Source organism: Vipera ursinii (genome assembly GCF_947247035.1).
Source record: "Vipera ursinii genome assembly, chromosome: 12".
Classification (NCBI taxonomy): Eukaryota; Metazoa; Chordata; class Lepidosauria; order Squamata; family Viperidae; genus Vipera; species Vipera ursinii.
The window spans coordinates 10293521-10364172 of NC_139525.1; the positions used below are offsets into that span (position 1 = coordinate 10293521).

General features: G+C 41.9%; 4 protein-coding genes and 1 long non-coding RNA gene across 9 annotated transcripts; 2 read left to right on the forward strand and 3 right to left on the reverse strand.

The window, feature by feature from the left end:
* Positions 1–2356: 2356 nt before the first annotated feature.
* Positions 2357–23699, reverse strand: ZNF711 (zinc finger protein 711). Of its 4 annotated transcripts, XM_083372178.1 has the most exons (10): positions 22998–23699; positions 17757–17858; positions 16215–16748; positions 10088–10246; positions 9422–9568; positions 8088–8225; positions 6462–6509; positions 5553–5696; positions 3656–4748; positions 2357–2780 (listed from the first exon to the last, which is right to left on the reverse strand). In XM_083372178.1, exons 2-10 carry the CDS (start codon positions 17839–17841, stop codon positions 2768–2770), a joined length of 2361 nt encoding a protein of 786 aa, XP_083228304.1. In that variant the 5' UTR covers positions 17842–17858; positions 22998–23699; the 3' UTR covers positions 2357–2767. The 4 variants fall into 4 exon arrangements, with proteins under 4 accessions (XP_083228304.1, XP_083228302.1, XP_083228303.1 ...); XM_083372176.1 differs by having other exon boundaries at positions 2357–4748; XM_083372177.1 differs by lacking the exon at positions 22998–23699 and adding an exon at positions 19821–20069 and having other exon boundaries at positions 2357–4748.
* LOC310646026 lies at positions 22590–31384 on the forward strand. The gene is made up of 3 exons (XR_014493629.1): positions 22590–22779; positions 30082–30266; positions 30766–31384. It is a non-coding gene; the product is annotated as an uncharacterized lncRNA (long non-coding RNA).
* On the reverse strand, positions 24320–29999 carry LOC310645933 (uncharacterized protein). The gene is made up of 5 exons (XM_083372012.1): positions 29911–29999; positions 29270–29339; positions 28234–28316; positions 26700–26835; positions 24320–24656 (listed from the first exon to the last, which is right to left on the reverse strand). The coding sequence occupies exons 1-5, from the start codon at positions 29952–29954 to the stop codon at positions 24537–24539; spliced, it is 453 nt and encodes a 150-aa protein (XP_083228138.1). The 5' UTR covers positions 29955–29999; the 3' UTR covers positions 24320–24536.
* Positions 31385–34693: 3309 nt separating the features above from the next.
* On the forward strand, positions 34694–43347 carry SATL1 (spermidine/spermine N1-acetyl transferase like 1; the record flags this gene model as incomplete). The annotated part of the gene is made up of 6 exons (XM_083371857.1): positions 34694–34780; positions 35616–35667; positions 36644–36724; positions 39533–39634; positions 41463–41503; positions 43073–43347. The coding sequence occupies 6 exons, from the start codon at positions 34694–34696 to the stop codon at positions 43241–43243; spliced, it is 534 nt and encodes a 177-aa protein (XP_083227983.1). The 3' UTR covers positions 43244–43347.
* Positions 43348–45033: 1686 nt separating this feature from the next.
* On the reverse strand, positions 45034–60212 carry APOOL (apolipoprotein O like). Of its 2 annotated transcripts, none has more exons than XM_083372193.1 (9): positions 60187–60212; positions 53733–53837; positions 51674–51793; positions 50122–50176; positions 49220–49318; positions 48462–48553; positions 47717–47830; positions 46282–46447; positions 45034–45600 (listed from the first exon to the last, which is right to left on the reverse strand). In XM_083372193.1, the coding sequence occupies exons 1-9, from the start codon at positions 60196–60198 to the stop codon at positions 45503–45505; spliced, it is 861 nt and encodes a 286-aa protein (XP_083228319.1). In that variant the 5' UTR covers positions 60199–60212; the 3' UTR covers positions 45034–45502. The 2 variants fall into 2 exon arrangements, with proteins under 2 accessions (XP_083228319.1, XP_083228318.1); XM_083372192.1 differs by having other exon boundaries at positions 53733–53840; positions 60187–60204.
* Positions 60213–70652: the final 10440 nt, after the last annotated feature.

Here is a 70652-nt window from a genome sequence, read left to right on the forward strand (position 1 = left end):
CTTCTTCTTCCACCGGGTGAAGATATTTTTGGAACTGACATGGACAGTCTTGAATAAATCTGTGATAATATACAAGAATACCACTCACTCTCTTGGTTAAATAAAAAAATGTGTTTCTAAGCTTGATGGTTCAGATCTTGTTTCTTTAGGCTGCTGCTATGTAAATAAAACTGGACATTAACTGTTCATCTTATGCACACAGGTGTCCTTGTAAATTTCCAAAATAAGTACATAAGTGAGTAGAATAGCCTGTTGTTTTTTTTTAAAAAAAGCACAAAACCATTTTCTATTTAAAACATGACATGCTTTTAGAGGTGTGATTTCAAATTTTCATTGACTCTTTAACTTTTTAGCTGTTGTCAAACATTTTAATTAGAACTACACAACCTGGCATATGTAAAATTTGATGGCCCTTTTTGAAGATCTACAGTCCACATTTCATAGCTGAGCTATATACAAATCACTTATAAGAGCTTAAGCGTTAAATGTTTTGGTCAAATGTATGTGACGAGCTGCACAATTCTTGGTAATGCATCCTGTGAACTAACAGCAATTTAATAAACCAGATTTAGTTTCAAGACGGTCTCTTTCCTCAGTCTGTGTGTTTGCGGTTTGTGTGTGGAGTGGGTGCTTGTGTGTGTGCATAATAAACATGGGAAGGGAAATCAAGTCATTCGGGAATTTCCAGTGTGTGAAGAGTGCTGGAAAAACCATAAATTTTACAAATCCCAAAGCATATTTTAGGTTATCTATCATGCTTAAGTGACAATTTAAACTTGAACTGCCAAATCGGCTTCAATCAAATGTCCTTTTATGTTTTGTGACAAAATCAAGTTTCCCAATTTTGCACGTGATCTGCCAGATGGGCCTCATGATTAGAATATTTGGCATTCTGTATCCCACCCTCCACTCCAGCGCTAGCAAAAACCATGCAAGATTTAATGGTACCACATCTCACAGGAATCAAATCTGTTAAAATGCAACCATGGAACGGAATTCTCTTATCAAACAAGTCCTAAAAGAGAGATGTTGAAAAATCGTCTTTATTGTCAGGTCAGAATAAAGGCAGTACTTGACGTACAGTTAGTGACCTTCAAAGTTACAACGGCACTGAAAAAAATATGACTCCACTGTTTTCCCACACTTATGACCGCCTTGGCCAGGTGATCAAAATCCAGATGCTTGGCAACTGATTCATATTTATGATGGTTGCAGTGTCCTGGGGTCATGTGACCTTTTGCAACCTTCTGACAAAGTCGGTGGGGAAGCCAGACTCACTTTAACATTTGTGTTACTAGCTTAACAATTGCGATGATTCACTTAACAACAGTGGCAAGAAAAGTTGTAAAAAGGAGCTAAAAAAAATCACTTAACAAATGTTTCACTTAGCATCATAACTTTGGGGCTCAATTGGGGTATGAAGTCAAGGACTTCCTGCATGGAAACATCCTGAATTTTAAAATACACGTCAAACGCTTGGATTTTTTTTCTAATAGACCTTTGTACTGGTGATTTTTAGCCTTTTTAAAATAAACATCACCCTTGCAACTTTTTTAATTACTGCAGTTGTAAGAAATAATTGTTTCATGATACTGAAGCTAAATGAACTTTTTGCATTGGGAAGAAACTTGAAGACGGGTTTTTCTTGTGTAATAATCACGGCAAGAAATTTTTAAGTACATAAATTAGGAATGTATGTCACTTGGCTGGCAGCAGAAAGGAATATAAAGGTTGTTGAGTTTGGAGTGCAAGAGATGCATTTTATTGTATGCTCATTACAATGAGTAACACATTTTAAAATAATAATCCCACGTAACAGTGACAATCTTATTTTACAGCGTGTACATCATTTTTACAGCCACATAAAACACAAGGAGTTTCCTATGGTTTCCCAAAGTTAACTTTCCGAAGGTTGGAAATATATATATATAAAAAAATTATTCTCAAGGAACTGATTCTCATCTGGTGCAAAAACAAAGTATGAACATTATCTGAAACACAAAACCACAATATAGTAGCATGAATGAATTAAAGTTACAATTTATCATGTGAACAGCTGTGTGCAAACATGAAGCAACTTAAAAACGTAAGGTTTTCTTTAAAAAAAATGACACATGTATAACATTTATGAAGGTTTTTTTTTAAATTATTAAATAGCCCTAGACCAGCTTGTTATATTAAGCGGCATTTTTGCAGCATGCTAACACAAAGCATTGTTTAAAGGGATGCGTATTTCAAATGTATACACTGTAAACTGAAAATCCATGTCTGCCCCCTCGTGGCAGCTGTTTGGGTTAAATACTGCATACATAATTTCCATACAGATTGAGAATGCAAGTTTATAGTATGGTATATGTTTTGTATGAATTCTTTAAAAGGTGCAATTTTTGTTTCTATACTGATTTTTTTTTAAAAAAATAAAAGATTAATAGCAAGTCAGGGCGATGGATTCTGACCTGCCAGAAACACTGCTTTTGAAAGATTCTCTAGGATTTTCCAACGGCTGGCGTCTTTCTACCTTGATACTCTCTCTTAAGGACAGTTGTGAAGTTACAAGAAAAAAAAACAAAAAACAGTGCCCCATAACTGCATCTATCATTTTTTTTCTTCTTTTTTTAAAAAATATTGATCAAAAGCTACTTGTCATAGTAATATGTGTCGTATTAAACATTCGACTGTAGTTTCGGATAAAAAGGGAAATTATGTACATACATGTCTCGGTCCCTAGCACCAAACTTTTGATCTCGGAGAACATAATGCTGTATTTTCAACACAATATCCTGTAGTAAAAAATAGGTTAGCAGCTCTGAAAGAAAACTTTGGAAATTGCTCGTTCAACAAAGGGAGAAGAAAACGAGATTTACCTATGAAATGTAACGTTTGCTTTAAAATGAAGAAAAAAAAGGACAGATTTTAAAATTTGATCCACTTGTTGAATACTATGTCCCAGCACAATTTTCTTTGGGAAAAAAAATGTAAGGACTACATGACTGACTTCTACCTAGCTTCACTGTTCGAAACTGCATACGGTACATTTGTTCTAGCCAAAACACTTTGAAAGAACTTCTGTCCTGTTCTGGTTTTCCTTAAGTGGCGTTATTGATATAAAGAGCTACGGGAATGGACTTCATATTTCTTTAGCTTAATAATGTGTAACGCTTTATTATAACAGAAGACATTCAAGGTCTCTTTCTGCACCTTCTCAAACATTCATCTCTCCGCGTTTATAGTGCTCGTTAGGTTCCTATCAGCAACAATCATAGGGCTACGAGATACCCAGTCAACCCTAATACTTCTCTTTAAGACTCTTTTAATCTAGGGGGTCTTCAAACCTGGCCCTTGGATGACTTGGGGACTTCAACTCCCAGAGTTCCTCAGCCAGCGTGGCTGGCTGAGGAACTCTGGGAGTTGAAGTCCCCAAGTCATCCAAGGGCCAGGTTTGAAGACCCGCCCCCCCCTGCTTTAATACAAAGAATGCAAAGTTATGATTTAAGATCAAGCTTTGAAACCAGGAGAAACAGTTCGTGAGAGTTTCCTTCCCCTAACACACTGTCTTCTGCAGCGGCCGGACTACATGAGGGCCTCTTTGTGATGCCTCATGATATGTTGGTTTTTCTCCGAAGGCCTCCGGAAGCCCTTTTTACAATACTCGCACCTGTGAGGGTAGTCTTTCGTGTGTATGGATATGACGTGCCTCTTGAAGCCCGAGGCGTCCGTCGTGCTGTATTCGCAATACTGACACTGGTAGACTTTCCGCCCGCTGTGGGTCTTCATGTGCTTCTTCAGCTCCAGCTGCTGGCGGAATCCCCTCTTGCAACGCTTGCACTTAAAAGGCAGGTCCTTGGTGTGAACGGAGAGGATGTGACCGCTGAGTACAAAAGGGTCGGAAGTCTTAAAATCGCAGTGCCGACACTGGTGGATCTTTTTCCCTTTGTGGGTCTCGCTGTGCTTTTTGAGCTCCGAGGGCCGGTGGAAACCTTTCTCGCAGACCTCGCACTTGTGAGGGAAGTCCTTCGTGTGAACGGAGATGATGTGCCGCTTGAGGTCACTGGAGTTGGTGCTCTTGTGATCGCAATGCGGGCACTGGTGGGTCTTGTGGCCCTGAAAGAGTTCAGTGTGCTGCTGCAGCTCCTTCTCGTCGGGGAAGGCCTGCGGGCAGTGTTCGCATTTGAAGGGCAGGTCAGTCCCGTGCTTGGTTTTGATGTGCGTCTTCAGGTTGGACTGATCCGCGCAGCGGAAGACGCAGTGCTGGCACTGGTAAGGCTTCTCCCCCGTGTGGGTCCGCATGTGTTTTTTCAGCTCCGAAGGGTGGCGGAAGCCTTTCCCGCACTCGACACAAACGTGGGGGAAGTTCTTGCTGTGAACTGCCAGCAGGTGCCTGTTCAGCAGGCCCTGCTCAGCGGTTTCGTAGTCACAATATTTGCACTTGTGCACTTTAGGTTCTTTATCCCGTAAGATGAGTTTGTTGGAACTCAACGGGCTGGCTTCTCGGTAGCGCCTGGTGTACTCAGTGAATTCGTGCGCCTTGTCGCCTTTGTTGATCAGCTTATGGCTTTCCAGGTGGTTGTGGAAGCTGACCTTTTTGTTCGTTGTGAAGTCACAGTCAGTGCACTGGTATTTCTTCTTAATCATGTGATCTGGGTGGTTCTTCATATGCCTTTTCAAGAATCCCCTGGACTTAAATTTCTTCCCACATATGTGACATGGGTAGACAGTTAAGGGCTGTCCATCAGGACCTATTATAACAGCTGGGTCAAATAAACATGACAAAAATTACGCGACAGTTACCCCGAAGTTATACAGAATGCAATATCAACACGAAAGCAAGCAAATCTTTCAACAGCTAACAATGCAAACCAACACACTGCTCAGAACTACTCAGAGGTAAATATGCTGTAGGGTTAAATGAGACTTTACTTCCAGGAAAAATATGTATTAGGCTGCAAAAAGTGATGATCAAAATCCTTGTTAAAATTGACAATACTCTTAAGAGTAGTCATTTTAAATTACATATTGCAAATGTACCTAGGAGCTCATTCCACTAAACAATTCAGCATATTCCCAGTTTTAAACATCTGTCTAAGGCAGGGGTAGGCAACCTTGGCTCTTTTATGACTCATGGACTTCAACTCCCAGAATTCCATGAGTCATAAAAGAACCGAGGTTGCCTACCCCTGGTCTAAGGCAACCTATTTTGCCATTTTGAAACAACACTTTTGTTTGGCCAATAAAATTGATAAAAAAGAGAAAAATGTGACCTGTAAACAAAGCACACGTGTTAATTAAAAGGTTATATCCTGAAAGAGATGGACAGGGAGTCTCACAATGTGAAAACTTGCTTTTACCCAAAGCAAGTGGTGGTAGGTTACACCACCTAGTTTCAAAACTTGCTGGGAAGAAGATAGTAGGAAGCGATTAAGAGACTGTACAAAAAGTACTCATTGTTTGCAAAAAAAAACCCACCCCAAAAAACAAAAAACCACCCAGACAGACGTTAACTAGGTTAAAAACTACATTTAATTAGATAATAACTTTTTAGAAGGTTGTTTCACCTGTTTGCCATTGGCGTGCTTCACCTCTTCTCCTTTTCTTGGTCTTCTGCTTAAGCAATCTGTTCGTATTAATGCTGTCACAGATTTGGAGATACTGAGTTGTGTTACCATTCTTGTTTTCTAATCTTGCATCTAAGTTTGTTCCTGGAATGAACGATAACATCAGTATATTGCAAACAAGAGCTTTAGAATACCTGATTTACAAAACTAAAGCTGAAAGCATTTATAGAGCTTTTGATGTGTGAAAGGATTCTATTTTATGATGCTAGAACCTCAGAATCACTTCAAACTTCTCTTTAACGCCTCATATAGAAAGCAATAGTTTATTACTGTTTATATTTGCATTGTGTTTCAGAGTTTTCTCAGATGAAGGAAAACAAGTAGTTTACTTGAGCCTTGGTGGAGCAGTGGGCTAATGCCTCCTTAAGTAACACCAGCTGCCTGCAATTAGTGCAGGTTCGCATCCCACCAGGCTCAAGGTTGACTCAGCCTTCCATCCTTCCGAGGTAGGTAAAATGAGGACCCAGATTGTTGGGGGCAATTAAGCTGACTTTGTAATAATGCCGCTTGGGAGGTGTGTGAAAGCCCTAATAAGCAGGCATATACATAGAATGAAGGCTACTGCTAAGCTTGTAAGCCGCCCTGAGTCTTCGGAGAAGGGCGGGATATAAATGGAATTAAAATTAAAAAAAATACTCATTGCTCTCATATTTATTACCCGATATAGTGGCACCCATGGTTCCAACTCGTTAGCTATATTCAAGTAGCGTCTCCATGTATTAATATTCTTTTCCCCCTTTTCAAATTTAATTATGAATTATTCTAAAAAAAACCATAAGACTGCTCTATGTTACATTGCAGAGGGAGCAATATTTACACTAAGCATGGAACATTTTTTCATCTTCTCACCTGGTGTTTGACAGTCTTCATATTTCCTAGGAAGTCTTCTATCATCCCCTAGAGAAATAAGCAGTTTAGTGATTTAATTTACAAACAGTAGATATGTGCAACATCTATCGTTTGGGGAACAGAACATTAGAAAGAACTTCATTATATTCTGTTTCTCTTCTGGAGCATGTTCCCCCCAGCTAATGTTTGGGGGGGGGGAACTAGAAGTGATTTCTGGTGCTCTGGATGGAGGCCGACCCCCAAATTGGCCCTGTTTTAATGAGAACATCATGAGCCACTCCAGAAGACAGTTCAGAAGACTGTCCTCGCAAAGGCTGACCAGGTCTCTTTGATCCAGAAGAAAAACAATAGGTTTTGCACACAGCCAACAAACAGTTTGTGCACTGCTACTGTAAAATGGTTGAAAGAAGAAAAAAAAAGGATGAGTACTTAATTGCCAAAACTTTCACTGTAAGGATTCCAAAGAGTGCCAAGCATAATCAAAACGCAATCATATATCTTATAGATAATAACAAGGTTTGCTGTCTGTTGCTTCCAAGAAAAAAAAACGACAAATACTCTTTGGTGTCCAAGAACCCATTTTATGCTATGAATATAATTATTATCGGGCAGACGAAACAGCAACAATTGGCCTTCAGATATTCTATTTATGCTATCATGAAAAATACTTGTTATGTAAACAGAGGTCAGTGCATGAACTAAACAAACCTGCCTAGCAACCACCAGCCTCTCTTTCGTAAAGCATGTACACACAGGTACACAAATAAACAAGCAGTATCATGGACTCTGACAGGGCTCCCAGGATATCTGACAATACTTTTTGATTATTTAATAGGCAATATTCTGCATTCCAAACCTCTTTACTTATATAACCCTGTAATTGTAGCAAATAAAGTCAATTGCTTTTATTATTTGACCTGAAAAGAAAAGAAAAAAGGAAATCCCAGGATTCAAAAGAAATAGGGGAATTAATCGCTTTCTGAAGTTATATTTAGAAAACGTAAATATGCATAACAAAATGTGTAGTTTGAACAAAATCAGAGTGCCTTGTTTTTTAACACCAAGTAGTAAATGCGGGACGCGGTGGCTCTGTGGGTTAGGACACTGAGCTTGTCAATCAGATGGTCGGCTGTTTGGCGGGTCGAATCCCGAGTGCCGCGTAACAGAGTGAGCGCCTGTTACTCATCCCAGCTTCTGCCAACCTAGCAGTTCGAAAGCACGTAAAAATGCAAGTAGAAAAATAGGGACCACTACGGTGGGAAGGTAACAGCGTTCCGTGCGCCTTTGGCGTCTAGTCATGCCGGCCACATGACCACAGAGACATCCTCGGACAAGCGCTGGCTCTTCAGCTTTGAAACGGAGATGAGCACCGGCCCCTAGAGTTGGAAACGACTAGCACGCGTGTGCGGGGTAACCTTTACCTTTATCTTTAGTAAGCCGGAAGATGTCATTTCAGAAATCTTCTCGGTCACCAAAGATCAAGTTTGACTTGAAGGAGACTTGACTTCAGGTAGAAAGGGATGGGGGGAAGAAGAGAAAAAAACCCTCCTTGACATGAGCAAGTCTATAGAAGTAGTGACTGCAGTGAGGAGAAGGGACTGAGTTAAAGAAAAAGGAGCTTCTTACCATAAGCAGCAGCCCAGGCAACTGGAACAAAAGTTTTATTCACACCAGAGTCTTCAAGCTGTGCATCGGGAAGTGAGGAGGCTTCCTCTTCGCCAACTATTACCTCCATGTAAACTTCATCTGCTATTTCAGCACAGCCTAGAATTGATGTGAAAAGGAAGCTAAGTTAATTAATTCTCTTTATGTAACTAATTTATCCTTGCTCAATTAACATCCACTAAACCCACTATCTGGATTTGTATGGAATAAATCATAATACAAAATTGTTCTGAATCAACTTCTTCCCTATTATTAAGGCTTCTGCTGTACGCATATTAACTTTGGGGGGGGGAAGGGGGAAACCCCACAAAAAATACTTTTAAACAAATCTGCTTAAAATTACACTGTGCTTTTATATTGCAGAGAAGCTAAGCATAATTCCTAAGTAGAAAAGCACCTTAATAAAGCGATTTTTAATTCACTCACAATCATATAATTAAATTATGCATTTCAAAAATATTATTTTTATAGCACTTAATATATTCAAAGCAGTTCATTATCAACATTTACATTTTCAATACTGTAATGTAAGCCAATAATTCGGCTATTGGCTAGCTTATCTATCTAGTAGGTACATGGCTAAAGCAGAATCTGTAATCGAAACAATCGTAAGGTTTAGATATTTAATTTTAAAAATCGGTTGTAATTTTTAAAGGAAATGAAAGTTACAAAGACAACTCTTTTAGATATCTTGGGAATTGTGTTATGTTGTTATCTTGCTTCTCACTGGCTTCAACGTATTTTAAATACTGAACAGGTAAGTAAAAGATTATTATTATTATTATTATTATATGCAAACTCTTGTCAGTAATTATTGATATTTAGACATTAACACAGCTTTATGTAAATTAGAAAAGCAAAAAAAAAACAGTGAATACAGACAATTGGGGAAGCATTCATAAAAGTATTGTCACTGGAACTACATACTTAGCTTCAGACATTTCGCAAAATGTATCTGGTATTGTCACAGTTTCGTGTAAATATCAAGAAATATATTATGTTTTGCCATTCACACATGCAAAGCAGATCAAAGTCAGCAACGAGGCAACATAATAGTAGACCACAATTTTGCCAAAATGGATTTTGCAATTGCTTGGATTAAAGCTTCTGTAAAAGTGTACATAAACCCTTTCTACAATGCAAAATTTGTGACCCGAGTAATTACAGAGGTGGGAAAGATTGAGTAAATCTGTATACTTGTTAATCTTCTGTAACTTAGAATAATCATTTAGTAAGAGATCTTCTAGAAATTACAAAATTATTTACTTAATGATACAAACAAAAGTTGTCCTTACTAATATCTTCATCCTCTTGGGAGGAATCTTTAACAGCCATATAAACCATCTTTTCTCGCTGAACTCTGCCAACACTTCCTTGCTCTAGAACTCCAGCTACAGAGTGTCCATTGTGAAAGTCACTCTCTGTTACAATCTCCGTTCCCCCTTGAATAGAAAAAATAATATTCACATGGTAGAATTTTAACAGGAACAGTAAAAGTTTGCTATTTTTTCTTCTGTGTTTGGGGTATAACAGAAGTCAACCCAGTTTTAGGGACAGCAGATAATACAACGGGATGGCCTTAATCTGTAAGCAGTATGACAAATTTAAACACGTGGCAGGAAGAAAAAAAATAAAGATAGCCATTCAAGGCTTGGGAAGACTGTAAGACTCTAGAGCAGGGGTCTTCACACCTGGCTCTTTTATGACTTGTGGACTTCAACTCCCAGAATTCCTCGGCCAGCATGCCTAGCTGAGGAATTCTGGGAGTTGAAGTCCACAGGGCATAAAAGGGCCAAGTTTGAAGACCCCTGATTTAGTGTCTGCCTACTTTAAACTGGTTTGATGGAAACTTTAATTAAACTAGAATCATTACAAAGAAAGATTTAGTCTGTGAAAATTGGCAGACAGATTCTATTTAATATTTATGGACTGATTCATAAACCTAAGTTTAAGATACATACCTATTTCAACATCATCCTCAGCTTCGGCTTTAAATATGTAAACTTTAATAACTTCAGAACCAAACCCATCATCTTTAGATACGTCACCGTGTGAAACCTCAGTGCTGATTTTTAAGGGGGTGTTTCCAATGTGGTCTAATTTTTCCCCAACATCATCCACTAAAAAATTAAAAAATAAATGAGAACTGCAGTTAAGTCTGAAGTAGAATGTGAAGCAAAGCAATATGTTCTGAGAATCTTAGCTCACTTATGCAAATACCATCTTGGCTGCATTAGAGGCTGGCATGCACACCAATCTCTCTGTACTTGTTTAATTTCTGAAGATTGTATATGGTATAAATATATCCACTGTAATTTGGTAATATATTATTTTAGTAAACCAAAATGATTTACTTCACCATCGGAAAGAATCAGCAAGTGTGCTGTAGAAATATATAATTAATATCATAATGTCTGATTAAGCAATTAAATAAGGCAAGGGTATTTTGCATTTAATTGGCCTTTTTTGCATTTTAGAACACATACGAAGTGAGGAATACCCATATTATCATTTTTGTTTTTTGTTTTTTTAAAAAAGGAAATTCATCTTGGTTTGATCTTAGAAAGACCTTCAAAATTTCCAATAAAGCGTTAGCATTTATTCACACAGACATTGCTTCCTTTCCATAAGAAGGTACTCTACAAGATGAAATTATGACTGATGCAGAATAGTGAAACCGTGAGTGAATTAATGACAGGTATATTTTCATGGGGGTAGGGAGGGCGAGGGGGGGGGGAATCAGAAATTATTTACCCAATCTCTTCAACATTTCTTGCTTGCATGAAAATCCTTCCCTTAATCAGAGTTAGGTTTATACCACACTAATTTTAATTTATGGACAGAGAATTTTGGAGTTCTTTCTCAAGCAAAGCATGTTAACCAATTCCCAATATGATCTCTTTGTTTTAAAATGATCCAGAAATAAAAATGAAGGTACCGAATGAACTGCTGGGAGGGGGAGAAGAATAGGTTGATATTGGAGAAAAGAAGCACGCATTGGGCCTGCTCTTCACTTTTGGACTGCTTTAGACTGTTCCATGATTACAGTCAACAACAGAGTTTCTTTTTAGCACTATTAACCGTACCACAAGACACACACCCCCATCCCACCTTGCGTTATCTTAAGCAAATTTAGTATAATTTACTTTGCTGGAAGCTGGAAAGGAATTGTTTACGATTGCGCTTCCAGGCAATAGTCAACTAGATGCTCATCTGCTTCTCAGATGTCATAGTTCTTTCATGGAAGCAAGCAAAAATCATTTGTATAAAATTTGCTTTTATACAAAGTTTACACAAATGTAACAGTGCATCTTTCCTTTATATGTGTGCCCATATGGCCTGTGCTAGATGTCATTTAATGATACCTGCTAAAACTGCTGCAGTTTTGGGTGTCACTGATGAACTTGTATTTCAGAAGGCTGTGAACTGGTCAGAACAATGCTGGAGCTACTGAAAACAGAACTAAATAGAAATAAAAGAAGCTAATCACTTAACTTTTTAAAAAGTTTTTTTTAATCAGTATCGCTACTGTTAACCATTACAAAACTATGCTTATATGACTGAACTCAGCGTTGCTGGTGTTTATTAATGAATTTTAGGGGGGGAGGGAAGCAAATAAAATTCAAGTCATTGGGCCCATGCAACCTACATATCTGAATTTATAAAAAGTTATCTCACAGAGGCCAACAAATCTTCCTTCCTTCCTATCGGTTTGGTTGCAGGCTGAGGTTGTAGGGAGATGCTAGACTGGTCGATTTATATACAGATAACAAATATGTTATTTTAACAGGAGAGCTAATTGACAAATAGGAGCAGTGATTGCTTTTGGGATGTGTTGGTATAGGCCAGGGGTAGGCAACCTCGGCTCTTTTATGGACTGAACCAGCTTCGCTGGTTATCTTAAGCAAATTTAGTATAATTTACTTTGCTGGAAGCTGGAAAGGAATTGTTTACGATTGCGCTTCCAGGCAATAGTCAGCTAGATGCTCATCTGCTTCTCAGATGTTATAGTTCTTTCATGGAAGCAAGCAAAAATCATGTGTATAAAATTTGCTTTTATACAAAGTTTACACAAATGTAACAGTGCATCTTTGCTTTATGTGTGCCCATATGGCCTGTGCTAGATGTCATTTAATGATACCTGCTAAAACTGCTTCGCTGGTTCAGGAATTCTGGGAGTTGAAGTCCATGAGTCATAAAAGAGCCGAGGTTGCCTACCCCTGGTATAGGCAGACAGATGTAAGGGTTTATGTTGCTAGCACAGAGAAGCAGATTTTTCAAATACTTCTCTATCTCTGAAAGCTTGGTGTAGTTTTTCTGAGGCTCTCGCTGACACGTGTGTGTGTGTGTGTGTGTGTGTGTGTGTGTGTGTGTGTGTTTTGTGTGTGTGTGTATGTACACATATTCAGAAGAGTGGGAGGTAGACATCACAAAGTTTCAAGCAGTTCCTTGTGAATTGCCCATTTAAGAATATTTAAGAATGGATTGCTACAAAGCACTCTTTTTATGGAGTAACTTCTTGCCTTTGAAATGTTACATTTTTCTTTATTTTCCTTTAAAAATAAGAGTGCAGAGAAACAGTTAGAAATTTGCAACAATTCTATGCAACATTAAATAGAAATGTGCAAATGCTGCTGGCCTAATAACAAGGATTCCAGACCAAACAGTGAAGCATTTACTAGATTCATGAAGATGTAGTAAAAAGAAATATGAAAGAGAAATAATACACATAAACCCTATGATGGTAATGGAAGTGATTTGTCTATTGTATTGTGGTAGTTTCCTTCTTCCAGGGTTTCAAGCTGGTTTTTTAATATTTGAATAATAATAAACTAAGTGTGCAAATTCATAATCACTGCTTTAATTCCATTCATAAAAATAACAGAGAACAAGGCTCTTTTTAAGATTTGTAAGATATGCCAATGACTGTAAAAACACTAAAATGAAGTCCTCAGGGTCTTTTATTTACCATATTAATTAAACTGAAAAGAATGGGGGAAATTAACATTGCAACTCTATCTGAATTCTCACTTGCCATTATTTTGACAAGTTAAGATCCATACACTACCCGTTTCAAATTCTGGCTTATTAGAAGGTATAATCCTTAGGTTAATAAAGACCCTAACAATTTCCAACTAAAATAAAAACTGCAGCTATAACATACAATAGTATAAACTGCAGCACTTAATACATGAACAAAATCTTACCTTCTAAAATACATTTTTCCAAAACATATTGGTTAAATATCATTAATGTCATGCCCAAACGGCAGCAGCAGAAATATTGCAATGGATAATATTAACACTTCAAATTTTCAGGTGCATCTTGCACTGAACAATACTTGCTAAATAAAATTTTTTAACACTGAAAGGTCTCAATATAACAGGAACATAACACTGGAATGTTGGAAAAATATATTGGAATATATGGTATAGTACTGGGGGAAAAGCTGCAAATAAAAATGATTACAAATCATTAGAAACATATTGCATGTGTTAATAATGCTTTAGCATATGAATACTGTAATGCACTCTATCTCTATCTTGATATCTATTAAATGTTAACTACATATTTTATTTTTATTTATTATTAACATTTATGCACCATTTATTCAAGGGACTCCAGAATTTAAATGCATGCAAACTAGACTGTTGTACCCGCAAGTCATACATTAATGCATTTTCCCATCTTGATTTAACAAAACTTTCTGTTAAAGAAAAAACAAAAGGCATTTTATAGACTTCAACATAATAATTGTGAACCTATAGGACAAGTTAAAAAATATATTTAACTCCACATTCATTCTTACCAAAGATTTCAAGTGATAATTCCCGAATATTATTTTCTGATCATGCATAAACTTGAACAAAGAGGGAAAAAATACCCAATTATTTCCTTAGATTATTAACGTTCTATTATTATGGTTACCAAGGCAATCGTAAGGAACATTTTTCTGCAGAAATAGGAAGGGATATCCATCGACAAAGAAAAATTATAAGGAAGTCTTAACACCTCTAACTTACCTTTCTTAGCTGTTTCCAGGTATGAGATGTTCAGATTCACTGTGGATTGCCAGCTCCCAATTCATGTGATGTCTCAGCATGCACAATGCTGGTGCTATCACACCCACCATAAAACCATGAGATACATGCCAAAATTTACAGCTGTGCAATTTATTTATTTTTTTAAAAAAATCTGACTTTCCTAACTGTTTTCTCAGAAGGGAACAGAATAGGATTTTACTTATAGTTGTAGCAGACTGTGCAATGCTGTATTGCAGGGGTGAGTAACTTTTGGCCAACATGTCAAATGTAGTCCAACCGTTCCTTTTATGGCCCATTTCTGAGCTGAGTGTATGTGGCCATCAGCCGCACTGTAACTCTGTGCCCTGGACTGGTAGCAAAATACTCCACCACCTTGCCCGACTAACATGATTGAAGGCAGTGGGATCCAATGGGGTGCATGCAAGAGGGGAAATGGCTCATTGCCAAGGAAAAATTGCCCACCCCTGCTATACTGTACTGTAACAGATTCTTAAAGGGAGGGGGCAGTGGAATATTACCTTATCCCTAAAGGACAGCTCCAGGGTGGCTCTGTAGTGGGTATAGGATCACCAGCATGTGCATGCAGTATCATCCTATGGCTCAAAAGCTAGCAATCCACTGTGGGTGTTTGAACATCACAAACCTGAAAAAGAAAAAAAAGAAAAACAAAGGAGGGCGTTTTATGTTTTGTGTGACTTTCCCCCCCCTCCAAAATACTAAATCTCCATTTTTCCTGAATTCTTGCCATTGGTCACTATAAACGCTAGCTCATAAAACTGTGAAATGGCAGCGCTGGGAAGGATGAGTTTTGAAAACACAGTCTTTTAAACGTGGACCTTTATTTTCAAATAGGTTGATTTTATTTGGAAAACTACTTTGTTTCCTTCAAAACCAATCAGATTTGTCAGGATGCGATTGTACAGAACTTTCACTGTTTCATGGGTGTGAAGAATGTGATGCCCTTACCATGAACTTTTGTGACTGAAGTACAAAGAAATCTTCATCAGTATGACAAATTTAACTATTTTACAATGCTTCACTTTTGGGAGAAAAGTAATTTCTATGAAAAATGCAAAATAGCTATTTCTATAAAATACTAAACAATTAAATGTGTATTGTTAATAAGACTGCACTTAAGCACAAATATTTTGTGGAATATTCCTCAAATTTGTCACAATTTTCATTCTTTTAATACAGAAATACTTTCGTTTGTAGATCGTATTTAACCCTAAAACGGTTAAGCAATAATATAGAAATAAATTCCATGTTGATTTTAACCACGGTAGAGATTTGATGGACCTCATCTTTCTTTCCTTTTGGCCTCCATAACCTTCTTCTTCCCCTTTTAGCATGAAACATATTTAGTTATTTTAATGTCAACCACAGTTACTTTTATTGCCAACTTTCAACCATACTTTTTGTTGTTGTAATACTACAAGCTTAACCTGCTTGTAAACTATAGAGTTAGGGATTGAAAAAGAGCAATTCAAGTCGAAGCTGATACAAACTATCAGTCGGACAAGCTATACCCATTTTTCTCAGCTGAGACAGCAAGCTTACAACTTTTAAACCCTAAATGTTTCCAATTTCCTTCACTAGGTAGTTTTTGTTCCCTTATTTTTATTTATTTTAATTCCATTTATATCCCGCCCTTCTCCGAAGACTCAGGGCGGCTTACAAGCTTAGCAGTAGCCTTCATTCTATGTATATGCCTGCTTATTAGGGCTTTCGCCCCCCCCCCCCCAAGCGGCATTATTACAAAGTCAGCTTAATTGCCCCCAACAATCTGGGTCCTCATTTTACCTACCTCGGAAGGATGGAAGGCTGAGTCAACCTTGAGCCTGGTGGGACTCGAACCTGCACTAATTGCAGGCAGCTGGTGTTACTTAAGGAGGCGTCAGCCCACTGCTCCACCAAGGCTCTTTACAAGGTCGCTCTTAATATGAAACAACCAGACACAGTACTTCTCCACAGTTATATCTCTCATTGTTAAGTCACTTCTAGTCTGAGTAGATAATGTTATATATACCTTTACTTCACTTACAAGATATCATTAGATAGTCTTCAGATGTGCTCTTGCTATCATCATCATCATCCTCGGTCTTGATGGTAACGGTGGATCCAGGAACAGTGCCGGCTGCCTGAATCACGGTTTCGGTATCTGAATTTGTCACAAGCACTTCTTCGGATACCATCGTGGGGGAATCGGGTCCCGATACCGAATCTTGTACCACATGTTCCAAGTGTCCATCGGGACCAGTGACAAGATCAGCCACAAAAACTTGATCAGGTGCTCTAACAGTTTCGGTGATCAAATCGGAAGTCAAAACGTGATCGCTGGCATCCAATGCTTCTTCAATAGCAACATCTGCTTCCAGTACAGATTCAGGAACAATCACTCCTTCGGTCACAACGTCCGTTTCAGTTATGATATCAGGTCCTTGGACAACTTCAGCTGCCAAGCCATGATCAAGGGTGATCCCATCATCTGTGACAACGTCTGAAACCAGCACAGCTTCAGGAACTGACACCACAATGTGATCCCCATCAATGTGAGCGGTACCAGCCATTCCAGCCACTATGAAACAACAACGAATGAGGAAGCATATTAACACTTGTTTTCAGGTTAAAAAAACTAACATATTCCTAAGGGGGTAATGAAATACCCTACAGGTAATCCTCAGCTTGCAACAGTTTGTTTAATGACTGTTTGGAGCTACAACAGCACTGAAAAAAGGGCTTTAGGACTGTTTGCAGCATCACCATGGTCAAGTGATTTACATCTGGATGCTTGACAAGTGATTCGTATTTATGACGCTGGCAGTATCCCGGAGTCATGTGATCACTTTTTGCGACCTCCTGACAAGCGGTCAGTAGGCGAAGCCAGATTCATGCGACAACCTTGCTATTAACTTTAACAACTGCAGCGATTAGCAAATGTGGCAAGAAAAGTTGTAAAATGGAGGGCAAAACTCATTTAACAAATTTCTCACTTAGCAACACAAATTTTGGGCTCAATTGTGGTCGTAAGTCGAGGACTACCTGTACACCTATCTGAAACGGTCCCCAGCTCTTCCAGATATTTATCATCAGTGTAATAACAGAATTCTGCAGCTGGGATGGAAATATTACATAACTGTTGGGACTCAGTGACTCTACTAGGAAACACCAGGTCTGCAGGATAGACTGACAATTTTAAATATTTGTGTTAGCCGTCTTCTAGTGCCAAGTGTATTCGAATTCACCTGATTTCAGAAGTTAAATACAGTGGTATCATTTAAAATAAGTATTTGGTCAGCTTATTATCAAATTCAGAGGAAGGATTTCTTTAGTGGGCACTATACACTCGCCAAACCAAAATGTGGTTTTCTTTGTAACTGACTGAAGCATACAGCTAACCAGAGTGGGACAATGGAGAGGCAACAGGAAGTCAGCCCCATGAGCCTGTCCCCAAATAAACGAAATTCATATCCCCGTACCAATTTTGGCACCCATGCTGCAGATTATTCATTTACAAATACAATGCATCTGATAAGCAAATACTTTAGCTAGTAATAATTTTGTGTGAGTATAGTATGGTTTTTACCAAAATCCTGCATAATCATAGTGTGAGGCATTTTGGATTCCTGTGTCTGCAAACCAAGACTTCCACCACCTGGATCCATAATCATTGAGGCTCATTCACAAACTGAAAAGGGAATTATATAGAAATTACTGTTTGTACTACTACCACATGAAATGTCTTATTAAATTGTCTTGTTCTGTGCAAATGTAATGTAAACACATTGAAGGAATGTTATGTTCTCCATACTTAGCAAAAGTCTAAATCAGAAGTGAAAATTAGCAGAACAATTAAAGGATATCACAGTAGATCCAGCTGCTATTTAAATTGAAATTGAAATTAGGCAGTTTATTCAAGATATGTACTAATATGTTGTGAAATGATTTATATTTAAATCCTAAAAATAAAGGGGCTTACTTCCAGCTAAGCGAACATAAGATTGAAGCCTAGAGCAATTGACATTTCTGTACATGTTAAATGATTCTTATATAATAACTGTTATTCACATTGAAAATTTAACCCAAAATTCTGTTGTTTTTTTTCCAGAACAGTCAATGATCTCTTTTTGATTACTGGCATATATAGGGATTTACTTCCTGGGTCAGTGCCAAACTTGCTCTATATGTCTAGGTAAACAGAGTGGTACTAGATAACCCATGATTCATTGGGTCATCATTTCAGAGAAACCTCCTTACCTAAAGGAAGTATTCTGGTGGGTAATAAAGCTGTGGGAGCAAGAGCTATTTCCAACTTCCTACTGGCTTCCCCATTGACTTCCGTTCTAGGAAGCCAACAGGAAATGTTGGAAGTGATGATTACATGACCATAGCTAATCACAACAGCATAGTGGCATGGTAGCACTGAAGCGGCCACAACTTTGCCAAGTTTAATCCCACCGGAGTCATACTTCCTGAATTTGAACAGATTCTGTAAATTAGCCCATTTGAGGCATGTTAATTCAAAAAAATGTTGCCCTATGATGTACTATTTCACCCAATTTATGATTACAAAATATCAAACACACACGAGTTTTCACAGTTTATAATATAGAAAGACAAGTCGTTATATAATTTAAATCCTTAAGATAAGTTTGCAATATTCTCATTTACAGCTGTGATCATCCAAAAAACCTGGTAATATATATTAGCATGCTTGAATAAAGCCAATTTCTAAGAAACAGTCTTGAAGAAAAAGGGCAGCACACATCTCACTACAATCAATTCAAGCTTTTCTTCATTAATTTCTATTCACCTTTATTATTTTTACAAATAACTCAAGGCAGTGACCATATCCAACACACATTCCTCTTCCTATTTTCCCACAACTCTGTAAGGTGATTTGGGCTGTGTGTGTTTCTGGCCCAAGGTCACCCAGCCAGCTTTCACGGCTAAGGAAGGACTAGAACGCACTGTCTCCCAGTTTCTGGTGCCTTAAACAACAGACCAGGGGTCTTCAAACTTGGCCCTTTTATGACTTATGGACTTCAACTCTCAGAATTCTTCAGCCATCCTTTCTTACCGACAAAGCTCTGAAACTATGGTGGTAGATCAGGGGTCCCCAACCTTGGCAACTTTAAGACTCTCAGAATTCTGGGAGTTGAAGTCCACAAATCATGAAAGGGCCAAGTTTAAAGACCCCTGCATTAGACCAAATCTTATCCAAGATGTAAAACTTTGATATATACACATGGATTTACATGAACAGCATTAAGCTGTAATATATAATACATCTGTTTATATTCTATCTTGCAGTACGTACTAATTTCTTCCCAAATCTTCCAAGGCATGTTTATGGTTAACTGCAAAACTGTGGACTGTTAGTTAAGTTACTCTAGGATAGCACAGCAGAGCACAGCATTGCACCAAAGGAGTGAAATTTTGGAGGACTGGATTGATATCAGTTCAAAGCAAGAATTCTTGAAATGTTTTCTTTGGAACAAAAATGCACACGGACTTATTTTAGTCTAGATCTTGACTGAACATGCATAAAAAATTCAATTAGGAATATAGATTTGCAAATAATATTCACAGTCAAAACAGGCAAAATTTCTCCGTACAAGAACGTATTAAAATTTTATAATGGACGTACTTTACTGAAAGGCGAGAAAAGTTTCTATAAAGTATATGGACTGCATAACTGGGTGAGACAGCATCCCCATAGTTAGAGCTCTGAATTTTCAAGAGGACTATTGCATCTGTGACTATTTTCTGACTCTTCTCACTGTAGAATTTTTTAAAATGGGGGTAACTAGGTAAGGCTGCCGCCTATTGGCCACTAAGTCGGGTCTGGTCATCATGGAATTGCCATACAGGTCCTCTTTGCCCATTCCTGATAAAACAGCACTGCACCCTAAACCAGGGATAAGCAACCTCGGCTCTTTTATGACTCATGGATTTCAACTCCCAGAATTCCTGAGCCAGCTGGCTCAGGAATTCTGGGAGTTGAAGTATGTGAGTCATAAAAGAGCCGAGGTTGCCTACCCCTGCCGTAAACCATTGCCCCAAATTTTTTAATCAAGAAAGTGTAAATACTCCCAAAAACATCCTGAAAAATAAGTGGAACAATTTAGCCTGAGATACCTCTACCTGTCAATTAGGATTAATTCCCCTGGCTTGGAGGATCCCAAAGGTGCTTTTTCCAAAAGCCAACCAGACTTTCTTGGGTTTCTTTTTTTTTTCCTTTGAAAAAATGTTTCACTTCTCATCCAAGAAGCTTCTTCAGTTCTAACTGAAGAACTGGAGTTAAAACCAAAGAAGCTTGTTGGATGAGAAGCGAAAGGGAGAGAGAGAAAAATCCCACCCCCCAAGAAAGTCCGGTTGCTTTTAGAAAAAGCACTTTTGGGACAACCGTGACCTGGATGATGGAGAGCCACCAGAGTCATTCCCCTGGAGGGAAAGCGGAACCAAGGAACCAGCCTTCCTTGCAACTACCATCCTGACTCGATGCTTCGCCCCTTCCAAGCAGCCGCCTTCCTAGAGAAAAGGAGGACTAGGTGGGGACACGATAGCAGCATTCCAGTATTCGAGAGGTTGAGGGTCAACTTGTTTACCGAAGCAACAAAAGACAATGGATGGAAAGAGAAGCAACCTCGAACTAAAGAGAAACTTTCCTGACAGTTAGAACAACCAACCAGTGGAACGGCTTGCCTCCAGACATTGTGGATGCTCCACCACTGGACGTTTCTAAGAGACCAGACAGCCACTCGTCTCAAATTCTATAGTCTCAATTCTATAGTCGTCTCCTGCTTGAGCAGGGAGTGGGGCTAGAACAGACGTCCACAACCTTTGGGGCATCAGGGACCGGTTCCATGGAGAGAGAGGTTTTTGTTTTTTTTTGCAGACCGGAGTGTGTGGTTTTGTGTGTTGCCTGCATCTTGCGGGTGGGGCTTTGCTTCTTTGCACGGACCGCTTGCTGGCATGCCGCGGTCCAGTACTGGTCCACAGGCCGTGTGTGTCTGTGTGTGGGGTTGGGGACCCCTGGTCTAAAAGGTAAAGGTAAAGGTTCCCCCGCACATGCGTGCTAGTCGTTTCCGACTCTAGGGGTCGGTGCTCATCTCCGTTTCAAAGCTGATGAGCCAGCGCTTGTCCGAGGACATGTGGCCGGCATGACTAGACGCCAAAGGCGCACGGAGCACTGTTACCTTCCCACCATAGTGGTCCCTATTTTTCTACTTGCATTTTTTATGTGCTTTCGAACTGCTAGGTTGGCAGAATCTGGGACGAGTAACAGGCGCTCACTCTGTTACGCGGCACTCGGGATTCAACCCGCCAAACTGCCAACCTCCTGATCGACAAGCTCAGCGTCCTAACCCACTGAGCTACCGCGTCCCCTGGTTTAGAAGACCTCTAAGGTCCCTCCCAGCTCTATTCTGATTGACTGCTTGAAGACAGAGCAGACGAGGAGGGATGCAGACGAGGCCCGGAGAAGCCTTAAGCCAGGGGTCTTCAAACTTGGCCCTTTTATGACTTGTGGACTTCAACTCCCAGAATTCCTCAGCCAGCAAAGCTGGCTGAGGAATTCTGGGAGTTGAAGTCCACAAGTCATAAAAGGGCCAAGTTTGAAGACCCCTGCCTTAAGCCATGCAAGGGTTTCAACGGTGTGTCCCCATCCAGGAAGCGACTGAACAGCCAGCCAACTGCGGCTTGGGGGGGGGCGGGAGGGAAGTGCCCTCCCCCCGGGGAGAAGGCTCACTGCAAGCCCGCATCGGTGGAGGGTGGAGGGGAAAGACCAGACGAGCCGTCTGGCTGCGATCTGTATTTTTTTTGGGGGGGTAGGGGTTGGGGAAGAGGAGGGAGGAAACGGGCTGGGCTGGCCATACAAAGAGCATTCGGGACCGCGCCTGCGTCATGCGGCCCCCTCCCTCCACCCCCCCCCTTGCGCGCGCCAAGCTCTCTCTCTCTCTCTCACGCAGCCGGCGAGCGCGCGCGCGCGCGAGAGAGAGAGCCGTCGGGCGCGCGCCCCCGCCCCCCTTCCTCCTCCTCCTCCTCTTCCTCTGGCTTCCAATCAGCGCCCGCGATGAGCAAACAAAAAAGCGGCGCTTTGCAGCCCGAGCCGGGCAAAAGGGGTGGGGTTGTACCCATCCTTCCCCGGGGCGGTGGTGGCGGCGCGGCCGAGGGAGGAGGGCAAGGGAGCCAGGAAGGGAAGCGGCGCGCGGGGGCCGGAGCCAGACGGGCGCTCCCCGGGAAGCGGCGCCGGCGTCGGCTTCCCTCCCGCTCCCGGGCGGCGGCTGCGGCGGCGCTGCGGGAAGGCCCGGGCGGGTTTACACCCCGCCGCCTGTCTGGGGGAGGGGGACGGGGGGCGGCGCAAAAAGGGCCGAGGGGCTTTTCTGCAGCCGGGAGAGGCGAGGCGGGGCGGCGGCGGCGGGGAAGGCGCCGGCGATGGTTGGTTGGGGAGGGGGGGGGAGGAATGGCTGCGGCCGGGGGCGGCCGCCATTTTAGGCGCCGCCATTTTCTGGCCCGCTCTGAAGCCGGGGCTGGCTGAGGCGGCGGCGGCGGCGCCCCGAAGCCCGCCGGAGGCTGCCGGGGACCCGAGCGACGACCGGGCTGAGGTAAAAAAGGATCCGGCTCTCGGAAGAGGAGAAAAGGAGCCGGCCGCGAATGAAGCCCGGAGTAGGCCTCGGGTCGCGGCCCGGGCCGTGGCCTAAGCGGCCTGGCGACCGTCCCTCCCGCCGTCGCCGCGCCTCTCCGTTTTTCTGAGGCGCTTCCTTCGCTGCCTCGCCCGGCCGCGACCGGCGGCCGGCCGCCCCCATTCCCCCCACCTCCTCACCTTCGCCGGGCGGGCTCGGGCCCGAGCGGGGGTGGAGGCCGGAGGACGCTCGGCCGCCTCGGCTGCCAGTTTTCCGGGCCTGGCATTCGAGGTCCGCCAGATCCGAGGCCTGCACCAATCAGAGGCTCGGGCTAGGAAACGGCAGGCGGGCGGGAGCGCGCGCGGCCTTCTCCCTCGCCCGCGCGCGCTCCCTCTCCCCCCCTCCCTGTCCCCCCCCCTGCGCCGTCCTCGCGAACAGCCGCCGCCGAAACACGTCACTCAGGCGCTTTCTTTCCCCCCCCTCCGTTTTCTTTGAGGGAGCATGCGCGCCGAGGCCAGTGAAGCTCGGCGGCGCCCGCATCTTTCCCTGAGTCGGAGGGAGGGGCGAAGGGGGGTAGAAAGGAGAGCGGGCGAACAAAAGCCACCCGGCGGGAGGAAAAGGAGCGGGAGGGCGCCGCACGAGAAACAAAAACAAGCGGGCGATTCTGCGGGTACCGTCTCACGCCAAGACCATCCATGGAGGCGGGAGGGGAGACTTCAGAAATGCGCAGAAAAAAATGTTGCAAAGCTTTCCCCCCCCCCTTTATGTATAAATTTTTTTTATAAAGGAAGCGGCCTCAGTCCAACTTTGAAATTAGCCTTTTTTTCTTCTTCTAGCAAGGTCTGAGCTCGGCTGGATTTCTGTATTCTAGCAATGCAATCACAATAAAGGGACAGTTCTGAGCGCAAGCCTAACGGGTTTGGCTTGGTTTCTTTTGCAAGCATAAAACTCACGACGGCCAACATTGCAAACGGACCTTTAAAAAAAGAAGCTTCATCCGTTAAGCCACAAATAAGATTTGCAATCTTGGGCTAAGTGCATTTGTAAGATGAAAGGAGAGTGGGCCACATTTTCTAATATTCCCACTTTTACATTCGAAGTCTCAGGAAAGGGTAAGAAAAAAGCACTGTAGGAGCAAACAACAAGCTCCTTCCTTGCTCAGGTCTATTTACCTAAAATGCTTCGCCCATTTGTCTTTCTGCATTCCAAATTTATGAAGAGCAGGAAGCATCAAAAAGACTCGGGAGTTTTTGACACTGCTGCAAAAGAAAGCTGATAACAGTGAAAGGCATACTGGGTTCCTGAAACTTTGTTGTTAGGCTCTTTGCCATTTTTAGACATGGAGGAACTCCAAAAGAGCTATTGTTTGTGTGGTGGGCAATATCAATATTTACCCTACCAAAAATTAAAACGATACTCCACAAAGCACAATTGAAGAGGTTTTATTGTGGCAATGCAAAAAAAAGCCCCTTTTAAGATTAGGATGGGGTGTGCTGCCCCCCAGTTCAGTATCTTTTCATCTAGCGGTCATCCTTAGGATACAAATTGAAATGTGGGACTGCAAAATGAATATTGAAATATTGTGGAGTTATCATGTACCCTGACATCAACCTGAGCGGAACTGCCAAAGACTAGTTTGAGGACTACAACTCTTGAGGGGTAAAGAGTAAACAGACAAAAGTATTTATCTTATAGTTTATTACACCGTAAGGCGCTACTTAAGTTTTCTGAAGTTCCTTCTAGTTATATGGATACTGTGGACGGACAAATCTGGAAGGCATGTTAGTAACCAGATCATTCATTGGCTGGGAACTGTTCTCCCCATAGTCGGGAAGAGGAAACGTTGATGCCTTAGGTTTCTGTAAAGGAAAATTAAGATTAAGTCATTTAAGATTGTTTTCTCAACTATGCAGTCCTCAGGACAGGACATTTGACTTATTTCTCACAATTGAAAAGTCCACAAAAGAAAGCAGAGAAAAAGGGCACATCAACCATCTCCAGTTGAGTATGTTAAAGCATAGTAAGGTAAAGGTAAAGGTTCCCCCGCACGTACGCGCTAGTCGTTTCCGACTCTAGGGGCTGGTGCTCATCTCCGTTTCAAAGCCGAAGAGCCAGCGCTTGTCTGAGGACGTCTCCGTGGTCCTGTGGCCGACATGACTAGATGCCAAAGGCGCACAGAACGCTGTTACCTTCCCACCGCAGTGGTCCCTATTTTTCTACTTGCATTTTTACGTGCTTTCGAACTGCTAGGTTGGCAGAAGCTGGGACGAGTAACAGACGCTCACTCTGTTACGCAGCACTCGGGATTCGACCCACCAAACTGCCGACCTTCTGGTCGACAAGCTCAGCGTCCTAACCCACTGAGCCACCGCATCCCTTCTTAAAGCAAAGTAGACCTACTTTATCCAGGCTACAAACATCTGAACAATTGCTAACTACCATCAAAACTAATTATTTTATACTATCCTGTAGTTTTCTGCAGACTTTTGTAGCTCAGTACCGGTAAGCCTAAAGCCTAAATATGCAGAGGGAACTGACTTTCAGCAGGGTATTTCCTGGACACTGGCATTAGAACAGCCCCTGAAAATTTGGGCTTTAGAGCCTGATAAATACACAAATAAGAGACCAATAAACTTGGTATGAAACCTGGTTTCTTCTTTAGAGTAATGGTGGGACTTAAGAAAGATTGAAATCCTCTGATTCATTAAATGTTGGTATTTTAGTTGGGCCATGTTACATTCTAGAAGGCATGACATAATGGAACATTCTCTCTCTCTCCCTTCCCCCTCCCTCCCCAACATCCATTTGTATCCTCTTCAATGTAAATATTGGATACAATCCCTTTAAATCAAGTTACCCGTGTTTTGCAGAAAGGCTGATGATGGGAACCCTTTTCCATTTAACTATAAGCAATGCTTTGGCTTATCCCAGTTGATGGCAACCTTGTCCAGTCCAACCCAGTTGGAATTTGACACCTGGGGTCAAATCATGTTACAGTTGGCTAAAATCTTATATGTTTTTGGCAATCTCTACCCAGGTGACAAGAGTTTGAACTGGGCAGCCATAGAAACGTTCCAAACAAACAAATTCCCTGTTCTTGCCTGAATCCTTACAAGATTCTGGTTATTATTTATATTATTACTAGAGATTATACCTTCAGTTTTTAACCCAACGTCCTTCCACAGAGTGCTCATGGGCCACATGCAAAAGCCATTAAATTTCTATGCTGAGGTTTTAGAAACACCTGGTGTTTGGTTCAGTCTGTCTCTCTGCCTATTGCTTTTTCTCATTTGATAGTCTAACTTTTTAATTTTTTTTATTTTTAATTCCATTTATATCCCGCCCTTCTCCGAAGACTCAGGGCGGCTTACAAGCTTAGCAGTAGCCTTCATCCTATGTACCTGTATATGCCTGCTTATTAGGGCTTTCCCCCCCCCCCCAAGCGGCATTATTACAAAGTCAGCTTAATTGCCCCCAACAATCTGGGTCCTCATTTTACCTACCTCGGAAGGATGGAAGGCTGAGTCAACCTTGAGCCTGGTGGGACTCGAACCTGCACTAACGGCAGGCAGCTGGTGTTACTTAAGGAGGCATTAGCCCACTGCTCCACCAAGGCTCTCAATGGGAACAGGTTGGGAGTATTGCTTAAGTACAGGTGTCTTTTGGGAACTGTCTGAATGATTGAGGTGTCTAGACAAGATCTTGTAGAACCAACGGGATCCAGAAAACCATGGGCAACATTCCATTTGCAGAAGGATGAACATTATTTCCTTCCTACAAAAGCTCTCAAATCCTATGACAAGGATTTTCAATTTCCTTCCTACAAGCAAAGGTGACTTCCACTGATATAAAGAACCCTCTGAAAAATGGCATTTTTATGTATAGCCAAAATTTGGACATACCAAAAGTTGCCTCATAGGCAGAGCTTCAAATGGGTTTTGTTGATCATAATCTGCAGTTGGGATCTCATTCATCCAGTGGTTACCCTGACCAGCCTGGGCAGATGGGACGGTTGGAAGAGGTCTCTGGGGTGAGTAGCTGTCATGAGAAAATCGGAACATACCATAAAAACATTCTGCAGTCCTGCAAATGCAGCCGAAGAGTTGTATTCCTGCAACATGTTAAGCTAAATGTAAACAAGACCACATTATGGCTGAATTTACCGTATTGGCCAGGAAATGAAAGCAGACACACAAACAAATAGTTTGCCACTGTCACTAATTTCCTCTGCTTATTTGAAGAAAACAAAAGCTGTTTCCGCATATTCCATGTGTAGCCATCACAATGTGGAAGTTACTGTAAGGCTGAATTCCAATAAATATTTTTCTTTCAAGTGACTTTCAAGCAAATTACTGTAGATGGAATCGAGTCAGAGAGTAATGTGAAATAGCCTCTTTCTGGGCGTGGGCTGGCTGTGTGTATGTGTGTCTAAAACTATATAGTGTGTTTATGCTAACACACACACCATCCGGATTAAGTCGAGTGGATGGTATATACATAGTAAAGGTGAAGGTTCCCCCGCACATGCGTGCTAGTCGTTTCCGACTCTAGGGGCCGGTGCTCATCTCCGTTTCAAAGCCGAAGAGCCAGCGTTTGTCCGAGGACGTCTCCGTGGTCATGTGGCCGGCATGACTAGACGCCAAAGGCGCACGGAACGCTGTTACCTTCCCACCATAGTGGTCCCTATTTTTCTACTTGCATTTTTACGTGCTTTCGAACTGCTAGGTTGGCAGAAGCTGGGACAAGTAACAGGCGCTCACTCTGTTACGCGGCGCTCGGGATTCGACCCGCCAAACAGCCGACCTTCCGATCGACAAGCTCAGCGTCCTAACCCACTGAGCCACCGCGTCCCTACGGTATATACATACATACATACAATCAGAACTGAGCCTAAAATTTCTGTCGCTGAGTGAGACAGTTGTTAAGTTAATTTTGCCCCCTTTTACGACCTTTCTTGCCACAATTGTTCAATGAATCACTGCAATTCTTTTAAGTTAGTAACTCGGTTGCTAAGTGAATCTGGCTTCCCCGCTGGCTTTGCTTGTCAGAAGGTCATGAAAGGCGGTCACGTGACACCCCCCACCCCCCCCCAGACTCTGGGATCGTCAGTCGCCAAGCATCGGAGTTTTGATCACGTGACCATAAAGAAGCTGCAACAGTCGTAAGTGTGAAAAATGGCCGTAAGTCACTTTTCCCGGTGCTGTTGTAACTCTGAGCGGTCACTCAACAAACTCTCAAGGACTTAACAAGAGTTTTGTTTAGTGACCGTTCAAAGTTTACACACGTTCGATTTACGTTCACTGAAATAAATGCTTAAAAATTCGTTAGGACTACACGAGCTTTGCTTTTTGAGCGTGAAAGAAAGTTTAACAACCTGGATTCAAGCCCTGTGATAAAAAAAAACAAAAACAAATCTTTTATCCCAGGAGGTCATACCTCGGTCTTTCAGGAAAGGGGATCTCCTGTGGGTTTTGGACCAAAGGCCTAGGAAAGGCCAACGTTTGTTGAGGCTGGGCATCCTGTGTGAGAAAAATCAGAAGTGGGAAATAAGCAGATTGCTTGGATTTTGATCGTTGTTTTCAATAGGAAAACAAGGACATTCCAAGGTGCAATGTTTCTGAAAATGAAACGGGTCCAGAATTATGTTGATGGGGGAAAAATAAAACTGGGGAGAAAAAAAAAACAAACAACGACCATGCCTCTATCATTATGGGATCAAAACCGGACACTGCCCCTTAGGCTGCCTTCTAAAAGGTTGCAAAGCATTGTTCTTATTGCACAGATAGTATCATCATATTTTCTTTTTATTTATTTATTTATTTATTTACATTTTTATTTATTTATTTATTTATTTATTTATTTATTTATTTATTTATTTATTTATTTATTTACATTTATATACCGCCCTTTCCCGAAGGACTCAGGGCGGTTTACAGGGTGATTAAAAAACCGAAATACAAAAGTTAAAAACAAATTTAAAAAGAAAAAATTATATAATAATAATTAATAATTATAATTAATAATAATAATAATAATTAATTTTCCATATGAGCCATACTTTCTTCCTCTGTTCCTCTCTTTTTAAGGAACGCATCGTCGTTTTTTTTTTCTTTCATAGGCCAGGATGAGATAGACTGGGGTGCAAAGGGGTTGCCATTACTTTAGAGATTTTACATACACACTGAACATAAATTTACGCCATCTTTTTCACATCATTCTGGGAGTGTCAGTTACAGGAATTAATCGCATTTTGTACATTGGAGATCTGGTATCAATTTCCATTGGAAAGCAAACAGGATGTTTTGGGGGGGAAAAAATGATGCAGGATATGTCTCAAAATAACAATCCACTATTTTTTGTAGAAGCAAAACAACCCTTTCAAAACATCTTAAATTAAAACAAAATTAAACATAATAAAGAAAACAAAGCCACAATAACAACAATGACATAAATTTAAAATATATTTGTTTACCAGCTGTCTTTGGGGTTGAAGTCTGGGTGGGATGACCGGGATTGAGATCCTTGGTTGCTTTACTTGACTTCTGCAAATGCATCAAAATATCAGATTGTTTTTAAAAAAAGAAATATTAAATGTAAATGTAGCGTACTCCAGATGAGGAGAAAAACTCTGCCTAAGCTAATTTATTTTGTTCAGTCATGTCCAGTTCTTGGAGATTGCCTGGACTTGTCCCTGAAGCTTTCTTGGGAAGATTTTTCATAAGTTTGTCCACATTTCCTTCCTAGAGCTAAGAGATAGTGACTGGCCCAGGGTCATCCCACTGGCTTTGCGCCTAAAGTGGAACTAGAACTCACATCCTGGTTTCTAGCCTGATGCCTCCCCCGCTAAACTGTGGCTGGGATCATAGACCATTAAAAATGGATGCTCAGCCTATTGTAGGGTGAACAAACCATAATTAGACAAACGATGGCTTAGTACCGGTGTGTTACATGAACACTACCTCTGTGCTGCTTCCAAGTTCTCTCTCTGTTGAGATGTTTGGCACTTTTTTTGTTTAGTGTTATCTATAAATTCATTGGTCAGGGGAGGGATTTGTTGGAAATACATCCTACCTTAATTAGAACAGGTCTTCTCTCTGCCCAAAATCAACTCACCTGCTTTTTTTCGACCGGCTTCTACAGTAGCCAATCCACTGCATTAAGGTGAAGACAAGCACAGACAATGTTACCGCGGGAACCGTGATCACCAAAATCAAGTCCAGGGTGCTCCAAAGATAGTTACATTTGGGCCCTATGTACCAATAATCTTTCCATTTGTTTCGGTAGGAGGGACACCTTAAAGACAGAAACGGGGGAGACCCAAATTGAGAAGTTTTGAACCACTTTCCCTGCAAAGCATGACGTTGGGTGCTAATCCACCCAACAACGTTAGGGCTGGATGGCAGAATCGAGGGCTTCCTTGCGTTCTGGAGGAACATCTGCAAGTTATCGGCCTCAAACATTCGGATCAGGTTTGCTCATCAACAAAGGTTCAGTGGACTTTAACTAAGATGATGCAAGAGCTTGAGGACATGCCTGCAAGGACAGGCAGACTAAATTTTGGATGTCAGATTAAGAAATAAAAAAAAGACTTAGGAGAGAGACGATCAAGTAGATAAAGAGAAGCTACAGAGAAGATAGTCAAGAACTCTTTCCCATACTATGGAAACTAGGCCAGAAATAACCAATACAAGTTATGGATGGATGGATGGATGGATGGGTGGGTGGAGAGAGAGAGAGAGAGAGAGAGAGAGAGAGAGAGAGAGAGAGAGAGAGAGAGAGAGAGAGAGAGAGAGCGCTACCTAGATTAAAAAGTTCATAGTGGAGGTTGTCCCTCTGGAGGTTATAAATTCTCCATCTCTGGAGGCTTTTAAGAAGAGACTTTGCAAATACAGCCCTCCTGCCCAGTTCTCAAAACAAGGAAGCAAACTTACTTACTTGCAATAAGGCACTTTATCTTTGCAACCACAGGTAATCCCTTCAGGGCAAAAGCCGATTGTATCACCTACACAGTTATCGAAGTCTGCAACATGGGTGCAATCAGCTGGAAAACAAGACAAGTTTCCCTTCAACCACTGTGTATCACATTAGTCATCACTGGACTTCCAAGAGCAAATTTCTCTGCCTACGTGGATCTCTCACCAGATTTGTGCATTGTGTTAACCATGATACAGTTTTGTTGGTTTGCATGCGATACAATCTGTCAGCTGAGCTATTGCCCATCATAAGCCAGAGTTATGGCTTAGCAAAGCATGAGAACGGAGCTTTATTCATTTAATAGCATAGCAAGCCATGTTTAGCAGATTTTTTTTTTAAAAAAACATCTTTTTTTCTATTATAAGGAATATTGGACTAGATGGGCTTTTACATGTCAGAACAGCCAAACAAAGCTTACTCAACTACAGTTAAAACAAGCTATGGCTTACTACAACATGTGAACCTGCCCCCTTTCTATTATATGAGAAGAAATAAAAACCTGCTTATTTACTCTCCCCCCCCCCCATTTTATCTTCTCTTTTCCCAAATCACTAGCAAGTTACTTTTTCCTGTTCGGGGAAAAAAAGGATTGGATTGTGTTTTGTGTGATTAATAGCTGACCATAAGACTCGATAAGGGCGTTCATTTAATTTTAAGTTCTTCCATGACAAGCAATAATAATTCACTCCTATAGCTATGCTTCTACCCCAGATTGCCAGTGGGTGACAATAGTCTCTTTCTGGGAATATCTAAACTCAGCATTGTAAACATTTTAACTGTCTTTATCTACATTCCCATGATTGTAGGACCATAACATGTTTTTGGTTCCTCTCAGCCAAAAGACAGAAGTTGCTTCCCACAGAGGAAGAACTCAACTTTTTTTTTAGTTAATCAAGAAATTTCTATTCCCCTCTTCTTTCTCAGCCATATTTGGACTTTCAGTCTCAAGTAGAGGATCGTGGAGAATTTATAATTGATTTTAAACTGGTCCCCCACATCTGTGTGAGAACAAAGTTATGATAGAAGATAATCAGAATTTTGCGTGACACAATCTTTCATCTTTTGTCTTCTTTCACACTGCATGCTGGCTATTAAATTAAACCCTTTTTAAGTTCACACAATCATCATTACTGGACTAGCTTTGCTAGCTCCAGAGGAACTAACCAGGTTTAGCATTTTAAGTCTTTAACTGCACTAGGTAAATATATTGTGGAGGCCCATCCCTTGGGGTCTGTGCTCTTTTGTTTCCAACAGATGCATATAAGATTGCGGATTTTAATCTTAGCCCTTACTACATCCACTTCTTTTAAAAAGTCAAGTTCCAAAGGATTCCACTTGATTCTGATATCTGGAGCATTGAGTTAACTAGAAGTCAGCTAACAAAGATCCCAAAGGTTTTTCTTACGATTTGCGGCTTGTGTGGTCAGACAAGTGATGGTTAACAGCAGAAGTAGGAGCAGATGAAGGCTGGATGCAAACATCATGGAATTCCTTCGAAAAAGAGAGATTTGATCCTTTTCCAGCTTTCTGAAGTTTCCATTCCAATCTGAATAATTTTGATTTACATCAGACCAAAGGCCATGGATTTTGAACTTGCTTTACAGCATCACTTCTGGTTTTTAATTAACTTTTCTAAAGAGAAGTCTTCTTGGATTGGTTTTAAGCCTAATATTTATGTAAATAAATGACTAGAAATGGGATCATAGCGTTTCCTAAATATATTACATATAGATTATGATAATGTCCATGAAAAGCAGATTACCAGAGTATCTTGGCAAGTGGTGATATATAGGGCACATTAAGGACAGAAATTGGTGGATTACGGTATCTTGCTTTTGTTTTTCTCCTTTTCTGTGACACATCCTCAACCATCAGGAAACAATACTCTACAGGCGGTCCTTGACTTACAACCATCACTAAACCCAAAGGTTCTGTTGCTAAGTAAGACGTTTATTAAGTGAGTTTGCCTCCATTTTGCAACTTTCCTTGCCACAGTTGCTTAAGTGAATCACTTAAGATGATCAGGGGACTGAGGGCTAAAACATATAAGGAACGGTTGCTGGAATTGGGTATGTCTAGTAGTCTAATGAAGAGAAGGACAAGGGGAGACATGATAGCAGTCTTCCAATATCTCAGGGGCTGCCCCAAAGAAGAGGGAGTCAAGCTATTCTCCAAAGCATCTGAAGGCAGGACAAGAAGCAATGGATGGAAACTAATCAAGGAGAGAAGCAACCTAGAACTAAGGAGAAACTTCCTGACAGTTGGATCAATTAACCAGAGGAACAACCTGCCTCCAGAAGCGGTGAATGCTCCAACACTGGAAGTTTTTAAGAAGAGACTGGCCAGCCATTTGCCTGAAATGGTGTAGGGTTTCCTGCGTGAGCAGTGAGTTGGACTAGAAGACTTTCCAACTCTTTTATTCTGTTAAATTAAGTTCCAAATGGCCCTCTCTATACAGAAGATAAAATCCCAAACTGAAATTATAAACTATCCCACCAAGGCTGAAGGATTTAACAAAAATGGCACATATCAAACATTTATATATATAATGTGTGTGTGTGTGTGTGTGTGTGTTTGTGTGTGTGTGTATAAAAATCCCTTTTATTGTTTCTCCTGACCGATGTTCTTGAGGAAATGAATTCATTGTGGACTGAATGCAACTATTTAGCAATTTAGATAAGGATCTTTTTAAAACAAGTGTGTCAGCAGAATGATTATTGATCCTAAGTATGAAGTGTTTCCTTCTCTGTAAGGGCAATGTTCTGAAGGTTCGCTTATTAAAAACAGAGTCACATGGCACTTGAAAGAAGTTTTTTAATATCTATTAGACAAATCCAACACATCTTCAATCTCTGTGGCCTTCAAGTTCTCTTCCAATGCTCCTTTTGACTTTCCGACTCTCACCTGGAATCCCCCTACCTATTCAAAAGCTATGCCACCTGACTTGTTTTATCTAGAGCTCATCACGCAAATGAGGACTGGAAAATACCCTGAATAAAAGCAGCAGTTCAATTATGCTATATGATTTCGTTTCCTAAAGTCTTATCTTTTGGTACAATGTCCAAAGCTGGCCATGATGGTGACTCATCCATGGAAATGTTGGTGGGAAGTGACTTTGACAACCACGTTTTGTGATGCATGGATTTGACAGACTCTTTGAATGAAGACAATTTATGGATTTGTTTGTCCCTGCCTTACTAGCGTCAGACTTCCACTTATTATACATACCCAAACTGTGTCTTATGCTGTCTTATAAATCAGGGATAAATGCAAGATTATTATTAGAGTTCCTTTTTCTCCAGCATTGAGTGAAGACATATTCCAACATGTAGGTGGTTTTACTGAGCATTTTTCTTATCCTCCTTGTTGGGGACATCCATCTACCCGCGTACTTCTTGGAAGAAGAGAGGGGGGGGGAAACCCCTAACAAGCCCATTCATAAATTTCCATTTGAGATTTGAAAGATTGAGAAGTAGAATTGGAGTGGGCCTACCGTGAGATCATCCCTCGCCCCTTCACCTTGCCTTGATCATTGTTTATAGGGAAGGAGATGAGCAGAGATGGGATATTGTGATGCCGGTCCCATTGTGACTCTTTGCATGACCAGAGCCTAGTTGGGTGAGAAGTGAAGCACAAGCTGGGATGAAAACTAGCCTGAAACAGAGGCCACACCATTCCAATCCTCACCTTTGTAAAAAGACAGGAGAAAAGAGAACGTGGGGAAGGGTGGTGGGGGAAAGGAGGAAGACTGCCCTTTTAAAACTTCCTCTTCCTCTTCCTTTTTTCTTTCTTCCTTTTTTTTTTGCCTTGTCCAACCCTCACTCTCTGAGATGGTGAATGTAGGAGCCCCAGCAGAGGCTCAGCAGCGCTTAGGCCCCTTTGCGGGAAGCGAACTGCCACTCTGCTGCTTCAAACTCTCACTATGGAAGGCAACTGCAGCTCCATGAATCGCTTCCGGGTGCGACCAGCCGAGCCGCGGGACTGTCCTCATATCATGCGACTCATTAGAGTAAGAGGAGAACAGAGGAGAGATGGGCTTGCAGGGGGGGGGTGTCTAGCCAGCAGTGGGATTCAAATAGGGGAACAACCGGTTCTCTGTGTGGATGCCACTTCCGGAAGTCTGTTCTGGGCTTGGGCAACAAAAAAATTAGCTACCGGTTCTGCTGAAGTGGTGCGAACCGGCTGAATCCCACCACTGGGTCTAGCCTGGGGTCCCCAACCTATGGTCTGTGGCCCGGGACCAGGCTGTGGACTCTTGGCCAGTGGGCTGCGGAATTAGCTGGCTGGTGCACGCACGCGTGGGCACATATTTTTCCCCCACTCGTGCTAGCACCTGCGGCCCTGTTTGCGCACGTGCGTGGCCACGAATGGGAATGCTAGCGCAAAGTGGTTGTCCACAGCCTGTTTGTGCATGCGCTGTTAGCCTGGACAGTTTGTGCGGTCCGTTTGCACATGCACGAACGGGCCGCTAGCTGCCATGGAGGGTGCGTGGCCATTCGTGCATGTGCATGGCACCAGTGCATGCCATATGCACAAATGGGGCTGCTAGTGCCGTACCATGTGTGTGCGCACACACAAATTTTGAAGCTGCTCTCCTTTGCTCCAGTCCTCAAGCCTGGAATGTTTGGAGACCTCTGCTTTAGCCTATAAACTATTAAGAAGTCCGAACAAATAACATATATATATATATATATATATATATATATATATATATATATATATATATATATATATATATATATATATATATATATATATATATATATATATATATATATATATATATATATATATATATATATATATATTTATCCCAGTGACATTCTGGTTTCTTCCCTTGGCAGGAGCTGGCTGCTTATGAAAACATGCCTGAAGCAGTAAAAATAACAGAAACAGGTAAAAAAGAGAGTTTTACATGTAGCCCTCGACTTACAGCGTTTCACTTTTAAGAAGAGACTGGACAGCCACTTGTCTAAATGTACAGGGTCTCCTGTTTGAGCAGGGGGTTGGACTAGAAGACCTCCGAGGTCCCTTCCAGCTCTATTCTGATTGCTTGATTGTTTAGTGACCATTCAAAGTCGCAACGGCAGCTGAAAAAAAGGGACTCTGACCGTTTTTCACACTTACGACCATTGCAGCATCCCCAAGGTCGTGTGATCAAAATTCAGACGCTTAGCAACCATTTCATATTTATGACAGTTGCAGTGTAACGGGGTCACGCGATCCCCTTTTGTGATTTTCTGACTAGCAAAGTCAATGGGGAAGCCAAATTCACTTGACAATCAAACTTAACAACTGCAGTGTCAACACGTTCTTGCTTTGACAACAGATGGAAAGGTAGCCATTTTCTCTATTGTTTGTAGAATTAGTTGCTGCTGGGAGGGTGGAATAGGGATGAGAGTCCAGCTAGTCATAACAATAATAACTCAGCCGTGGGAACCCAAGGACATTGGCATCTAGTCATGCCGGCCACATGACCACGGAGACGTCCTCGGACAAGCGCTGGCTCTTCGGCTTTGAAATGGAGATGAGCACCGGCCCCTAGAGTCGGAAACGACTAGCACGCATGTGCGGGGGAACCTTTACCTTTACCTATCTATCTGTCCTCTGTGTAATCTATATCATCTATCATCCTTCTCTCTGTCTCATCTATCATTTCTATTTCTATCCTATCTATATCTAATTATCTTCTTCCTCCTATTTCTATCATCTTTCTCTGCCTCTTTCTTTCCTCCCCACCCCACCCCCCTCCTGGCTATGGAGCTGACCTTATCTCCAGACCTACCTTTGATGGCCCAGCGGGGATCCTCTTTTTTGTGATTTTCATTTACCGTAGTATTTTTCTCCCTTCAGTGGCTTGAATATTTTTCAGATTTACTTCGAGATGGTTTTGGAACTCGTCCCTTCTTCCAGTGTTTAGTAGCAGAGGTATCATCAGAAAATGTAATGCTAGGTAAGCCAAAAAGTTTTCGTTTTACGTTTTTGAAATGAGTCTTAACTACCGTATCTTTGCAGGATGGAAAGTACCTATTGATGGCTTTAGTTTAGAGTATTCCAGAAATTCAACAGTCTTCTCCTCCACTGGACGTTTTTAAGAAGAGACTGGACAGCCATTTGCCTGAAATGGTATAGGGTTTCCTGCCTGAGCAGGGGGTTGGACTAGATGACCTCCAGGCTCTCTTCCAACTCTGTTATTCCTTGCCTTACTCCAAAAACGTAACTAAGGAGGAACAAGGGTATAAGAGACTTTAAAAAATGGGTTAAACAAAAAGATCACTTCTCCACAGGCTCAAGACACGTTTTACTTCAAAGTCACAATCTCGCCTACAGCCGTAAGAATCTTTTGCATGTAAGATTTACCGTGCAACTTGGCATTCCTAACAAAATTCAGACTCAGATCACCATTGCCTGGATTTCTTAGGCACCTAAAAGTAATATTTATAGCAATGGGGGGAAATCACCAAATTTTGCCTAAAATCATGAAGGGTCCCTTGGGAGATGGCTGGTCTCACAAGGGCTTTGGTGAACTTATTTATTACATTTTTATGCCACCCATTTCCCCACCCCACCCCACCCAATAAGGCAAACTTTCTACCGTATTTTTAATAGCTGGGTGTAATTATCTGGTTTTGAGTCCCCAATAGAAAACGCCCTTTTAATGTTAACCCATTTATTTTTCTATTAAGAACCTCTTTGATCAGCCCAGAAGTAGAACGGCTGTATTTTACTTCTGCCTACCTTCTTCTGCTTAATTTTCTCAACGGCCTGAAGGATAAAAAGGCAGGGAAAAAAATCAATTGAACTTTTAGAGGTGCTCACGCTATGCAGAGGTTCATTCTGACATCTTCCTGCTGCTTCTGAGCCCCAGGTGAACAGAGAGTCAAAGGCAATTAGTGATTAAGTGAAAGGAGCTTTCGTACCCACAAATCCGTTATTCCCACCGAGTGCGTGAAGGTCCTTCTGCAAGTCTAAATGGAACCCGCGTTCCTAACATTTTTGAACAATGTCGTCTTGCAGACCCAGTGAGGATGATGAAGGACTAAAGGACTGTTAGAAAGGTGTAACTTTTCCTCTCCGTCAATAATAATAATAATGATAATAATAATAATAATAAACTAAAATAATAATAATAATAATAATAATAATAATAATAATAACAACAATAACAACAACGTTGGAAGGGACCTTGGAGATCATCTAGTCCAACCCCCTGCTCAGGCAGGAAACCCTATAGCATTTCAGACAAATGGCTGTCCAGTCTCTTCTTAAAAACCTCCAGTGTTGGAGCATTCACAGCTTCTGGAGGCAGGTTGTTCCACTGGTTAGTTGTTCTCACTGTCAGGAAGTTTCTCCTTAGTTCCAGGTTGCTTCTCTCCTTGACTAGTTTCCATCCGTTGCTTCTTGTCCTGCCTTCAGGCGCTTTGGAGAATAGCTTGACTCCCTCTTCTTTGGGGCAGCCCCTAAAATTGGAACAATTTTCCCCCAATAAATGTTGCCCTAATGAAAAGCAGATCATACAAAGATTCTTTTCGCCCTTTCTTTCTGAGATAATTACATTCTTTTCAGTTGTAAACTCCTCCGGATAGAAGAGCAGTGCTGAAATAATCAATAGAGGAACTCAACCTCACCGTGCAGCAAGGCATTAAACATCCCGTTCTCCAGCACTGCTTTTTTAAAAAAACCGTGCAGGTGTGTATGTGTTTTGGGTGCGTGCTTATTTGAAAAGAGATCTCCAGTGGAATGTTTGATAGCTCCTGAGAATGGAGGACGAGCGTTAAAAAGAAAATATTTTAATCCAGAGCACTGAGAAAGCGTAAGGAGACTCACGGCAATCTTACACAGCAATCTTGACTGACCACCATTCATTTCGTGCGTGTTTGAAGTTACAACACTGGAAAAGTTAACTTATGGCCATTTTTCAGTTACGACCACTGCAGCATCCTCAGGGTCATGTGATCAAAATCCAGATGTTTGGCAACTGGTTCAGTATTTATGACGGTTGGGGTGTCCCGGGGTTACGCGGTCACATTTTGTGACCGGCGCACAAGCCAAGTCAACGGGGAAGCCATTTAACAATCGTGTTACTAAACCACCGTGTTACTCGCCGAACCCCTGCTGATTCACTTAACAACTGTGGCAGGAAAGGTCACCAAACGGGACAAAATTCACTCAACCACGGAAATTTGGGCCTCAATTGTGCTTATGCTAGATATGCAATAGTGGCGAATATCTGTAGCTCGGGTGTAGGACGAGGGTGAAGTTTCGTCCTCTGAGCTTGTGGGCTTGTATCCGAAGCGCTTCGTTACGTCTTCAGGTGACATCATCAGCTGAGTCTTACCATTTTCATTTTGGGTACACAATTCCTTAAAGCAGACATGTCAAACACAAGGCCCGGGGGCCGGATCCGGCCCGCAAAGTGGTTTCATGCGGCCCGCGAAGCCATCCTGGAAACAGTGAGGGAACGGCCCCCACTGCCTTGGCCCTGGCCCAGAGACCCTCCTCCTGCCAGAGACCCTCAGATCTGTCCCACTGCTGCCCGGGCCCCCATAGGCACCCTTGATGCAAACGATGTCGAGCTGACCACGCCCACCCCATAGGCCATAAGCACTCTAGCCACGCCCACCCAGTAGGCCACGCCCACCCAGGCCACACCCACCCAACCCCCTGAGGGCAACCGCAATGCTGATGCGGCCCTCAGTGAAATTGAGTTTGACACCCCTGCCTTAAAGTGATGCTTCTTCTTTTTCCCCCCCCACCACAGATGCAGGTATTGTAGCTTTTGCTATGTATTACTTTACGTACGACCCTTGGATTGGCAAGCTGTTATACTTAGAAGATTTCTATGTTATGGAACAATATAGAGGTAACTTAACTACCCTGTTTCCTTGTTGCCCATTTCTAATACAGCCAGAAAAAGAGCCTTGGTGGCGCAGTGGGCTAATGCCTCCTTAAGTAACATCAGCTGCCTGCAATTAGTGCAGGTTCGCATCCCACCAGGCTCAAGGTTGACTCAGCCTTCCATCCTTCCCAGGTAGGTAAAATGAGGACCCAGATTGTTGGGGGCAATTAAGCTGACTTTGTAATAATGCCGCTTGGGGGGGCGAAAGCCCTAATAAGCAGGCATATACATAGAATGAAGGCTATTGCTAAGCTTGTAAGCCGCCCTGAGTCTTCGGAGAAGGGCGGGATATAAATGGAATTAAAATAAATATAAAAATAAATAAAAAAGGAAGAACCACCAAGGTGGAATTAGGACCTTGTGGCAGGACTGGAGAATAGCCAGGTTTTCATTGATATTCACGTCCCCACCTGGTGTTTATTATAGCCAGAATTCTCTGGATAGTAGTATTTAGGTGGTCCTTGACTTACAACAGTTGGTTTAGTGACCATTCAAAGTTACAATGCACTGGAAAGAAAAGGACTTATGACTGTTTTTCACACTTACAACCGTTGCAGCATCCTCCCCCGGTCAGATGCTTGGCAGCTGACTCATGTTTACGACGGTTGCCATATCACAGAGTCACGTGATCCCCTTTTGTAACCTCCTGACAAGCAAGGTCAATGGGGAAGCCTGATTCACTTCACAATCGTTTTTATTAAAAATAATAATAATAATAATGCAGCGGTTGGCCAGAAAAGCTTGTAAAATGGGGCAAAACTCACTTAACAAATGTCTCACTTAGCAACAGACCTTTGGAGCTCAACTGCAGTCATAGGCTGAGGATTACCTGTACAGTATATAAAATAGGACGCCTGGCACTCCGTTTTGAGACACGCCGTAATTGAGACAGGATCCCAGAAGACAGAAAGAAGGAGAGAAGAACTAGGAGACCATCTTGCTCTGCCTCTCTGCTTTATTTTGAAAGTTAGACTAGAATAGAGCTTGATTGTCCTCACTGTCAAGGAAGTTTCTCCTTAATTCCAGATTCCAACCATTGTTTCTCGTTCTTCCCTCTGGTGCTTTATTTGGATTTATTTATTATTTTTACAAATAGCGTGGCAAACATACCCAACGCCACCTACTTCCTTCTCCCCACCCCCCGAAAGCCATCACCCTGTGAGGTGGGTCAGGCTGAGAATGAGGGACTAGCCCCAAATCACCCAGCTGGCTTTCATGGCTAAGGAAAGACTTGAACTGACAGCCTCTTGCTTTTTAACCTGGTTGCTGGATTAAACTGCCCCTCTGCTGGGGGGGTTGGGGATTAATAACTTCCAAGTGACCTATCAGAATTGCAGAGGTAGCGATATTCCAGGAAATTGGGCTGCTTGCATCCAATAAACTAACTTCCTGAGTTGTATCTGGGGTTATGGGTTCCGAGCATATTGTACAATCCGAGTTCTTCTCGATTTTGTGAATCCCAGAATGTGTTACTACCCAATACAGCAGGGTTTCTCAACCTCAGCAGCTTGATAGGCCTACCTATCTTCAAGCTGAGGAACATGGCAATATAAGTTTGTTGTGTAAATGCAGCTGCCCCAATGGTGGATTGGTGCCACCCTGATAGATGCAGCCAGTTATATTTTTTTCTTTCTTTCAAAAGATCTGAAACAAAAACCACAGCTAAATACTGTTTTATAGAGGTTGGTAGGATAAAGCCTTTGCTTACTGTACATATAATTCTATGGGTTAGAACAAAATAATGGAAAATTTCCAGTTCAGACAACTGAGTTTCTTAACTGTGTTTTGGCAGGCTGGGGAATTGGATCGGAACTTTTAAAAAATTTAAGTCAGGTAAGTTACCCTTTAACCCTTTTATATTTTACATGTTACGGTCATCATTTTCATTCGAAAACTCTTAATTATTGCCAAAGAGCTAGCAGAAAAGTAAAAAAAAAAAAAAAAGAGCTACAGCAACCTTTCCAAAATGGATTTCTTCTACCCGAGTTGGTGGCTAAAATTTCCATCACTCCTCAATCCTAATGGCCATTTCTAGGATAGGACATTAAATTTAGAGGACCATCAGTGGCTGCGTTCTTTAAAGCCACAAAAGAAAGGGTCCACGGAATCAGGGCTGTTTGTTGGATCGAAAAAGTCAAGATGACAATGGAGTCCACCATCTTAAATTTCTTGACCTCTTTCATAAGTTGAGTTTATTTGCAACCGGCAGCTAAAAACTGCTTTTGAATTCTTAAGACTGCAAAGGGAAGGTTTCATAGCTGAAGGTGCCTTTACAATTTAGAATTTTCTACGTGCAATGTTGCTACTGTCAGAGAGGGGAAAAAAGTGGTTCAGTTGTACCTACAGGTGCAGGCATGAAAATGCAGTAATTTTTATACATACAAAGGTTCAAAAAAATGTTAACAAAAATGTTGAATGACTTGATCTCCTTCTAGTCAAGCTGTGTTGTCCAGATAGCTTAGAGCAGAGCTCCTCAACCTGGGCAACTTTCAGACTTGTGGATTTCAACTCCCAGCTTTGCTGGCTGAGGAATTCTGGGAGTTGAAGTCCACAAGTCTTAAAAGTTGCCCAGGTTGAGGCTTAGAGCAATGATTTCTCCACCCTGACAACATGTACTGCCTGGAGAATTCTGGGAATTGGAAGTCCATGCGTCTTAAAAGTTGCTAAGGTTGAGAAACACTGCTTAGAGCACTAGAATTCAAGAACAGTTCAGTGGTATAGAACGTGTACCTCCAGCTTTGTACAAATATTTCTGCATGCTGATAACAATTCTGCATGCAGTGACTGTTGTAAAGAAAGCAGCTAAGTTCTAACTTTCGTTACCTTAACAATTTAACCAATAGGATAAATTGACATTTTAAAATAAGCCATATTGTCGACATTTGAGGGGTAGTGCAGGGGTCCTCAACCCCTTGGCTGCAACCCACTACCGGGCTGAGGGCTATTTGGAATTTGGGTGGCTGGTCGGAGCGCACGTGTGCAGCTCAACTTGTGCAAGTAGCGGGCTGGCGGGCACCCGTGTGTGTGCACACCAGCCTCCCGCTCGTGCAAGTCAAGCTACTTGTGCGTGCACCGGCCTACCACTCGCACAAGGGCTGCATGCCTGCATGTGCACGTGGCCCAGTTCCCCTTTGCCCTGCCCCAGCTGGACTGCCAAGCGGTAAAGGTCGGGGACCGCTGATGTGGTGGATTCTGCCAAATTGCACTGCAAACATTTTCACCGGGGGTCTTCAAACGTGGCCCTTTCATGACTTGTGGACTTCAACTCTCAGAATTCCTCAGCCTGGCTGAGAAATTCTGGGAGTTGAAGTCCACAAGTCATGAAAGGGCCAATTTTGAAGGCCCCCCCAATTTTTCACATTTGCGCTCAAATGCAAACCCTCTGCGCTTCCGCTTGAACAGATTGCTCTCGATTGCAACTGTAGCTGCATGCGCTTTCTTGTCGTCGTTTGGAATAAGCCGTCCATCGAGTACTACATGAGGCACGGGGCATCCGATCTGTCCACCGAAGAAGGATGGCACCTTTTCCGATTCGATAAAGAGCACCTAGTCCGAATGGCAGCCGGACAATAGCGAGGAAGTCTCCTTCTGAGAGTGGCGTTCCATCGGCTCCTCAGCCGCCAGGAAATCTCTAGCGACAATTGAGGCTCTAAAGCAGGCAAATACTAGCCACGAGAAATTAAAAAGAAGCTTGCCTGTTTTATGACTGGCGGCAGTAGCTCGAGATGTGATTGGATTCTGGTGTTTTCCCATTGGCAAGCTGTGCTGGGTAGGACGTGAAATCCCCCAAATGTTTGGTTAATAAGTACGCACTTCGGCACATTAGGTGGGCTCTCTTGGTTGTTCAGGGCTACTTAACCAAAGTCGGAAGTAGATCGACGTCTGCGCTTGAAACCAGAATTCGTAGTCAAGGTTTCTCCAGGTTAGAGATGTTGGCTCTCTCTAAAGCCTCACAGTATCAAATGAAAAGCCATGTGTGAATTGGAGGTGGAGTGGAAAGGCACAAGAGTGTTTCCCTGTTTGTCTAGCTTAACCTGTCAGGTCAACACAACCGCCCTCATTAAGACATCCCATGGATTGTTAAAACGGTTAGATCAGGGGTAGGCAACCTTGGCTCTTTTATGACTCGTGGACTTCCAACTCCCAGAATTCCTGAGCCAGCATTAGGTGGTCTCTGTTGGCTGTTCAGCATGGTTAGCTCAGGAATTCTGGGAGTTGAAGTCCACGAGTCATAAAAGAGCCGAGGTTGCCTACCCCTGGGTTAGATTGTTTGAACAAGTGGAAGCAGCACATATATTCTGATCAGAAAACCTCAGGATTTCTTCCAAGGAGGAAAAAAAAATGGAACTCTTCAGTATTTGAGGGAGGAGGTGGGGTGGTGGTGGTCCAATTCATGCCCACAAGATGCTATGCCAAACGAACTGGAACCTTCGCAACTTCGGCTGTTACTACACTTCTGCAATGATGCTTTTACAGCACGAGTGTCCAACCTTGGCAACTTTTTAAGATGGGTGGACTTGAACTCCCAGAGTTCACGCTGGTTGGGGAATTCTGGGAGTTCAAGTCCACATCTCTTAAAAGTTGCCAAGGTTGGAGACCCATTTTAGAGTGCAGCTGTCTAGACAATCAAGTGAGATTTTAGAAAAAAATCCACGTTTTCTCTGCTAGATCCCCTAAGCCGAGTCAATTTTGGATCCAATTAAGGTGGTCATTTAATATTAAGTGTATTTTTTACTCCCCCTCCCCATGTTTTAGACCCTTTCTCTGTTTTGCTCTCAATGTTTAGTCTAGATTTTAAAGGCCAGCCTCTCTTGTACTATATATAAGTCTTCAAACTAATTGAAAGCAACTTGTCTGATCATCACTGTATAGTCATCCAAGCATCACCCTGCATGAAGACATTGTTGGGGAAAGGTATGTCCGTGGTTGCATAGCGAATAGAGAACTAAGATAGGATCCAATCTTGGTCAGTCACTGGGACCAGAGGTTTACGCTTCTCTCTCACCAGAATGACCAACTTGTTCTGGTGAGAGAGACGTTCCCTTGAGGATAGGTTCAAGCACGAGTCAAAAGTTCCGAAGACTAAACCTCTGGACCCAGACCGGATCCTGCAACGTTATCCTGGAACATGTACATTTGCCATCATTCATGAGAACCAAAATATTTGGGGAGTCTGCTCCTCCTCGGAAATGGGAGATTGATTAGCAATCAATCCTACTTAATAAATACTAGTTCCAGGAGCTCAACATAGTGGACGTCACACCTCTAGACAGCCTAACAGCCTACTCTGTAAAGGATGTGCAATAATATATGCATGGGAAACCTAGCGCCGTTGTTTACACTCATTAAAGCCAGGCAAACAAAACTACATTGTTTATATTTTATGGACTGAAAATGGCACAATCAATTCTACAGACTTCAACATCCTTCTGGTCCTCAGACAGCAAAACCTTTTGAATAGCCCATGGATTAGAAAGAAGCGCAAAGCAAAATGTGATTTAAATACGCTACGTTATTATCGGAAGCTTTTTGAATAGAAGCAACACGGTATCCTGTCCTATTTACGTTATTCACTAATTTGGCAACGCGGATCTCTTGAGAAGCTTCTCGCTTTTTTTTTACACCCAGAGACCAATTACACTTTCAACCGGTTGAAAATCCGAAGTGGCACTAATGAGTAGGAAAAAAAAAAATTAAGGATTGGATGAGAAAATTGGCAAGAGAAGAAGAGTCAGGATGCTACCTGGCTGCGTATCACCGTGCAGACCTGTGAGCAAATTGCATAGGGCTTCCGCCTGTTTTTTAAAGTCCCATGAGGAAAACTGGAGGGCATTAACTTCTCTTACTGTACAGATCTGCATCTTCTGGGCTGGCCTGCCCGTAGTCCATGAGGCTCGCGTCTGCTTTAAACGTGGGCGCCTTCAATACCTCTGCCAAATAGACACCAGGAGGTTAGGATAGGCATCTCTGGAAAGAGGGGGAGGGCTGCTAAGGTTTATTATTTATTTATTTCCAGGTAAATCCTCCATTCACGACCATTTGAAGTTTACAATGGCACTGAATAAAGGGTCTTATGACTGGTCCTCACACTTATGACCATCATAGCCATCTCCACAATCATGGGATCAACGTTCAAAATGGGTGGCAACCATCCTGTCTTTATACGAATGGCCGCAGCATCCTGATCACCATCTGCGACTTTCCCATCTGGCTTCTCACAAGCAAAGTCAATGGGAGAAGCCAGATTTGCTTACCCGATCTGTGATTCCCTGAACAAATGCAGGGATTCGCTTAACAACCGAAGGGGATCATGGCTCACTTAATAAACACGGCAGGGAAATTCTGGTCCCAGCTGTGTCCATAACTCGAGGGCGACCTGTGTTCGTTCATTCATTCCCTTCGATTTGTACTGGTTGACAGACACCATTTTAATTTCTCACAACGTCTCACCTCTTCTGGGGAAGAGTGTGATACAGCCTGTGCTAATCAGTTGTTTTCCAAAGGTGTTTTAACAACTTCCCCCACCCAAAAACCATGTGGAAAAATCATCCAGTTTGGGAATTACAGATCCAGAGTTGGGAAAGCCTGTGTTGGCAGCTAGGACTTCTCACCTGTTCTGACGTTTGGCACCTTCATTGCACCCATCAAAGCCTCGTAATCTTTCTGCGTGTCTGACCTCTCTCTCTGGGCTGGTTCCTCTGAGGTTTCTGCCTTGTCCTCCGGTTCTACGGAGCCCTCCTGAGCTTTTGGGAGGCTATGACTGACTGGTGATGCTTCCTGTACTTGAAAAAAGAGACATCATTATGGAATATCCAGAAGGATACACTGGCTGGGCAGTCTCTTCTAATTAAACAGTGTGACTCCCCCCCCCCCAAAAGGGAGTGATTTTAATAAAAGCATTGGCCAAAATATTTCTGCTTTATCTTTAGCACAGAATCCTTATCAGAAGTCATTAAGTGCCAGTAAGAAAAAGATTTGGGCCAGATTTTGTTTTATTTTTTTTGTACTGTATGTATGTATTGTTGACCTGGATTTAGGGGACAGTATCAATTGTGAATACGTACAGATGTCCCCGCTCTCTCTGGCCACTTGCAGAACCATGAATGCAAGGTCATAAAAGGACAGCAAAGGAAACAGCCAATATCCTAACCCACCTGGGAAAAATATGGTGTGTTAGGGAAACACCTAAACCACCCAAAAGGGAACATATGGTGTCCTGGGGGAACACCCAAAAGGGCACATTTTTAGCTACTTCTGCTTGTTTCCTTCCCATCTACAGTGTGCCAGGCTTAAAGGGCGAAGTCTTTTATGCGTGCCAGCTTTGCTGGGTGAATTGCTTACATCATCAAAGAAGGTATAAAAATAAGGCTTTCGGATCATATGTTAAAACAATTAGAATACGTGTAAAGTAAAAACTATGGATATGTGTAAGAAAGTTATTTTCTATGTGATGGGACAGGTTAAAACTTGTCTCTCAATTTACAAATAGACAGCATATATGAAGGGGAAAAGAGAGGAAATGTTTACGGTAGCAATTTGAAATCTGTACTAATGATATCTGTATGAAACTGAATTACCACTACCCGGCCACCACATTGCTCTTCAAATATGTGAATGTAATATCAGAAAATCAATAAAATTTGTTTTTAAAAAAATAAAAATGCTTTCCTGATATTTGGGCCTTTTTCTCTTTTTTTAGAGAAGCCCGTCTTTGTTCGGCTGAATAAAAATGTAAAGCTTGGAGGCGACTTCTAGTTTCCTGTATTTTTTGTCAAGCAAAACCTCAGAACCTGCACAGCAGTATGTGTGTGTGTGTTTGTGTGTGTATGTGCGTGTATACATACAACCAAGCAAACCACCAAATTCAGAAGCATCCAAGGACTCCATGTATAGATAACTCACCTTAAATTCCACCTTAGGGCCTCTTTATAATGGGCAATGTAGAGATGCAGTAGATTTTATCATTTAATCCGATGCAGAATGTTGGCATCTTAAAGCGTCACCAAAACGTTTGCTATTTAAAATGCTTTTTGGAAAAGGATGTACCTGAGTATCTTTCTCCTGTGTAACTGGAACTTCTGTGGAAGGTTTTTTGGTCCAGAGTGATCCGACAACCGTATACATTTTATGGCTTGCGGCATAAACTTTGCTACCTGTTACCTGGTTTAACGTGAAATAGGTTATTTGACTGAGTAACAGACACAAGGTGGTGATCTTACTTTTTTTTTTAAATGAATAGGATAATTCAGAGAATGGAAGTAAAAAAACCAAACAAACCCTTAATTCTGAATAACAATCTTTTTGGAAATTTGTAACCCGGAGTTTTAAAAATATCAACTAGCAGCAACATTCTTAAAGTGAAAGAAAAAGTTAATTTATTTTTTTTTAAAAAGCACCTAAGTAGGAAGCTTAAAGGGACGCGGTGGCTCAGTGGGTTAGGATGCTGAGCTTGTCGATCAAAAGGTCGGCAGTTTGGCAGGTCGAATCCCGAGTGCCGCGTAACAGAGTGAGCGCCTGTTACTCGTCCCAGCTTCTGCCAACCTAGCAGTTCGAAAGCACGTAAAAATGCAAGTAGAAAAATAGGGACCACTCCGGTAGGAAGGTAACAGCGTTCTGTGCGCCTTTGGCGTCTAGTCATGCCGGCCACAGGACCACGGAGACGTCCTCGCACAAGCGCTGGCTCTTCGGCTTTGAAACGGAGATGAGCACCGGCCCCTAGAGTCGGAAACGACTAGCACGCATGTGCGGAGGAACCTTTACCTTTACCTTAGGAAGCTTAAAAGCAGCTTACCTTTGCAACAATCACCGACTGTACTGGATAGCAAAGAGATATACCTAGTGAGCCCAGGCAGACGGGATAAGCAATTTTCTTGAATCTAGATCCTGCGAGAAACAAGTCGCAAGTGAGAATAAGGAGCACCACTAACTGGAACATGACATTTCAACACTTCCGTTCTCATAAATCACTTATGTCATTACATAATTGTTCTGCTTTCCTAGAGTACATTGAACCAAGCATTGGCCAAGTTGCCTAGATTTGCACATTCAGGCTCAACCACCCAAAACGAACCCAAGTCAACACTTCTTGAGAATGGAGCGTATTCGATATGCTCAACATTCAGTAGATGTGCAGTGCTTAGGATACGGAAATGGTGAAATGGTGTTTTCGAAGCGTGGCGTTGTACCTGTTAACATTTGCTGGCAGCCCTTTAAAGCAGCTGCCTCTTTTCTTTTTGTCCACAGCTGCAGCTTCAAAAGCTGCAGGTCAAAAGATTGAGCCTGGAGCAAGGCCTCCCCACAGCATAGTCAACAAAACCAAGAAGCAGCCACGACGGCGAGACCCATTTTATATGCCCAGCACACCTAGGGCACAGCTGCCACCACACTTTCGCAGTTGCCATCTTCACTTTTTCTAACCACACCCCTGCTAAAGCTGACCTGTAGGTTAAGAATGAATTGAACACAGCAACAGAGATCACTGTAATAAATAAGTACATTTCCCACCCTCTTTCTTATCCTCTGGAGTGGTTTCCTTCCCCATCATCTTACCTTTCCTGGCCAGGACTATTCCAGTCAGTCCTGAAACTGTGATCACTCCAACTTTGGGGAGAAATTCTGGAGGTGGATTCTTCAGGTAAACGTACGCATCTTAAAAACAAGCAAAAACAATCATGGTTAGCTCTTGCTGGATTATCCCACCTCTTTTATCTCAATTTGTTAATTTTCATGGCCGGAGGTTGTTGTGGTTACGCAGGAAGGGCCTTGGGAAACAAGAGCAAGAGGACTGAATAACGGTCAGATAAGAGGCAGCTAAGCCCACAAAAGGAACATGGGCAGGGCAAGCAGCTCAGAAGGGACCCTCCCAACTTCCTTGCGGCATAAAGGAGGCTGGCTGGAGAAAATTGTACTTTCAGGCTTGCAGGAGCCTGTTAAGGTATCCTTACATTAAATTTAAAGTAGCATAGTTCTTGGCTTGCAACCGTTCGTTCCGTGACTGTTCGAAGTTAAATCACCCCTGAAAAAAGTGACTTGCCACTGCTTTTCGCACGACCGTTGCAGCATCCCTGGGATCACGTGATCAAAATCGGGGCACTTGGCCACTGGCATGCAATTTATGACGGTCGCAGCATCCTTGAGGTCGCCACGTTGATCCCCTTTTGCGACCTTCAGACAAGCAAAGTCCATGGGGAAGGCCGATTCACCTAACAACCGGGTTACCAACTTAGCTGCGGTGATTCACTTAACAACTTGTGGCAAGAAAGGTCGTAAAACGGGGCAAAACTCACTCAACAAATGTCTCGTTCAGCAGCAGAAACTTTGGGCTCAACTGTGGTCATAAGCCGAGGACTACCTATACTTGGGGGCAGGCCTCTTGTCTCGGCTACCTTGCAAGGCTGGCAGAAGTACAGACAAAGCACAGGAAGGTGCGAAGTGCTCTGTTACACACCCACCTTTCCCAAACTGTAGTGAAGCAGTGACTCCATTTTTGACGAAGAGGTAAGCATCCTGTGCAAATAAACAAAAGATCCATTGTTTAAATAATAATAATAATAATAATAATAATAATAATAATAATAATAATAATAACAACAACAACAACAACAACAACAACCCCACTGACAAATGCGAAGGCAGTTTCGCAGAAGGAAGAGATGGCTGAGAAAAAATACTCGTTTTTTATGCAGTATGTAAAGCTATCCCAATGGAAGTGATTTGTACTTGGAAAGCGATGCACACATGAGAATGACAAAGGGATGAGAGACAGTCTTCACATAAGGCTGATCTTCTATATTTGGGCCCCTCGGTTTGAGGCAAGTGGCAGCTTTTGTGGAATGACGTCGGCACACACAAACACAAATCGCTGCTCTCCCTTGTCGTCCCACAGGTATCCATGGACAGGATGGGGTAGAGCAGAGGTCCGCAACCTTTTGGGCACCAGGGACCGGTTCTGTGGAGAGAGGTTTTTCTGTGGAACGAAGAGTGCGTGATTTTGTGTGCTGCCTGCATCACACGGATGGGGCTTTGCTTTGTTTGTGTGGACTGGTTGCTGGCATGCCGTGGCCTGGTACCGGTCCATGGACCGGGGGTTGGGGACCCCTGGGGTAGACAATGTCACTTAATGCAGATGGTTTGAGATCACAGTTCTCTGAATTTCCAGCGCACAGAGTCAAAAGATTTTTATGAAATCAAAAAACAAGCAGCCAAAAAAAATGCCTGGTAAGAATCTTCCCTATTGTCTTGGACATCAGAAGGCATATGCAGTATTCGTGGTACCTATTTATTAGATTTATTCACGCCACAATCCAAGCTGTCAGCAAATTAACCATACGGTAGTGAACAATATACACACATTCTCTCTCTTTCTCTCTCTGATCTCCATGCATTTGCAGGACAATTTGAGTTTTCATTATAGCTTGCAAGGTTTTATTTATGTAGCATATGAACATGATACATAGACAAACCATCCATGTAATTATATGCAAAACTTCTACAGGGCGACAGCAGTGGCCTCACAACTGGATGTCCAATTCCATATGGAGCTGTGATTTACATCAAGGATGATATCGAGAGCTGTAATGCCCTTCCTCCAATTATTAAGTCAAGTACCAATCAGAATGTCTTCTCTCTATCCACAGAGCTACAGTTTGCAAGGTAAGAAACTTATAACATAATTTTGGGTTCACCCCACCAGATGTCATTGCCCAACAAGCTCAGGATTATCACGATAATTAAGAGGACAAAAGGATAGGCGTGGGGGACACCGCCCCCCCGAAATGACTTATTTGAGAATGTCTCCGCTCCCAAGGGAGAAACATCTTAAGTGCAAAAACCCAACAAGCTTGTTGTGACTGAGAGATATTTGGTCCGCATCTCCTGGCTGGTTTGATTCCCAACGTGTTTGCCCCCCCCCGCCCCCACTCTCATCTTCAAGAGGATTGTGACTGTGTCTTCTGAAATGTATTATTCCTGTTCCCAAATCAAGAAACTTGCTTGCGCTCTCACCTTGCAACCCTTTACGTAACCGCTTGTCGTCTTTCTTACAGATGAAATCCTGGTCTGCAGCTGGCCGGGCTTTTCGTCGACGTACCGTGATTCCAGAGGTGGGGCATTGTAAATGGGAAGCTGCAAAAAAAAAGAAAAAAAAAAGGAGGGGGAGATGGTGACCCTAGGCTTGCCTGGGGAAAAGAAAAGCAATCCTCCCCTCCATTATCTTATCAGTGGTGTTTCTCTGCTCCCACTCAACAAACATTGGCCGTCAGGTTATTGACTAGAATGAACGGGAGTGGTGCTCCACCATTCAGTGGCCATAGATGTTGCAATCCAATGGCTCAAAGGAGTGCTCACATCTGCCTCTTGTCAAGGACGAAGAATGAGGATCACACCTTACGTTCCCGTTAAGCTGATTTATTGCTGATGTCCATGCACAAGAGTCTAGTCAAGCACTAAAGGGTCAGCACTAAATAGATAAAAGAGTCAGTGGGATTCAAGAGGGACTGGACTTGGATTGCTGGCGGGAACGTAATGACTCTAGGCTGATTCCTCTCTTGACTCCGCCTCTCCTCCTATACTATCTACTCAGTCATTGATCATCATAAGATGATCAAAGGACTGGAGAGTAAAACATACGAAGGACGGCTGCGGGACGTGGGGTTGGCTAGTCTAAAGAAAAGAAGAAATAGGGGAGACATGATAGCAGTGTTCTAGTATTTGAGGGGCTGCTGCAAGGCAGAGCGGGAGAGGTTGTTCACCAAAGCACCAGAGGGAAGGATGAGAAACAATGGTTGGAAACTGATCAAAGACAGAAGCAACCTGGAATTAAGGAGAAACTTCCTGACATTGAGGACAATCAACCAGTGGAAGAGCTTGCCACCAGAAATCACTGGAGATTTTTAAGAAGAGACTAGATAGTCACCTGTCTGAGACGGTATAGGTTCTCCTGCTTGAGTAGGGTGAGTAGGGGGCTGGACTAGAAGACATCCAGGGTCTATTCTATTCTATTCTATTCTATTCTATTCTATTCTATTCTATTCTATTCTATTCTATTCTATTCTATTCTATCCTATCTTTAACTCTAACTCCTATCCTATCCTATCCTATCCTATCCTACCCTATCCTAACTCTAACTCTATTCTATTTTCTTCCATATCTCCATGCTTCCCAAAGGAATCCGCTGTTTTCATCCCTCCCCACCACTAGCCTGAGAATAGGGAATGTCAATCATTGGCCCATCCTGATCTGCTACAGGTTCTGGAGTTAACAAAAGTCCATCAAGTCCACAAAATGAAATTACTAGCAAGCCATCCCTCTCCCCCCCCCCTCACATTCTTTCTTTACATTTTGTGTTTTTCTCTGATTTCATGAGAAATTTAAAAAAATCCTGAATGGTTGAGCTGCAAAGCCATCAAGGCATGATTCTTCCAAGAAGGCCCTTAAAACCCTGGAGTTAGGAACTGGCACGAGGAGGGAATTCCCCCAAAGGAGAAAAAGTATAGGCATGACTATACTTTAGGATTGTTATAGGATTGCTCTAAACAGGAGTGAAATCCTTGTATGAAAGTAACTTGTCTTTTGTCTAGATGTCTGGAGCTTGCCTCCCAGAATTCTCAGCAATAGCCATTGCTGGGTGGGGAATGCTGGGAGCTAAGTCCACAGCAGAGAATAAGATAGGATTAAATCATGTTTTCTTTGCTCATACACCATGACAACCCAACCCAACCCAACCCAAAACAGCTGGCTTGGTTTTACCTTCCTGAATAGGTAGAAATATTACATATTCACTTTTGGTGATCTTGTGTTCAACTCACAAGACGTCATTGCAAGACGCTTGTTACTTGTTAACTACTTTTACTCGTTAATTACTTTTCTCTTAGGGACTATATAATGAACCACGATGCGTATTTATTGGCCGTACGGCAAAATAAATAATGATGCACAATCTTTTTATTTTAACCCAATTCAAAGTTCCCATACTATGATACAAGACTGTTTAACTGAAATATAACCTTCAGAAGAAAAGCTTCCTTGCAGAAGCAGAAGCCCGCAATGATCTTACGAATCTTACCTGATGTACTTTAATCCGGCGGGATTTCTGTTCTCCTTCGGCTGCGGCAAGTGCATGGGTGGAAGTCCATGCTAAAACTGTAGGAAGGGCTGCCCATTTGGTGACCTGCTGTCACAAGCAAGTCAAGATAAATCAAGGAACAAGGTCAGTATCTCCAGGAAAGCAGCTTCTGTGCTTCAACATTCATTCTAAAATCAAGAAAACTGTTGTACCCACATCTCTGAGCTAGGAATGCTGGTTTATCCATGATTCATCATGAACCGGCCAGGGAGTTGACTCTTGTGTTGCTCCTCTGTGTCATATATGTGGGTATATGCATAATTCTGTATTTATCTATGTATGTATGCATATATGTATGTATGTTTGTTATATTTATATAGTGTACTTTGAAGGTGGTGACCCTTTCAGAACTGTATGCCAGTGGTCCTCAACCCCTGGGCTGTGGACCAGTACCGGGCCACGGCATGCCAGCAACTGGTCCGCACAAACAAGGAAAGCCCCATCCGCAAGATGCGGGCAGCACACCAAACCACGCTTCCTCCAGTCCGTGGAAAAACCTCTCTCCACAGAACCAGTCCCTGGTGCCCAAAAAGATTGGGGACCTTTCCTGTATTGCAATGAAATTTCATTTTAATGTATGTTGATTAGTGTACATTCAAAGTGACAATAAAGTTATTATTCTATTCTATTCTATTCTTTAAAAATCCGACTCTGTTCTCAATAAAGATTCTATTCTATTCTAATTCTATTCTTTAAAAATCCGACTCTGTTCTCAATAAAGATTATTCTATTCTATTCTATTCTATTCTATTCTATTCTTTAAAAATCCGACTCTGTTCTCAATAGAATCTATTCTATTCTACACTGTCTCTGCTCTATTCTATTCTATATTCTATTCTATTCTATTCTATTCTATTCTATTTTATTCTATTCTAATTCTATTCTATTCTTTAAAAATCCAACTGTTCTCAATAAAGATTCTATTCTATTCTATTCTACTCTATTCTATTCTATTCTACACTGTCTCTGCTCTATTCTATTCTATTCTATTCTATTCTATTCTAATTCTATTCTATTCTTTAAAAATCCGACTCTGTTCTCAATAAAGATTCTATTCTATTCTATTCTATTCTATTCTATTCTATTCTATTCTATTCTATTCTATTCTATTCTATTCTATTCTACAGTCTCTGCTCTATTCTATTCTATTCTATTCTATTCTATTCTATTCTATACTGTCTGCTCTATTCTATTCTATTCTATTCTATTCTATTCTATTCTATTCTATTCTATTCTATTCTATTCTATTCTATTCTATTCTAGGCAAACTGGGGAGTTTAAAAAAACAAAAGGCAAACCACAAATGTAAAATAGCATGGGAGGATTGGATAGATGCTGGGATGATCAGCTGTGAAAAAGTTTTAAGAAAGTGGCGGGGGGGGGGGGGGGGGAAAGCTAGAGGAAGGATAGGAAGGACCGTACTTTGGATTTAAGGTGGAGGTCTCTTTTCTAGACTGGAGAAAGTTGACAATAAAAGAAGGCTTTATTTACTCGCTAGACTTGCATCCTGCTTTCCTACATGAGGTTAAGCAGGCATGCCTGATGGCCTTTAATTCTCTCTTCCCCAATCCTCCAGTGAGGTAGGTTGAAGTGGGACACCAACTAGTCCACAATCATCCAGGGGGTTTCTAAATTCAAGTTCTGGATCTCTTCAGGACCAGTCCAGCATCTTAACCACAACGCGGCACTGCTTTTCAGTGGGCATCTCCCTCCATTTGCACTGTATAGTTGCTCCACATATTTCCCTTCCTTCTGTGGAGGAACTCAAGACCTGCTTTGGACATAGAAATTGCATACAGAAGGCAAGATTCAACTTTACGTTTTTAGCAACAGCTCACGGGGAATAAGAAGAGGGGTCACAGGAACTAGTCTATCCAGGTTTTCTTCTCCACCTTTGCCAGGCAGAACTTCCTAAATAGTGCTTACAAAAGCGATGTGTCAAGCCCAAGTATCAAAAGGCAATCTATACATTACAATTTTAATGAGGGGATGGGGCCTTTATTTTCACCCAATCAATCAGAATAGAGTCGGAAGGGACCTTGGAGGTCTTCTAGTCCAACCTCCTGCTCAAGCAGGAGACCCTATACCATTTGAGACAAAGTAGCTGTCCACTTTCTTCTTCAAAGCCTCCAGTGATGGAGCACCCACAACTTCTGGAGGCCAGTTGTTCCACTGGTTAATTGTTCTCACCGTCAGGAAATTTCTCCTAAATTCTAGGTTGGGTCTCTCCTTGATCAGTTTCCATCCATTGTTTCTTGCCTTGCCTTCAGGCGTCTTGGAGAATAGATTGTCCCCCTCTTCTTTGTGTCAGCCCCTAATGCCTCCTTAAGTAACACCAGCTGCCTGCAGTTAGTGCAGGTTCGCATCCCACCAGGCTCAAGGTTGACTCAGCCTTCCAGGTAGGTAAAATGAGGACCCAGATTGTTGGGGGCAATAAGCTGACTTTGTAATAATGCCGCTTGGGGGTGTGTGAAAGCCCTAATAAGCAGGCATATACATAGAATGAAGGCTACTGCTAAGCTTGTAAGCCGCCCTGAGTCTTCGGAGAAGGGCGGGATATAAATGGAATTTTTTAAAAAAAATATTGAAACACTGCTATTGTGTTACCTCTAGTCCCGTGGTGACAAACCTATGGCACATGTGCCGCAGGTGGCACGCAGAGCCCTCTCTGTGGGCACGCGTGCCGTCGACCCAGCCCTAAGCCTTCAGCTGGGTTTTATAAAACCTTTTCGCTTTAGGCCTCCGCTGCCGTGTGCCAAAAAAAAAAAAAAAAGGTTCAATCAATCTATCAATTTCAACTTCTCGTGGGAAAAAAGATCATGCAAAGTTGAAAATTGATTGATTTAACTTTTTAGTCCCACCCAGTCTGCCGTTACCACCGCAGCCATGCCCACCCAACGGGCCACGCCCACCCGGCACCCGACGATACGTAACTGGGTTTTGGGTTGCAGTTTGGGCACTCCGTCTCTAAAAGGTTCGCCATCATTGCTCTAGTCCTTCTTTTTGCTAGACTAGCCATACTCCGTTCCTGCAAATATCCTTCATGTTTAATCCGCTTTAATGGCAAAGTTACTTTGGAAGGGGGAGGGACTCATTAGAAACAAGACTGGAAATTTCAACACTGATTTTTTTTTTTACTTTCTCATTTGTTCATACATTTTCAATCTTATTTACACGGCTAGGAACTGCAGCACGATGGCTGGATTTGGCTCAGTCCACAAATGACACTAATTGCTTTGGGATGTCTGCTGAAAGGAACTAGGCAGTGACAAAACAAAATGCTCCTATAATACATTTCACTGCCCAGCAATTATTTTGAAGCAATTATCTTAATATTGACTGATGTAAAAAAAAAACACAACAACCACCCAATTCTGTTAAAATCACAAGACTCAGCCAGCGTGTCTGAGGAGGGAGCATATATTAGGACAGGATAAAAACCGAGATTATTTAATTACCTCTAACTGTCTCTCACTCAGATTAAACTAAGTTGATTAAATAATGCTCCTCGGTTATCAATACAATTCAGGGACAACAAACAGAGGTTTTGCAAGCTGCAAAGGGTAAGACGTACACTTCCAAGCTTGAAATCATGCTATACGTTAGACAGGGAAGTCAAAAACCTCTCTGAAAAGTATCACTGAAAAACCACTTTCTTGGGCTGATTTAAGAAAATAGCAAGGGTATCTAAGCTAGAACAGAACAGCAGAGTTGGAAGGGACCTTGGAGGTCATCTAGTCCAACCCCCTGCTCAAGCAGGAGACCCTATACCATTTCAGACAAGTGGTTGTCCAGTCTCCTTTTAAAAGCTCGAAAGAAAAAGCCTGACTTGTAGACTTCATTTGTCGTGGGCCAGTCCATAACATGACCACTGGTAAATGCATATCATATGCTGCCTGTTTATAAAAAGCCCTCATCACCCCTATATTTATGGCAAGATAGTTTTGTGAGTTTGTCCTTTCATATTCTCTCGCCAACCTCAATGCAATAACTGGTGCTTACTGGTGTTTACAGATATTCAGCATTTTAATTTTCTAAAAATGCCATGTGTTCCATAAGCATTCTCAGAAAACAAAATTACACTCAAAGCTAATGCCTAGCTTTGGAACAGACTTTTATTTTTGATCAAAATAATCTAATTATTTTATCTACTTAATTATCTAAGTAATTATTAACAACCTGCCTCCAGAAGCGGTGAATGCTCCAACACTGGAAGTTTTTAAGAAGAGATTGTACAGTCATTTGTCTGAAATGGGATAGGGTCTCCTGCCTGAGCAGTGGGTTGGACTAGATCACCTCCAAGGTCCCTTCCACCTCCACCACCACCATGATTATTAAACATGAACCTCAGTCAACTGAACATTCAAATTGACTGGCACTAATGATTGACATGGGTTGCTGCCAGGATCCTAGATATCAACCAGGTACCTCCTTAACATAATAATAACAATAATAATAATAATAATAATAATAATAATAATAATAATAATAATAATAATAATAATAATAATATATTTTGCTCTGTTTAGTTCTATAGAGTTCACAGTACTTGTAACAAGCACTGGGAATAATACACATTTAAAGAAGCCTCTTCTTCTTTTTTTTGGTCACTGCTGGCATGAGACCAATTGATTAATGAAGAGGATGCATCTTTTGCCAGAAAAAAATTGTACACCTGAAATATACATGATGTCCTGTCAGACCTAAGCAGAAGCTGAAAAAACTAGTATTTAAATAAATAATCTGGTCAACTGCATGCCTGAGAAAAGATTCAAAGGAAAATACCCAGAAGATTCAAAACACAGGATGGCATTTTGAAAACACCTTATCACTGAAAATAGGAATTTGTGGGAGTATTGATTCAAGAATGCCCAACACTAATTTTCTGAGTTTTAAAACAAATTACAGAACAGGGCTTTAGTTTGACACATTGGTTATAACCTTTCCCTTGATGAGTAGCAACCACTGTCTTCTACGTAATAAAGTATGAATTGATCCCTCAGCTCCAGGCTTGTCAAAACAGATACAGAACTAGAGAAAAGCTGCAGAAATAAATATCCTAGAATGACAAGGTGGTATAGATATTCGGGGATTGTGTGTTATATCGTGATACTGGTTGTGAGAGGCCACATCACGCCTTTGAACTCGGAAGAGTCCACACTGAATTGTACATTTTATACTACAGTCATACGGTTTCATCTTACATTCTACCCAAAATATCTGATACAGGTGATCCACAAAACAGACTGTAATCTAAATTTTAAAAGCAATCCCCCCCCTCCAAATCTGGTGCCTACTACAGTAGTCCCTTCACTATCTGGGCTATACCGAATATATTGGAGAAAATGAAGATATTACAAAAGCTGTTGGTTTTTGTTGAAAGGGGATGATATGAACACGGATGTGAATGCTTGAGCAGCAAATTCCACACTTGGATTTTTTTTAAAAAAATGCTCACTATACACAATTTTGCACACTAGCTGGGGAATTCTGGGAGCTGAAGTTACACACTTTAAGATAAAGTGGCCAAGGTTGGAAAAAAAAAACCCGGTGTAAGGGGTTTCCAGCATCAATGTGATTTTGCTAGCCTCACAACGTTCCCCAACCTGGTGTCTGCCAGCCATGCTCCACTACAACTCCCATGGTCAACAGGATCAGGTTGGGGAAGATGGGATGCATGATCAGATGGGTGAAGGATGCAGAGTGTGGTTCTTCTTAGGGTGAGGTGGATGGCCAGAGAATCTCAAAAACATCCCAAGGATGTCGGGTTACACCTGGGGGCAGCATCAGTGGGATTTCACAACGGAAGGGCATTCTGCACATGCTCCGCCGCCCAGCATCTTCAGGAATGCCCCCAAAGTCCACCTTTCCACACTGATAAGGAGAGGGACGAACAAGGATTAGCAATGGGAAGGGATGCAAAAGAACAAGCTTTGCCCATCCTTCCTCATTCTTTGCCCTGCAAGTCTTATTTCTTTCACATCCCCACAGTCTCCTCCGAGCAAGGCTGTAGTAGGGAATAGGATAAATCACTCTGCACACGCTCAGGAGTCCACTCGCCTTTGCCACCCTCCTCCCCCTTTGAGCCTCTTTTGCAGGACAAAGTTCCAATGTTGTGGCTGGCGGGAGACAAGAGCAAAGATCAGAAAGGAGCCTTGCTGGTTGACACTCAAAAAGAGACCCCGCAGGAAATGGGAATTCTGCACATGCTCAGGCAACCTCTGCAGCCCCAGAGCCACTCTTTTCAGTGGAAAAGCAGGAAAGGGCCCCCCTGTCGGTGGGAGGCCCCGTCGTGGATCCCGAAACGAAGGAAGGAAGGGGGAAAAAAGGGGGTTCCAGCAGCCTCGAAAGTCGCCGTAATAGGAGACCGGAGAGGCGCAACGCAGCCACTCACCTTGGCCGCCATTTTGGCTCCACCGCTTCGCGAGGGAGGCGCCCAACCTGGAAGAGGGCGGAGCGGTACGAAAGCTGACCAAGGATTGGTGGAGCGGAGAAGTGGCGTCAGAGTGACGTCACCCGGTGGTTTCCCTTACCGGAACCTTAGCCGCGGAGGTTCCCGCGCGGGACTACAGCTCCCATGATCCCCCAAGAGTATGGTTCAACTACTGTGGGGAGGAAAAGAAACGAGAAGGGAGTTTATGGGGTTCTCCGAGGATGGACGCTCTTCTTTACGTTGGAGGTCTAAAACAGTGTTTTTTTTCCAGACTTGGCAACTTTCAGAGGCCTGGACTCCAATTCCCAGAATTCCCTAGCCACCACTGGCTGGGGAATTCTGAGAGTTGGAGTCCACGCCTCTGAAAGTTGTCAAGATTAAGATGTACGGGGCCAAAATAAAGTTCCAATCCGTGGTATTTGGGGTGAGAAGGAATAGGGGTTTCTTGGTTTCTTAGCCTTGTTAGACTACAGCTCCCATCATGCTTTTCCAAGTAACGAATGCTGTAGTCCAGTGTTTCTTTCAATGTGGTCCCAGGTTTGGGGGCGGGAGAGAGGAGGGGGTTTCAGGGGTCCATGAAATCATCACTGTTTGGCTGCATATTGAAAATATTGGCAAAAAAAGTAAAGCAACGGCAGTCTTCTCACAATTATCTGTATCCAGTAAAAAAAAAAGGTTTTGTTCACGAAAAATATTTTATTTAGGGAAATATTCCCCAAACGTATCAATGTTAATTTTTAATAGGGGAAATACAGAATAGTCATTCTAATCCAGGGGTCTTCAAACTTGGCCCTTTTATGACTTGTGCAAAGCTGGCTGAGGAATTCTGGGAGTTGAAGTCCACAAGTCATAAAAGGGCCAAGTTTGAAGACCCCTGTTCTAATCCATGCTACGATAGAGCAAAAAGCTTAAGAATCACTGCCGTAGTCGTGCATCTGGGGATCTAAACTAAAACTAAAACTACGTGACGGGCAGAAATCCAACAGGGGCAGAACTTGAGCTGCTTTAGTGATGTAAAGAAAGAAGGAATGGTTTGGAAGAGGAAAAAGATTTGCCAGTGTGTACAGATAGTGCAGACTTACAACAGTTCATTTCAAAGTTACAACGGCACCAAAGAAGGAGACTTATGACCAGTTTTCACACTTATTACCCTTGCCGCATCCCCATGGTCACATGATCAAAATTCAGATGCTTGACAATTGACTCATACTTATGACGGTTGCAGTGTCGCAAGGTCACGTATTCCCTTTTGTGACCTGACAAGCAAGAGTCAGTGGGGAACACAGATTCAGTTAACAACAGTTTGACTAATTTAACAACTGCAGTGATTCACTTAACCACTGTGGCCAGAAAGGTCGTAAAATGGGGCAAAACTCACTTAACAAATGTTTCATTTAGCAGCATCCATTTTGGGCTCAATTGTGGTCATAAGTCAAGCACTTCCTGTACTCACCTGTTCTCTAAAAAACACACTTCAAATTGCCCCATTTCAGAAAGTTAATGCAGATTGACAGGGTTTGTTAATCTTATTAAAGACAAGCACACATTAAAGAAGAAAGCATCCACATGCCCCACTCTGAATGGCGTGATTCAGTTAACAACCGCAATGATTCGCTTTACAACCGTGGCAAAAAAGCGCTTGTAAAACTGGGCACGGCTCACTGAACAATCGCCTTGCTTAACAATAGAAATATATATTTATTTATCCATTTGTGAAATAAAGTAAGAATACATTTAAGCAAACAATATATGTATTTTAGATATGACAACTACTATATAAGGAAATAGGGCAAATTTGGGTGACCCGAAAACTAAGTATTATGGATACTAAAGGTTAATTTAGAGCACTGTAATTTAAATTAGGTAAAATTTAAAAACAGGTCCTGGGTAAGTATAAGTAAAAATATATTGATAATTGTCTCAACTGACCGTGTTATAACTAGAAATGTATTAATTTGATTGTGATAATGTAATTCAGGGAATTGGAGAGGGAATTTTTGCTGATGTAACCTGAGATGTGCACAAAAACATTTTGTTATTGGATTTTTGATTACCCAATCACCACGTTGCTTCATAAATATTTGGATGTAAAATTGGAAAATTAATAAAACTTGTTTTTTTTAAAAGAAGAATGGAAATTCTGACTTCTTTGTGAGTGCGAGTCAAGGAGTAGCCGTAAATGGTTTAGCATCTGTATTATTTTAATGTTCCTTTTATATTTCTGAATCATTCTGAGCGGAGATAAAAAGCTCGTCTACCTTCCAGCAACTGATGAAGCTAAAATGCAGGCAGTATATATGTTGGTCTCTTAAATTTTCTTGGCTGGGCTTCTTCTAGGTCAGGGGTAGGCAACCTCGGCTCTTTTATGACTCGTGGACTTCAACTCCCAGAATTCCTGAGCCAGCCAAGCTGGCTCAGGAATTCTGGGAGTTGAAGTCCACGAGTCATAAAAGAGCCGAGGTTGCCTACCTCTGTTCTAGGTGGTCTTACCTGGGACCTGAGTTTTCTGCAGGATGTGTGAACAAAGATGGGACGGCAGGTGCTATGGTGCAGGTGATGCTCGTCTGGGTTTGATGTACGTTGCATGTCTGGGGACAAGGCCACCCTAGAGTCACGCTCTTATTTTTCAGTTGGCATATATATATACATGATAGCCAGAAGGGTTCATCCGCAGTCATTTAACACAGGAACTAAAATTATAAGCATAAATCTTCAAGAGGCCTAGGTAAAACAGGTAGCCTCAACTGGCAGCCGTTCATTTAGCGTCCACTGTGAAAAAAAAAAAAGACCTACAGCTGGTTCTGCCGTTAATGACCATCACAGTGTCTCCATGGTCGTGTGATCAAAATCCGGGCAATCGGCGTGTACAGGTAGTGCTCAACCTATGACCACAATTGAGCCCCAAATTTCCGTTGTTAAGGGAGACATTTGTTAAGTGAGCTTTGCTCCATTTCACGATCTTTCAGGCCATGACTGTCAAACCAAGGTTGATGATTTAGGTTGGTAAGTGAATCGGGTTTCCCCCTTGAGTTTGTTTGACAGAAGGTCATAAAAGGGGATCACGTGACCACTCTGGGACTCTGCGACCGTCGTAAGTACGAACCAGTTGCCAAGCATCTGAATGTTGATCACCTGATCGTGAGGATGCTGCAAAAGTCGCAACTGTGAAAAACGGTCCTAAGTCCCTTTTTTGTCAGTGACGTTGTAACTTTGAACGGTCAGTAAGTGAACTGTTGTAAGTGGAGGACTACTTGTAAGTCGAGGACTATTGCAAAGTCTCAGGTCATGTGCTTGCTATTTACAACCTTCCCAGCTGGCTTCGGACAAGCAAAGTCAATGGGGCAAGCTCGGTTCACTTAATGACTGTATGATTCACTTAACAACCGCAATGATTTGCTTGGCAAAACAGGTTGTAAAATTGGGCGTGACTCCCCTAATAACTGCCTTGTTTAGCGACAGAAATTCTGGGTCCTGGTTCTGATCTTAAGTTGAGGACTGCCTACCATGCTTGACCAATGGGTTGTAGGAACGAAGCTTCCGTTTCCTTCTTCAAGGATCATCCAGTGCTAAGGAAGGAAGGAAGGAAGGAATGCAGAGAATTCCGTTTATTGAAGTCCAATGTACAACTGAAGTTTTACAACTTTTCCCAAAACTTTCAATTTAGGAAGAATAAATGTCCTTTTTCAATAATATACAGTCTCTATATATATTTTTTTAAATAAGTTAATATCTTTGAAAAAAGAGCAATATGTTCCTTTTATAATGTTGCAGTGCAACTTACAACTTACACGTCTGTGCAATGTACCATGAGGTATATGCCCAGTGAAAAACACACAGTGAATTTTATTTCCATTCATAAATTCTCATGGTCCATTCATAAATTCTCATGGTCCATTCATAAATTCTCATTGTAGACACACAAAAAGTTTAACATTAATCTGTGGTAGAAAAAAAAAAGAAATGCAGCCAAGTACACACTAAAAAAATTATCTTTCCCCCCTAAAAACAAAACAAAACAAAACAAAACGGAAGGAACATTCATTGCTTCTACAAATTGGTGATTGCTTCTTGACATAGAGCGAGGATAATTAAAAAAAGATCTTTGTGAACTTGGGAAATGTAACCAAACACAGAACAATCTGAATTATCCAGAGGTTGAAATTTAATTTTGGTAGTCCGATACTGCAATCCCATAGACGCTCACCTATGGAACACAAGCTCCCATTGACACCAATGGGGATGGGCTTTAAGATAGACAAAGGATGGTTTACGCTGTCCCCATTTTCAGTGGAGCGGTGAACAGAGCAGATGTTTTCAAACAACAAGGCAACGTGAAAGGTGTAATGGGGTTGGGCTGATTTTTCCCTGGTTTATAACTGTCCCCTTTTTTCAATTCTGTTTCAGAACTTTTGAAGGAAAACAGAGGAGGGCTGAAGTCAAGGTCACCATTACGGATGTCCCTTCCCTGAACGCTTTCCTTCGGTTCTTCCATTTCATGAGAAAAACGACATCCAGTGGGGAAAACCTGGAACTAAGGAGAAACTTCCTGACAGTGAGAACAATTAACCAGTGGAACAACCTGCCTCCAGAAGCGGTGAATGCTCCAACACTGGAAGTTTTTAAGAAGAGACTGGCCAGCCTTTTGTCTGAAACGGTATAGGGTTTCCTGCCTGAGCAGGGGGTTGGACTAGATGACCTCCAAGGTCCCTTCCAACTTTATTATTATTGTTATTGTTATTAAAACAAAATTCTCTCTACGAATAACATATTTACCCGTGACAAAAGACTTAGAAATAAACAGACATATCCTAAAGTGGGATTAATAACAGTGCAGCCTCAGGTTCAGAAGACATTGGTTCTCCATATATTTTTTTTCTTTTAAAATACAAGGCGCTCAGGAAGGTTAAATTGTTGTTTGAAAACAGTCCAAGGGGAGGTTGGCTAGCCTTAAAGCCTCCTATTGCTACGGAAATTGTAAGAATGTTCATTATTTACAAAAGAAAGACCGTGGAGCTCTCTGAGCACAGCCAGAAAGAGACATTAGCATTAGCCAAACATGTCTGCCTCAAAGACATTTATCTGGTCTTTGACTGGCAGGAAATCAGTTATTATTTTTAGAGAGGCTTGAAGGTGGTGGGGAAAAAACATGCATTGTTTTCCTTTTTTTTTTCATTCTGTGGTTTGGAAAATGTTAAATGTCATACGTACTGTGTATACCCAAGGAAGACAACCTTACATTTAATACAACCCACGTTTGAACCAAAACTGCTCTTCTTCCATTACCACACAGTTCAATTTTTTAAAAAAAACATTTTGAATAATTGGCAGAGTGGAGACTCTATTCTTGAACGTACTGTTAAATAAAAATTCCTTTCCCTTATCTTGTCTCTTGCAAGCCTAATTCCTTACTTTTGGCTTCAATTAAGCCATGGTTTGCTGGGACATCCAAGCTAAGAAGAAGCAATGGTTTGAGACAGCCTTCTAAATAGGGCCAAACTGTGATTTGTAAGTCATTTAGAAGGATGGCTCAAGCCACGGTTGGACAAGTTGTCTATCAAAGTTAAAGCAGAGAATTATGTCCCTAACCACAGTTTAGAGGTCTAGGAAAATATGGCCATCAAAACATGGCCACACGTTGTATAGCCAGGTGGCACCGTAATGACTGAAGATATTGTAAGAATATTGGTGGTATATAAGTCCAGACTGATGTAGAAGCTTATAGCCTCAACTTTTATCTTGGTCTCAAGATGACAAATTGGTATAGAAACCCAAGTGAAAGCATGTCGCTCTCTCTCTCTCTTACCACCTTCAACTTTGTTTAAAATGCTGATGTCTGTCTCCTGAAACCTTTTTTTAAAAAAAACTACATCTTGCGAACCAGGCATTTAGTACCAGCTTGTGGCTACTTCAACCCCTGAACGAACTAAAAAGAATATAAGACGACAGCCTATGTCAAAGCTCGTATGCAAGTAAAGTGCGGGCCGTAGTACAATGGTGTCATACATTTTTTTCATACATTTAAGCATTATATTGTTTAAAAAACTCTCTATTTGTAAACAAAAAAAAATCGTATTGATTTGCTATTGAATAAATCAGACGAGGTTAGCTATGCACCAGCAAGGAATGGTGTTACGAAGCAAGTGTCCTTGTAATAACACAGCTTCAGTGTCAAATGTGGAAGGACACTTAATGTCAGTGCCAACAGGAAGGCGGTGCACACTTTGCCAATGAAGCCTGAAGAAGGATGCTGCTGCTTTAAGGAGTCCCTGGGACTTTTAAAGCAGTGGTATCTTTGTTCGGGCAGACATGGAACTTTGAAAAAAAGTTGGGCTCTGTTCATGAGCAGAACAGCAGAGAGATGCTGGGCTTTTAATTTATTTAATTTATTTAGATTTATATACCGCCCTTTCCCGAAGGACTTTTGAGAGATACAAACCAATTCTTTCTAGACCTTGTGGAAGCCTGCACAGTTCTAGCAAAGAGATCCCTTGTCAGTTTCTGCTCCTCTTCTTAACAACTTTCAAGTCACACTTTCGGGACAGATGGGTTCCATTGCCATGGCTTCTTCCCCCAAAAAACAGATTAACAGGTTTGTTTCTTGTTCTAAGCAACTGAGTGATTGGTTTCGTTGGGCTTCACATGTTGCAAGAAACCAGCAATTTGTTCTTATCAACCATGGATCATAGCTTAAGGCTTTCTTCACTACTGGTCTGTACTCCACCCATTCTTAATAGCGTAGAAAGTGACCCAAGCATGAGCATTTACGCTCCTATTGTAGATAGCTCACTGACTCAAAGTAGTGGGTTCCAAAGCCTAACACATTTATTCACCTTAAGACTATCCTTGGAAAAGTTTGGAATATTAAATGCTACTTTAATGCTGGTATAGCTAAGGATGACTCATATCAAGGTCCTTACTTCTGAACGGAGGATAAGATGAATGCAGTGGAGATACAGTTAAAAAAAAAACACCCAACGAGGATCTTAGGTGTAAGGAGGCAACAGCCTTAATGTATTGTGCAAATCCAGCCATGTATAGTGTGGATTTATGGTTTTGTATGATGAGCAAATCCAATCATGGAATAATCAACGTTTTCACAAAACTAACTTTCTCAGGATTCTTTGGAAGAAGATTTTGACCGTTGGAATCCAATGCAGCATGATTTGTATTTGAGTGCAGATGTCCCTAGTTAAACTGCTTCCGCTTTCTTTGCCTGAGAATACATAGAATTGTGTCAATCAGAGAGTTCCTTCTTTGTTTCTAGCTGATGGGACAAAACACACACACACACGAGCAAATTTGATCTTTGTTCTCTACCACTCACTAGCATTGCACACACAACGTTGGACCTGAATGGATTCACACGAGGTGAATGCCTATTTCAGGTTTCCATTTCTTAAAAAAAAAAAAAGCAATTGTCACTTTTGTCTTGACACTTAAGTGAATCTGAACCACTTCAGGAGTATCCTACTGGAAGATCATTAAGGATGGAAGTTAAATAAGCGTTTAAGAACGTTCAGAAAGAACTGGAAGCATTCAGTTCAGCTTCTAGCAGACTCTCCTTCCTTGCCCATTTAGGAGTTTAGGAGGGAGAGGATGAAAGAAACAAGATGTATAACAAGATGTATAACATTGGCATTTAACGCCTGAGAAACTATCAAGAATGTATAAAGGAGTTTGCTTGGAAATGCAGCTGCAAAGAAGGTACTTTCTATCATCAGGTTTGATGGATAAAGAACTTGAAAGTAGATTTGGAACTTTCTTATTCTACATGTTAACAGCGGCGAGAATCTTATATGTACAAAGATGGAAAGACACGCTCATTTCCACAACAGAAGAGTGGAAGGTGATGGAATTAATGGAGATGGCAAAATGGACCACTTTAATCAAAGGGGAAAAAAATTATCTGGTTTTGTTTCTGCTGTATTTGGAAACTACTTCTGGACTTTTCGCTCAAAAATGAAAAAAAAATTGAAACTTTTAAAAGGCTTTGCTGATTAGAATGAGTTTGTTATAGAAATGGCTTGAAATGTTGCGCACTCTAAAACAAAGGGTCGTGACTGTATTTTTTTGTTGTATATTACTATTGTGAAAAAAGTTGGAAGTCACTGTTTTTTCCCCTCCTTCTCTCTCTTAGTTCTCTAACTTCTGTTTTATTTTATTTTTCTGTTAGTATTTTTATCTTATAATAAAACTGATTAAAATTAAGTAACAAGCAAGAAGAAAATAACCGCTTCATCCATCTGGGCCTCTCCTCTCACACCCAGATTATCAGCAAAATGTGGCACTTGGTTAAAATTGTTCGCCCAGAAGATGCTACTTGGTGTAGATGAAATAGCACCAGGTTGCATCTTACCTTAATCACTTGCATTTGATTCCCACTGAAATCTCTGGGGCTGAAACCACCCATCCTTAGACACATAAACTATAATTACACACCATTCAAAGGAGACAATAACAAATTTAAAAAAGGTGACCCAAATATAACAACATCCCCACCAGCAGCCTATACTCAGATAAGCGGGGATCGCCACCAGACAAATGAAGAGGCAGAAAACAATAGTCTAATCAAAGAACCACCATGGAAGATCCTTCAACACCCCCACCCCACCCCACCCCACCCAGACACTCACACTGATAATGTTACCTAATTGGGTAATGAAATATCTGGAAGCAAACAAGCTCAGAAACCACAAAGAACTCCACAGTTTAACCTTGAGCCACAGATTTCCTCTGCTGTTGAAAATATTGATTTCAGTGGAAATCAAATGCAACAACCTTAGGCTTGATCCATTGTATGGTGTTTCTTAATAGAACAGCAATATTATGGTTTTTGACAAAAGTGGGAAGTCTCATTCCTGTGTAGGAATGCATGCCAAATATTTTTAATCGGATAGAGAGAGAGGGGGGGGCATAAAATTAACAAGCATAAATTTAAATTGATATGCATGTCCAGGGATCTTATAGATCAGTGTTCCCCATGCCGGCTGGGGAACTCTGGGAGTTCAAATCCAGACAGTTTAAAGCTGCTAAGACTGAGAAACATTGCTATAAACAAGAAAACTGCCATTTTCAGTGAGAGAGAGAAAAAGATTGATTGTGAACTTATTAAATATAGGCTCTTAATGCAAAGAAACAAGTTAGTGAGGACACGGAGAAGCGGAATCAATCGAGCTGTCAAGATCAAGGAGTTGTCAATTTTGGATAGCTACTTTACAGAAAAGGCTGATGTGCATAGATTTACAGCGACTGACTTGTGAGAGACTAACAAAAATAAAACAGTGGATTTATAAACCTTTGGCAACATGGTTTGGGAAGCACACTGTTTGGGATGAAGTAATCTCAGCATCTTCTTTGGAAGCACCAGAATCTGTTATCGCCAGTGAATCAAACACTGCCTTTAAATTTGCCTTGAAAAATGTAAATGCTTTCTTTTCCTAAGAGCAGAAAGCAGCTCACAGAAGAAGAAAAATGTTCTTTGGGACAGTAATTGTTAAATAAACAGAGTCAAAGGTCTGATTCAGACATAATGTAACTGAGATTGGGGCATATAAACCCCATCTTTGTCCCTCCGTCTCCAGCTTTGTGACTTATGACACTATCTTTCCTTCTATAATTTTATCAAATTCTCTTCTGGTTAGGATTTGATAAAGGTCCCTCCTAAATAACTAGAGGCCATGTCCCTGCAGCATACAGCTAATGGGCTCGCAAAGGACCCAGTGTAAACTATTATACACCAAGGAATATTTCCCTTAAATTAATGTTTCTTTCCTTAATTCATCCTTCTAAGTCAGGGGTCTTCAAACTTGGCCCTTTTATGACTTATGGACTTCAACTCCCAAAATTCCTCAGCCAGCTGAATGGAGGCCATTCAGCTTGGCTTCTTGTAAGGCTAAGCCTAGCCTATGTATTTTAGACAACTTACAACAGCATGCCTGGCTGAGGAATTCTGGGAGTTGAACTCCACAAGTCATAAAAGGGCCAAGTTTGAAGACTCCTAAGTTGTCTAAAACACATAGGCTAGGCTTAGCCTTAGAAGAAGCCAAGCTGAATGGCCTCCATTTTAAGAGGCACATCTGGGAAAAAAGGAAAGGGGATGAAAAAGGGACAATAAACAGACAATTACTAGATTAGTTTTATTGATCTGGAGTAGGAGTTTAGGTCTCCTGCCTCAAGTGCCAATTTCCTTGCTCAGCTTCTGCTTATGTTTAGAAGTTGCCTTTCTAACAAGACTTATCTAGATTGCGGGTGGACTTCTAGAAGTTTTCCATAAGGCTCCAATGAGTCTACGGTAGCATCCCAATATGCTAAAAAAGTGCTATTTTTGGTAGTTCAGGTAGTCCTTGACTTATGATCACAATTGGGATTGGAACATTTACTTGTTGGAAGCCTCATGGGAAAGTCACAAATGACCATCATGTGGTAAA

Coding starts and splice junctions, on each gene's coding strand:
- ZNF711 (XM_083372176.1), bottom strand. CDS start 17,841: ATGATTATGGATCCAGGTGGTGGAAGTCTTGGTTTGCAGACACAGGAA. Junction 16,749..17,756: donor TATGATTATGCAGGATTTTG/GTAAAAACCATA, acceptor GTTGTTTCATAG/TGGCTGGAATGGCTGGTACC. Junction 6,510..8,087: donor TGCCTGGGCTGCTGCTTATG/GTAAGAAGCTCC, acceptor TTATTTCTCTAG/GGGATGATAGAAGACTTCCT.
- LOC310645933 (XM_083372012.1), bottom strand. CDS start 29,954: ATGCAGTGGATTGGCTACTGTAGAAGCCGGTCGAAAAAAAGCAG. Junction 29,340..29,910: donor AGCCGGTCGAAAAAAAGCAG/GTGAGTTGATTT, acceptor ATGCATTTGCAG/AAGTCAAGTAAAGCAACCAA. Junction 26,836..28,233: donor CCCTTTCCTGAAAGACCGAG/GTATGACCTCCT, acceptor TTCTCATGACAG/CTACTCACCCCAGAGACCTC.
- APOOL (XM_083372192.1), bottom strand. Junction 51,794..53,732: donor GCCGGATTAAAGTACATCAG/GTAAGATTCGTA, acceptor TTTTTTTTGCAG/CTTCCCATTTACAATGCCCC. Junction 49,319..50,121: donor TTCACTACAGTTTGGGAAAG/GTGGGTGTGTAA, acceptor CTTGTTTTTAAG/ATGCGTACGTTTACCTGAAG.